The 60,948-nt window shown below is 44.6% G+C and overlaps 1 protein-coding gene across 1 annotated transcript; it reads left to right on the top strand.

Annotated features, from left to right (window-relative positions):
• Window positions 1–4,012: 4,012 nt before the first annotated feature.
• On the top strand, window positions 4,013–43,599 carry CLSPN (claspin). The gene is made up of 24 exons (XM_082233344.1): window positions 4,013–4,155; window positions 4,953–5,082; window positions 5,722–6,161; window positions 7,427–7,585; window positions 8,149–8,221; window positions 8,915–9,023; window positions 9,656–10,224; window positions 18,050–18,241; window positions 18,989–19,170; window positions 21,677–21,879; window positions 22,087–22,148; window positions 23,158–23,363; window positions 24,275–24,435; window positions 25,792–26,018; window positions 27,324–27,435; window positions 27,898–27,976; window positions 35,443–35,588; window positions 37,020–37,184; window positions 37,310–37,431; window positions 37,984–38,114; window positions 39,630–39,720; window positions 40,383–40,465; window positions 40,834–40,995; window positions 42,523–43,599. Exons 1-24 carry the CDS (start codon window positions 4,138–4,140, stop codon window positions 42,631–42,633), a joined length of 3,933 nt encoding a protein of 1,310 aa, XP_082089470.1. The 5' UTR covers window positions 4,013–4,137; the 3' UTR covers window positions 42,634–43,599.
• The last annotated feature ends 17,349 nt before the right edge of the window (window positions 43,600–60,948 follow it).

Here is a 60,948-nt window from a genome sequence, read left to right as displayed (position 1 = left end):
GACAGCTATGACTCCTGGTGGTGCAACTGAGTTCATGTGTGGCATCTGCTGGTGTGTACTGAATTTGTACCTAATATTGGAATTTCTCTTACAGAGTGACACACATTATTATCTGTAGTTTGCAGAAGTGCACCTTATGGTACTGAATCAAAGAACTGAAGAGTTGGAAGGGATCTCAGAAGTCATCTAGTCCAACCCCTTGCAATGCAAGAATCACAGCTAAAGAATCTCTGGCTATCCAAACTTTGCCTAAAAACCTCCAATGAAGGAAAGTCAGCTCCACCCCACATAATAGTCACATGACGTGGTGCACACACACAATTTGAATGGCAATGCTCATCAACTGGGCAGCTTCCTCAAACGTTTTATTGGGGGTGAAGACCCCTTGGTCACTGGGAGTTGGCTCCTATGTTTGCTGCTCTTCAGTATGCCACAAACTACTGCACAGGTAACAGGCATGGAAACAGAGACACACCCCTCCCTTACTCCTTGTATATTCTAGGTAAAGGTAAAGGGACCCCAGACCATTAGGTCCAGTCGTGACTGACTCTGGGGTTGCGGCACTCATCTTGCCTTATTGGCCGAGGGAGCCGGTGTACAGCTTCCGGGTCATGTGGCTAGCACGACTAAGCCGCTTCTAGCGAACCAGAGCAGCGCACGGAAATGCAGTTTACCTTCCCTCCGGAGTGGTACTTATTTATCTACTTGCACTTTGGTGTGCTTTTGAACTGCTAGGTTGGCAGGAGCAGGGACCGAACAACGGGAGCTCACCCCGTCGCGGGGATTCGAACCGCCAACCTTCTGATCAGCAATCTTTACTTTGCTGCATATTTTGTGATTTTATATCTCTGCTGGGGCTTTTGTAACCAAAGAGTACTTGCCCCAGACTTATTTGTATACCTATTTTTTCCTTGAATCAACACAGGCCTGATGACTCATCGGGATCATTGGCAACATGGAAATCTGCTAAAGGATCCAATTCCCATCACACGCCTTGGTTTTGAGGTCAGGGCAGTGCCAGTGGCTTTATATGTTCCAACTTGGCACATTAGGAGAATTCATAACCAATTTGGCACATGGCTATAAAAAGAAATTAGGGTGTGCCCAAATGCACCAAAATATGGTTGACATTTGTAGCAGCAAGCATGCTATTGCTTGTCAGTGGCTCAAGCAGCCAGTAGACAGAGAGATTATGTTGTGCAGGTGCAAGATTTTCATTGCCTAAGCTGTTGCAGAAGTGTTACTCAGGATGACATTTATTTATTTTATTTATTAGGAGAGTTAATAACCACTAACATAGTGGTGTACAATAATAAAAAATAAAAGCAGATAAAAATAAGATATGTAATTATCAAAAAGCATCAAAATTGCCCACAAATTACTTTTGGGGAAAGACTGACGGAACAAGGTTTTTAGAATTCACCAAAATCTAAACAGGGCTGGTGCATGTCTGACCTCAATGGGTGGAATCTTCCATAGGTCAAGTGCCACTGAGCTAAAGGACCTGATCCAGACTACCATATACTGAGCGTGCGGCACGTGCAGCACTACAATGAGGGTCCCCATGGATGACCAGAGTGAATGGACAGGTGTATTGTAAGGAGATCCCTCAGAAATATATACAAACAATTTTTCACCCCCTCACGTCTCTTAGGGAAATAACTGTGGATTAAATGTTGGTGGTAAGGATGTAGGGAAGCAGACTACCCCTATACCTATTTCAGCAAAAGCACCACACCTAAACAACAGGAAACTTTACCCATGAGTCCAATGAGCACCTGTTTCTTTCCCTCTCTAGCTTCTCATTCTCATTCCCTTCTCATTCTCTATGCCCCTTCCCAAACCACTCTTAGAACACATAATTTCCCTCAAAAGAGAGAGAAAGGATTCAGCACATTTTATCCCCTACTGCTAATATCTGTGTGGGAGACTCTATCCCTCTTTTTATTCTCTTGCCGAACTTCACTTTCTCTCTCCCCCACCCTTTTTGGCGGGTGGGGAAGGGACTACAAGTCATATAATCCCTGTTCATTGGCAATACTGCCTGAGTCTAATAGGAGTTGCAGTCCAAAACTTCTGGAGGGTATGCAGTTGGGGAAGGCTGCCCTTTGAGACATCTGTCATCTTCTGCTAATCATGGTCATATCAAAAAGATACCAGTAAGTGGAAATCATTGTGCTTCTCTGGTTTGGTGTAGCCAGTTCTTATTTCAGTTTTTGTATAAATAAATAATAGCAATAATGCAGATGGCTATTATTTACATGTATTTTTTCAGTGTACAAAATACTTCGTAAATCTTGGACTGCACTCACACTATTAAGGTGTCATCTTTTTCAGGGCCAGCTTAGTATGGGTGTTTAGAGGTGTTTTTTTAACAAAATTTCTTGATATTTTGTAGTGCATAAATTAACAAAGAATAATAATAATAGAATTTTCTTCCAAGAGATGTTTGTTAAATAAAGAACACAAGTGAGATTTTTAATCTTTCTGAGCAGATATGTCTAGGTTTGGAATGAATTAGTATATCATCTTATTTATTATTATCCCGCCCCCCCTTTAGCACTAAATAGCCCAGGCCAGGCCCATCAGATGGTAGTTTCCCCTGGGGAGGTTTCCTGAAGCTTTGATCCAATCCTGGGCCAGGCAAATGCATTACTTACTATGGCTACATACACATTAGCGCTTATAACACAGTGAGGTCCACACACTGCTCCCCCCCCCCGAGTTTTAAATCACATTTGTACTTGCTATGTCTTCACCTGATCTGATAAACATTACCCAATTTGTTTTCCAGCACCTGCAATCCTGCACCCCATTCCTGTTTGAGGAAGCCTTCACCTGTGCATGCTCTGCCATCTGCACATGCAGAACAGCTGTATGCGTCTCAGCTTAACAGTGGCTTGTGATTTTAAATTGGATGAGAGCTGGTTTGAGGGAAAATGCATCAAAAAGCAGTATTTTAGTCTTAGTTTTAAGGAGCGGGGTGAGTGAGGGCAAAGGAAAAGGTTGTGATTAGAGGAAGAAGAAGCTGAAAGGGTTCCACAAAAACCCTGGGCTGGCCCTGAGCCTACTTTCCCACAAAGGGTCCAGGTACAGCCAGCATTACATGGGAAAGCATAAACCACACTTGGAGGATTCATTGCTATAGAGAACATGGCATACGACCATCAGAGAGGCTGGACGCTACGTATCCAGGCATGACATAGGCTTGTATCTACTGTTGAGGAAGCGATTGCTTCCCATAGAAATCAGTGGAGAAATATTTTATTTTAGCATAGCTACGATTAGGCAACAGCATTAAACCCTAACAGCGAAGTTAACAACAATTCACGCCCTTTCACACTCAAGTCTTATTTTTATGTGGAAAAAGTTGTGTGTGGAGTGGAGTTTTAAACATCTGAAAATGCAACCTATGTTGATGCACGAAGGGAGCATCAATGTGTGCATCAGCACACAGAGCTTCTGAGTACAGTACTGTTGAGCTCTGAGTGGGTGGTTTTTTGCGTTGAAAGGGGTAGATTTAAGTAGCTTGCTCCGCGTTGCAACCGCGGCGGATTTTTTTTGCTATATTAAATTAAAAACAATAACAGCAACAATATTTTAACACTGGACTATACTGCAGGGTTGTTGTTTGCGCAGCTGTTGCATGCTACGCTCTCAGTCCTCCCCCGCACATGACAATGAACTAAACTGAAGGGTTGTGGTTAGCCATTTTCGCGACAAACACCACCCATCTGCAATATGGATATTACACCCCCACCACCCCACGCGCGCTCTTTTATTTATTGTGGGCTGGAGAGAAAACCCCCGCAGGAAAGAAAGAAAAAAACAAACCAAAAGGGACAGGGAAGTGCCTTGTTTTCAGAATTTGGCCATTCTGTAGTATTTTATCTCTATGTTCCTTCTGCGACGCGAAGGGAGAGGCGTTAACGCAGGCTACGTAGGGGCGGTGCCGCGGAGGAAATCCTGCCTCTCAATTGGTTCGTGCCAGGATGACAACCAGCGTGTGGGCGGAGCCAAGTTGCGATTGGCTAAGGTCTGAGGAGCGGGGGGCAAACTCTCAGCAAGAGCGGGAAGACTCGAATTCGGAGGCGCGAGGGAGGCTTTGGCGCTTTTCGTTCGTCGGCGTCGGGCGCCATGGCGGCGGCGACTGAGGTGAGTCCAGTTTAGATTTAGCTCACGCCTGGGAACTGCCTCCAGTCAGCGGCTGGCGGTGCGAGGGGAGAACGGAGGACATTTGCCTTGGCGGCTGTCGGCGGCCCCGCGGGAACCACCTAAGGGGGCAAGAACTACAACTCCCAGCATACATTGCGGCTAACCTCGGGTGTCCTGGGGCCCCCCAATGTCTTTGAAATAGTGCATGGTCCTCGGAGGGGGAATGCACTGCTACTGTTTCAGACTTGTGTATGTGTGCTTTTAATTTGTTTTGTTTCGTTATTCATTCATTGCCTTCATATCTCACATTTTCATCCATTTCATGGTCCTACCCCCTCCTCGTTTAATTCCCCTCAACAGCCCTGTGAGGTCGGTTAGGCTGAGAGGTAGTGACTGGCCCACGGTCACCCAGTGAGCTCTCTCCCATGCCTGCTTTGTATAACTTTGATCCTTACACTACTGTGAAACTTACATCCGTGGGAACTTCTACTATGCAGTCTGTTAAGCATGCTGAGTTTGATAAATGTACCATGCAGCAGTTTCTGGTTCTGATTTTTAAAAGAGAAGCATGTCACTGTTGTGTTAATCATGCCAGATTCACTCTCTGGGCTATCTTGCCATGCAGACATTAGATAATGGAACCCTGAAGAACTCTGCTCCTAAGCGTCCAATGTCATTTTCTTTGCAGTTGGGAGGTGAATGGTGCTGGAGTTGGCTTCTATTTTAAAATTCCATTATCAAAACATTTACATGTGTTTGTCTCTTTTGTCATACTTATAAATGTTTGTGCCTTACAGATTCTGTTGGGTGTCGAGGATCTGAAATCTCAGGAAGCGTCTGACAGCGATTCAGACAGCGGACAGGGAAGCTGTGAAATGACCTCTCCAGCACAGATAAACAAAGGAGTTGCATCTGTTGATGATGAAGGTCAGTAATTTACTGTCTTTAAAAACAAAAGGGCATTACAGAGGTCATTCCATTATTTCAAAGAAATGTCCTATGCAACAGTAAATATCTCTAACATATATATAAATGTGGCACATATATAATTTACCCAACATCATGCACACAGTAAGTTAATCCATTTTTCATAGGAGCTCCTCCATGCATATCTGACACCTCCCTTCCTACCCCTCTCTCCCACAAAGTTTTGAAAACCATTTTAATATCGGGTCTGCTTTCCTGAAACTGATTTTAAAAATAATAAATATTTCTTAGTATATTCCAAAGTGGAAAACAATAGAACTGAACAGCTGAAGCCGATTTAAGAAGGAAATAATTACATGCACACACCTGGTCCTTACACTCCTATGAGCTGTAGTAGTTTGTGGGTTGTTACCAGAGCAGGGGGGAAATAGAGCCTACAGGAGCTAAATTGCACAATAAAGTTCAATTAAATTACATTGAATTCAGTGTTGCTTATCTTTAACTGCAGTATGTAACTGAATCTGCAATATTTCAAGTGAGGAAAAGTGGGTAAGAAATAAGTTTAACTGCTTTTAAAATATGTGTGTGTTTAAAAAAGGGGTGCATGCCATAAATATGTGAAACTTATATTTTTGACAGATTCTGATGAAGAGATATATGTGAGTAAGAGAGTCAAATGTAAGAAGATCCTCCCAGACAGTGACAGTGAAAGAGAAGACCTGGCTCCTGAGAAATTGGAGGCTGCAACTGGGGATATGGAAAGCATGGAGGAAAATGGTGATACATTTGCTGCTAAGGAGAAGAAATCCAACCTAATCTGCCAGGCTCTGCAAGACAGTGATGATGATGAAGTGGACAACTTGTTCCATAATAAGAACCTTGGAATGTATCCAGAGCTTGGCTTGCCTGAACATAAGTTGGAGAACTCTGGGAAAAAGCACAAGAACCACAGAATTCATTGCATGAAGGAAATTATTGAAAAAGAAAAGGGTGCCCCAAGGAAAAGGAGGAAGGAGAAAGAGAAAAAAATGAAAGCTATTAGAGATCTCATAAAGAAAGGAGAGGGAGAAGAAGGGAAGGTATGATGGGAATGAGAAGAACATTTTAAGGGATTGGGCTTTGATGGAATCATTGTGTGCACCCAAGGTAAAGTCCAGTCTAATGCCAAGTGATGTATTTACATTTTGTGATTCATGCCTCATGTTGCATTGACTGGCATGTACACATGTGTCTCACCAGCTGCACTGTTAAACTTGAATGTCAGCTATAGCATTATGGTATGGTAATCCAACTTGCTGCTAAAACAGGAGAGAATAAGGCACAGTCTAGATAAGTAGCTCACCATGCAACTGTTCTTGTTTTCGTGTCACTTTAGAGGACAGATGGCCATTGCATAATTGAATGTTCCCCTCTATTCTAAAAAAAACCTTATCTCACACACACCACCACTTTTATATAGAAAATGTGATGGGTAGGAGTAATCTAATGTAGGCTTCTCTTGACGTGCTGATTTTCCATGTATAAACATTGATTGAATGCTTACCCACAACATATAATCCTTTGCTCAGTGTGAAGCAGTACAGGCCATGGACAGTTTTATTGCATGTTAAGTTGTTTGTCTAAACTGGGTCAGGGTTCGAATGCAAATAGGATGGGAAGCATGTGGTGCTATAGATGTTTTTGTACTTTCTACTTCTATCAGCCTCAGCCAGTGTGACTGGTTGTCAGGAATGATGAGAGTTGTATCTGGAGGGCCAGAGATGCCCCATTTCTGCTGTGGTGCATGGTATAGCATGGGGCCTTGCACTACAGGCGTCTCTCCACTTTTACGTGCAATCGACTCACGCGTGATCACGTATACATGTGGTACCGGGAAATAAATAAAATAATAAAATAAAATGGAATCATACCATGGCTTATAAGGAAACCATCTCCGGATCCTAAAGATGATGTCAGTGAGGGCGGAGGAAGCCCTGAAGAGAGGCTCAGCAGGGCTTTGTTTAGGTTGCTCAGTCTCCCTGCAGTAGTAGCAGTATCAGCCACTTTCCAAGGCGACCTCCAGCAGGCTCCAGAGCTTCAACTCTAGATATTTGGTTTGGATTGAAGAGAGAGCTGGAGAGCAGGAAAAAACAGGTGCTTCCCACGTACATGATTTTGTCCTATGTGTGTGGGGCCCCGAAATGTAACTTCCACATGAGTGGAGGGTGGTCGCCTGTGGTTGGCTTTACTGTGAACTTTTAGTATGCAGTTGAAAAAATGGATTTCCTTTCTATTTATATAGGAAAGGGGGGGGGGGAGGTAGCAACTGCTAATTGTTTCCTGTATTCTACCTTTCTTGGGCCAGGAGGATAGTGAGAGGTTTTCTTTCAATGACAGTGGGTGTCTGCTGGCTGATAAAGACCTCTTTGAGAATGGCTTAGAGGAAGAGGATCCCCTTCTTCAAGATGAAGAGTCTCTAGAGTTGATAAAAGCTGCAGGGAAAGAGAAAGTGAAAAAACGGAAGGTGAGTAATGCTAAACCATCCAAGGAAACCATACAAAGTATTTGTTTTTGTTTACCTGAACTTATTGCAGTTTTACTGGATCAGTTTTACTGGATGATCCCAAATTCTAGTTGGGTGGTAACTAGAGGCAGAGCCTTTAAAGTGCTGCCACATTTGTGGAATTCAAGTGGAGAGGGTTATAGGAAGATTCCAAAAGTACTGCATTGGAGCACCTTCAAAGCACAGTGTCCCAGTGAGCTAGACAGAAATTAACCCCAGAAATAAATATTTGGTATTTCTTTAAGCAATAGTCTGTACAAAAGTTTCTTTTGGCATGTTAAATCGAATTGCCTCTCCCACTAATACTGGTTCTTGGAGTGAACACGACAAACAAGATGGATGAATATGAGGAATGTCTATTGAGGGAACCTAAAAATGACACCCACAGCTATTCACTTTTAGTTTTGTTTCTATCTCACTTTTTTGTATGGTACAGCACCTTATCTTCCATCCTGAGTATGCCTAACTTTTAATTGTGTCTAAGCCACATGTTTGCTCAAAGCTGTCTTTTCATTTTTGTTAAGGAGCGGAAGGCAGCCAGGCTGGGTAAGGAAGCCATCAAACAGCTGCACAGCGAGACTCAGCGGCTTGTCAGAGGTAAGATTTCAAAACGTTTTGCAAGATTCTGTATGCATGTAGAAGGTTCCAGGTTCTCTTAAACGATGGTATCACCCAGTTTAAAAATACCTTAAAGGAACTGTCAACAGAATGTAGACCTATCTTTGCCACAGACCTTGGAGATTCATTTGCTAGGCAGAACTGTGCTTGCTGGGATGCGGGTGGCACTGTGGGTTAAACCACTGAGCCTAGGGCTTGCTGATCAGAAGGTCGGTGGTTCGAATCCCCGTGACGCGGTGAGCGCCCATTGCTCGGTCCCTGCTCCTGCCAACCTAGCAGTTCAAAAGCACTTCAAAGTGCAAGTAGATAAATAGGTGCTGCTCTGGCGGGAAGGTAAACGGCGTTTCTGTGTGCTGCTCTGGCTCACCAGAAGCGGCTTAGTCTTGCTGGCCACATGATCTGGAAGCTGTACACCGGTTCCCTCAGCCAATAAAGCGAGATGAGTGCTGCAACCTCAGAGTTGGTCACGACTGGACCTAACGGTCAGGGGTCCCTTTACCTTACTGTGCTTGCTAGAGCAATGGTCTGACTTGGTATAAAACAGCTTCATATGTTCCTTTTAAGATTTTTGTGTTTTTATCATTAAAAGTTAAACCAAGGCCATACTGTTCAAAACTTTCCTTCATTGTATCCACACAGACCAGTTTAATCCCTTTGTTTCTTTTCTGGTAGAAGCCAACATCCCTCTCCCATATCACCTACCAGAAGCCAAAAGTGTCCATGAATTCTTCAAGCGCAAACCTCGTCCTGCCTTCCAGGGAAGTGCTATGGCTTTGCTAAAGTAAGTCAAGCTTGCTGCTAACTTGTTTCTTTTCAGGCATCTGTAGGTGTTGCAGTAGTGCTGTTATAGAATAGGACTGGATGCAGAATTCATCTTTTTAAAATCATAATTTCATTAATCTAGTTTTTCAAGATAGCTTACAAAAGAATCATAAAACAAATATAAAACAGATCAAAAACATTAGAAACAAAAACAATTATCGTAGTAACAGTAAAAATTAAAAAACAGTAGATATAAAATGTCTTAGAGATTTCCCAGGATTTTAACAGAATTAATCTTCTTAGAAACTCTGGGTTTCATTAAAATAAAAAAGTTTCAAGACTGCATAGCTGTGAAAATATGCCTGTTCAGTTTTCAGAAGCCAGAAGGGTGATTAAGATTTTCCAGACGTCAAGTTCAGGGTTACAACATGCTGCCCAGTTCAAGCTTTTCCCATTGACTAGCAAAATCCAAATATATTGTGCAAAATAAACTGTAATCATTCTTCAGTAATTCTCTCCCCGCTCCCTTTATTCAAGGATAAATAGGCAAAATACTGCATTCTGCCCTTAGACTGATTTCTTCATTTTCTGTAATGAACAAGTTTAAGATTGGTAGTGATCTAACTTGTATTCCCCCCCCCCCCCCGACAGATCAACTAAATATCAGCCTAGTCTGGATGAAGAAAGTGCTGTTCCAAAGAACCCAGGAATCGATTGCAGTGAGAGTTGGAGAGGACAATTTAACCAACCAGCAGGGAGAGTATTGGCAGCAGGGCTTGATCTGCAAGCTTCGGCCTCCTTGAACCCTGCTTCTGTCAGCACAGATGAAACTTCTACTGGCAAAGTGGGAAATTTGGCAAAACATTGTCTTGAGGAAAATGAACAGGGCAGTGATTCCAAAATCGAGTGCCTTAAGGAGGAGCTGAGTTCTGGAAAGCAAGAAAAGCCTGATCAAATCCCTGCAGAATGCATCAAATCAGAAGAGAATGACGTGGAAGAAAACTTACTTGAGCAAGTGGAGGAGCAATCTTCAGAACTGGGTGGGAAGCCCAAAGACATTGTGCAGCCACAGGAAGCAGTGTTGTTAGCTCCTGCTGAAAAAACAAAGAAGTCCAAGCTAGATCGGCTTCGGGAGCTGGGAGTAGACCTGACAATCAAGCCTAGGCTGTGTTCCGGGGATGATTCGTTTATTAATCTTGATGAGCCGGAATCTAACAGAGGTGTGGTACCAGCATCTAGTATCTTGTTATGTTGTGATTCTTATTTGCTTGCTACTGCTTATATGACAAAAGATTGAAAAGGGAATTGCTAGGGAAGTTTGCATTGTTTCATTCTTCCATGGTATCTTCTCCTAAAACGTTTGCGTTCAACGGTCAGGTGCTATCTGCCACTTTGGATATTGAAATCATTTGTTTCTGTGTAATGTGTCTAGAATTGTGACATGCTTTGCTTAAATCAGGTTGTTTTTAGGCCTCCGTAGGATATTCACTTAGCATGGTTTAGTTAAGTCTCTCGCTCATATTTAAGCAAGGGCACTTTTTCACAAGTCTGCCCGCCCACCCAGTATTAATAATTGTGACACATAGCAGTAAAAAACATAAATCGGCACTCTTCCATTAGGAACACAAGAACTTGCCATCTAGTTCAGTATGTTAGAAGTTATTCGTGGAGACAAATAGACCAAGGACTTCAATATAAGGATAACCCTTTTATTGTTCGCGTTTGCAAAGGCGGACTCTCCGTACCCGTGGATACGAAGAGCCCCGATGAAGCATAGACACAGTGTTTTTATTATCCCTACAGCTGCCGCCCCTCTTTAGGAGGCTTGGCTTACATTCTACCTATCAGAGTTCAACACATCTCTAATACATTATTTCAATCTACACTAGCCGTTTAACTGTTACTAAATATAGGTATACGCATTCCACCCCTGCCGTTATCTTGCAGACATGGCGTTTAGACTCATAAAAGACAAAGACTCTTTCTCCTGAGTTTGAGGCACTCTCCGTACCAGTCTCTTCTTTGTTTCCTAATCTCTCACAATCCCCCCTCTTTTCGATACTTTGCCTCAAACTCACGTAGGGCAGTTTAAACATGTATGCTCTTTCTCCGGCTTTGTTTGCTGTTTCTCCCTTATACCCATACACATATATACTGGACGTAATGGGCCCCACTGCCAGGGGCTCATAGCACTTAGTTTTGTTGTCTTTAGTTCTGCATCTGAAATACTGGGTTTGGTTATGAACGCAAGGGTCTAATTTTTCTACGCACTCCGGAGCAACATTATAATACATTAAGGTTCGGGTAACCCTATTTCCAGTTTTGGTGATTTGAATGCACTGGCTACAATTTTGATCTTTCGCTACGCTTGTAATTATTCCTATGGCCAAAAAAACCTAACTCTTACTATAGTCCCTCTCATTCTGATTTTCGTCTCAATTGTTCAAGGGCTTGTACTACCGTAGGGGTTCTTGTTAGGCTACAACGGACCTCCCCTCCCAGGGTAATAACACAATATCGGAATACAATGTCCTCTATAAAAACTATGTTACACTGTTCCGTGCAGTGCACACATAACACACAACACTCACAATGAGCACAGCAACAACACTCATAAAAGCACTTGCAAGTACAAAACAGGCACATTAAGGAAATTGTGTCAACATCCGAGCCTGTCTTGGTTCCTGGTTCCCTGATTTATAAGCGTCACCTTCAACGGGTTGACTGGATCAGCGGATATTGTCCAGTCCTGCGGAGCTTTCTTGACTCTGTGATAGTAAGTCCACCCGTGCTCTCTGGTCCTTACTGCCGATTCCGTGGTAAGCAGCACTTGAAATGGACCTTCCCAAGCAGGGTGAAGCTTCTCCGCCTTCCACGCTTTTATCAGGACCCGGTCACCAGGCTGGAATGAGTGTTGGTGTTCCAACAGTGGGGGACGCTGAACCAGAACGCCGCGTCTATGAAGAGACAATAAGGACTGGGAAAGTGACTGCAAATATTTTCTTAGGAACAGATCCTTAAATTCCACCAAAGGTTGACCCAACTGGGCCAAATAAAGTCTCCCCATCATCAGTTCGAAGGGGGATACTCCTAGGTCTTTTCTAGGTGCTATTCGCATTCGTAGCAAAGCCAGGGGGAGATTCTTCGTCCAAGGTAGCCCATTCTCCAGATATAATTTAGTCAAATGCTTCTTAATTTCAGCATTCGCCCTTTCTACCTTTCCACTGCTCTCAGGGTGCCAAGGGGTGTGGAGGTCCCATTTAATTCCCAGGGTTGCCATTACTTCTTGCAACACCCTCTGGGTGAAGTGGGTACCCCTATCTGAATCTATTGCCTCAACTACACCGAATCGGGGGACTATGTGTTCTAGAATGGCCTTGGTGACTACCTGCGCAGTTGCTCTTCTACTTGGGAAGGCCTCCACCCACCCCGTGAGATGATCCTTAAATACCAATAGATATTTCCCCCCCCCCTCTCTGGCAGTTCCGTGAAATCTACCTGTACCCTCTGAAAGGGCCATACTGCTAATGGTCTCCCTCCTTTCTCGGTCTTTTTGGCTCTAGTCTTGTTTACCTTTTGACATATTAAACACTTCCAAGCTATGGAATGTGCCATAGGCCACATGTCCTTACTCCAATATAAGGATTTTACCATATTGACCATAGCCTCGGTCCCAAAATGCCCGCTTTCATGTACCTTTTCTAAAACTCCCATCATTAGGGTTTTTGGTAATACTACTTGCCCTTCCGGGGTTTTCCATTCATTATCTATCTTCTCCCATCCCTCCTTAGTCACATACTCAATTTCTTGGGGGGGTAAAAACCAGATTTTTTTGTATCAGCTTTCATCAAAACAGGTACCTTCAGGGTGTATTGTTGGACCATCGCATCATTAGGAATACCTCTAGCTGCCTCTTTTGCCCTGAGATCAGCCCACCTGTTCCCCACCTCTTCAGGACTTGTTCCCTTAGTATGGGCTGAAACATGTACCACCGCGACCTTTTCAGGTCCGGTAAGGGCATCCAATAATCTTTCTAACAGTGCCATATGTTCTATCTGTTTTCCATCTGCCTTAATATACCCTCGGTCTCGCCACTTTCTACCAAAGGTGTGGACCACGCCCCATGCGTATCAGGAGTCTGTCCATATCGTTACCTCCAACCCTTTTTCCAACTCGAGGGCCCGTGTTAGGGCCATGATTTCACATTTCTGAGCTGACCAGGTTGCCGGCAGGGCCCCACTTTCAAGAATCTCCCCATCTTCTTCCTGCTTGGCAGGGGGTTGGACTCGATGGCCCTTGTGGTCTCTTCCAACTCTATGATTCTATGATTCTATGACAACATACCCTGATTTCCTCCTCCCTTTTTCTACATAACTTGAACCATCAGTGTACCATCTTTCCCCTGTTGCCAACGGCGTTTCCATCAAATCCTCCCTGACTTTTGACATTAGTTCTATAGTCTCTACACAGTCGTGTTCATCCGGCTCCCATTCTTTCCTTTCTCCAATTAGAAACTCAGCCAGGTTCAGATTGCGATCAGTCCCCAAAGTAATGTTGGGACTCGTTCTCAAAATAGTTTCATATTTTACCAGACGCCCATTGGTCATCCAGGTAGAGGCCGCCCCTGTCATTACTGTGGATATCTGATGGGGGCTATCTATGAACTATCAAGGCCCCACCGAACGTCAATTTTCTACTCTCAACCACTAGCATAGCCGCGGCAGCCACCGCCTGAATACACGTGGGCCATGCCTTTACTACAGGTTCCAAAGTCTTACTGAGATAGGCAACAGGCTGATACCGCCCCCCTCTTTTCTGGGCCAATACCCCCACAGCAGTCTGAGAACTGATCGTCACATACAGATGGAATGGTTGTTGTAGGTTAGGCAATGCCAGAACTGGAGCTCCGGCCAATACCTTTTTTATTATTATTATTCCCTCCCATCTTGCCTCATCCTCTTTGTCCCAGGCCACCTTTCCGTCTCCTACAAGTTTTTAATTCAAAAATTGGACCATCTTTGCATATTGGTCAATCCACAGCCTTACCATATCCCAATAATCCCAACATCCTCCTCACGTCTGTCTTATTTCTTGGGGGTTGTAATTCTAAAATCCCTTTCACTCTTTCAGGGTCTAATTTCCCCCTCTAACAGGTGTCCCAGATACTTCACCCTTCTCTGAATGAATTGCAATTTTTCTTTAGACACTTTTACTCCCAGTTCTCCCAATCAGTTGACATGGTAGGTTCTAGCAACCCCTGCTCCAACAATCCATCCACTACTGGTTGCAATCCCACCCGCCCCTTACGTGTCATGGGGTATTGAGGGGTCCAGGACTGGGTGATCCCCGGTTTCACTGTGATTTTAATGGGGACTATATCTAATCTTCCTACTGTCTTGCCGTCTGCCCGAACTGTTGGGTCTATTTGTCCCTCGTCTTCCTCCTTTAAGAGGTACATGGGGATTCCCTGGTCTAAGTCTACTAACTGAAAACCCAGTCCTATCATCAAATCCCTTCCCAATAAATTTATTCCTGATTCTGGTATAAACAGCAGTGATCCCTCCACTACCCGGTCACCTCTCATTATTACAGTTTCTTCCAACTGTACAACTTCTTTTGCCACACCGCTCACTCCCACCACTTTCAGATTTGAGGTTGTTTTTCCTACCCCGGGGATAGGTATACAAACCGATGACCGCGTAGCTCCAGAGTCTACCAAAAAGATCAGTGATTTTTTTTTAAGGGGCCCTTCGCATAAATTCACCAGTGGCTCATTCCGGGCCCCTACGGTTGAGCCGGAGATTCCCTATTCATATAAACTAAACAATTCTTCAATCCCTGTCTCCTCATTTGTCCTGTTTTGTCCTTGGGGCTGACTTCCCCTCTCTGCATTGGCCCGTTCTTGCACTTGAGCTCTTGGACTTCGACACTCCCGTGCGAAGTGACCCGGTTTGTTGCATCTATAGCAAATGATTCCGGGGGTCTGGGGATAATTTCCTCGTCCCCTTCCGGGCTCATTTTCCCTCTTAGCTGCTCTGATAATTGAGCAAAATTATACAAACGTGGTGGGATTTTACTTACCAGCACACAACACATAAAATCTTCTACAAAGATGAAGTATACTACTTCATAAAACTTCATTTTTGTTGTAATTAAACAAATTGTATTTAAGTTTGGCTTGTGCTGCCAAAGCAATCAATAGCATTCATTTTATTTATTTTGCAGCAGGCTGCACTTTTATCTGCAGGTGTCAGACTCTGTGTTTACCTTTAGTCAAGACTACAATGTTCTTGACTTGTGTGCCTTTCTGAATAAAATTTAGGGCGGAAAATAACAGGCTTCTGTACAGTTGGAAGCATTTAACGCCTGACAAATATCACAAGGGAGGAAAAATAATAGCACATGCAAATTATATATTGCTTCTTTGACCCATAAAATGCTCTGTTTAAGATAATGAGCCACAACCTTGCCTGCACTATAATTCCAGAGTCTTCTACAGGGTATCGTCAACACACAAAACACACACCACCTCATGGAAGAAATCCCTCACACCTTGAGTCTAAGAGAAGGCGGCTTTTCAGGCTACCAGAACTGTATCCAAACACTTCTCCCACTTAAGATTCCCCCCCCAAGATGCTACAATAAATCACAACTTTAGCTTACACTTTTCAAAAGCATCTTCCAACACGCCACTTGTCCCCAGGTGGTCTTAAATACCTAACAAGTAGAAATGGAGCACAGGTTCTTCTTCTTCTTCTTTTTTTTCTTTCCCTCAAGAGCCACAACTGCAAAGGATTATAATTCATTACTATTTGCCAGTCTCGTGCAAGGTGTGTGTGTGTGTGGGGGGCTAGTCAGGCTGCTCCTCCATCCTTGTGCTTTAGTGAAAATAATAGTGCAACAAGTCATTATTTACTTAAAGGGCTGCAACTTTTCATTTTCTCTAAGGCTAAAAAAAAACTTTTAGCTAAGCATTTTCTATATAACAAAGGTAGCTGAATTAAAACAATGCCTTTCGCTCTCAGGCCAACTGACCTTGGCAATAGCACATTTAGTTTGTTGCAAACTCTCTTCCGGGAACAGAGCCAGGGAACAAGAGAAACATTTCTATGTAAACCTATGAAGGGGGAGAGGGGAAAAGGGGTTTTTGAAACAGGATAAAAACCTGCTTGTAAAATGTTTTCAGCGGCCTGTTTTGTGAATCCATCACACAGGTGCCTCTGCCTCCCCCCCAATCTGCCCCCTTCCGGCTTCCAATTATACGTCCCGTCTGGCCCTATGGGGTACTTTGGCCAAACCACCCTGCAGAAATTAATCATAGTGACCTTTGACAGGCCGACAGTATATTGCCTTAAATACTCCTCATTCCACTGCACAATACCTGTCCCAATAAACTATTGGGATCTATGGGATTATTTCCATTGGATTCCTTCTGCCTCTTACTTTGATTTTTGCCCATTATTCACAATGTCTCCAAATTCACGTTCTCTCACAATCGCACGGAATCGCCTGGCCGCTTCCCTCGCGGGAGAGACGGAACCGCAAGCTAATCCTCCCGTCAGGGCCGAACCCTGATCCACACTCACGCGTCCGTTTGGAGCCTCTCTTTCACTCAAGAGACGATTCTCTCGCCCCCTTTCCCTTTTAATACCTCTCCCTCGTCTACTCACCCAATACAGTCCAGCGCCGCTTCTCGCGACTAGTGAACAGGTCAGGAGACGAATCTCTCACCCCCTTCCCATCCATTTTTATTTCTCTTTCTCAACTACTCACCCAATGCAGTCCAGCGCCACTTCTCGTGACTAGTGAACAGGCGGGCGTCCCCGCTGGGTTCTCGCGGTCCCCGACCGCCAAAAAGAGCTCAATACTTTCCTCCCATATATTGAGTCCTGTCTCTAGCCCTTGTGCGCCGTCCCGGGCGGGACTCGGTCCGAGTCACTCCGCAATAACGGAGGGGCGCCTACCCGGGGTCCGAATTTCGCTCAGGCAGCGCGTCAAAGGCCCCACGTTGGGCGCCAAGAATTGTTAGAAGTTATTCGTGGAGACAAATAGACCAAGGACTTCAATATAAGGATAACCCTTTTATTGTTCGCGTTTGCAAAGGCGGACTCTCCGTACCCGTGGATACGAAGAGCCCCGATGAAGCATAGACACAGTGTTTTTATTATCCCTACAGCTGCCGCCCCTCTTTAGGAGGCTTGGCTTACATTCTACCTATCAGAGTTCAACACATCTCTAATACATTATTTCAATCTACACTAGCCGTTTAACTGTTACTAAATATAGGTATACGCATTCCACCCCTGCCGTTATCTTGCAGACATGGCGTTTAGACTCATAAAAGACAAAGACTCTTTCTCCTGAGTTTGAGGCACTCTCCGTACCAGTCTCTTCTTTGTTTCCTAATCTCTCACAAGTACAACATACACTGACAGGTAGCAGCCTTTCAGTGTTCATCTGAAACATTCTCAGCCCTACCTTGAGATGCTGGGGGTTGAACCTGTAACCTTCTGCATGCAAAGCAGATGCTCTACCACTGAGCTACGGCTCTTCTCCTTAAGGCTTCTTCAAATGCTTGCCATCACAGTTACCTAGATGCAGTTCCTAATTTCCAAAGGTGTCCTAAAAAGTGTCCCTTAATTCTTGACAGTTGAGGTGCTGTTTGAGGGATGGCACTATTTTATTGTCTCAAACCCAACAAGAGTTGAGAAGACTTTTGACATCTTAGTGCAAGAAAAACTAAAAAAAATTGTGAAAAGACAGAAGATTTGACTTTTGCCCATAGGTTTAACCCCAGAATTGTGCCATGTTCACGAGAGAACTATTTTCTCCCACTTTCAACAAAAATTTCAGAAACCCCAACAGATGCTGGCATGGTGTTAAATTCTTAACAGGAAGTCTCTTATTTTCCAACTTGATTGATTTTAGGTAACTTTAGATCCAGCTGAAGTAAGATTAATTGGCTTAAAAAAAATGAAAACTATGAAGTCTTTCACAAATAAGTAATTATAGTATGTTTTCTTTTCTACCCCCCCCCCAAAACAGAACTAGATGCTTTGAAGGAACGTTTTGTGAAGCATGCACTTTACACAACCAAGCCAAAAGCAGAACGAACGGTGGGCTTGAATATTATTCGGAAAGAGACCACTCATGAGGGCAAGGAGGAGCTGAAAGCAGATGTGGTGGCAGTGACGTTGGCTGCAGAGACTGTGGAGGGTGCAACCCATGCAAAGCCAGGTACGCTTTGAGAGAGCACAGGGGCAAGGTTTATTGGGTGGGGATGCTTCCATCAGTTCTCGGGTGCTTGTCACAAATAGAGCTGCAATGGTGGCTCAACCAATGTAGATTACTTTGTCAGTAACATTTTTGATACACTAAAAAGGTGCCCCTTGATTGGAAAGCAGGTTTTTAGTTTCTTACATTAAAAAAAAATGTAGATTCTCAAAGCTGCTGATGGCAAGTAGCATCTTCAAAAAAGGGAACTGACTAAGATGATGCCGACTGCAACACAAGCATGCGTCATTTAGAAAAAGACACAAAATGGCATTCATCTGAATTTAAAATAATCTTTGTTGCTCATACAGGTTTAATTGATTGACTCACATTTCCTTAATTGTCCAAGTTTTAGTCAATTGAATGACAGCCCTAGTCCCACATGATGAGTAGCTCTGTCCTCTTGATGATACAGTATCCCCAGTTAACCCCTTGTCGCCTACAAAAATCTATGCTTCAGGTAGGACCAGTCGTCCTTTTTAGCTTAAAGCAAATAAGATCTCAGAAGCCTGAAGCTTTCCTTCTCCTCTCCTAGCTGGAATTGCTGGTTCTCTTAGTCAGCACATGAGTTCCTGAACACCCCCAATTTCAAATAAACTTCCATTGCTTTTAAAATTAATTGTTGGTGGCATCATTAAAATGTTTGCCTGGGACAATGACATTTCTGTGTGTCTGTTAAGATGTGCATCTTAGCGTATTTATGCTTACCAGGTGAAAAGCTACAAATGCTTAAGGCTCAACTGCAGGAGGTCATGAAGCTCCGCAGGATGGAGGAACGCCAGAAGCGGCAAGCATTGTATAAATTGGATAATGAGGATATGGTGGAAGAGGAGGAGGAAGAGGAGGAGATGACAGATGAATCTGAGGAGGAGGAGGAGGAAGGCAATCAAGAGGTCTTTCCTTTATTTTGCTTTACATTTTATTTTATTTTGGCCTACTTCAGCAAGTTCTAATGTATTGCTGACTTCTCATAAAACTATCCAGGAACTATGAGACTCAGGAATTTGCGCCATGTATAATATTGGCCTCTTGCCAAATTGATCTGAAATAAAAATTGTAATTAAGTAAATGTGGCTTCAGCTCCCCACACAGCTAGGCATTGAAATACAGGCTTTTATCTTGTCCACCTTACTGCTGGCAATTTTGCAGCCAGAAATTTGTTATGATTTAATCATGAAGCAATTTCCCCCGAGGAAGTACAGAAATTCAGGCAGGTAGCCACAGAACCCTGCAGAGCCACCACTTACTTTGCCTTGTTCCATACCTCTCAAAAGCCACACAGTGGGGCTCTGAATATGAGAAAGTAGGAAACGAGGCCAAGAATGACATGGCTGTGCAGAGTATCAACTAGCAGAGTATCTTAGAAGCTCTGTTGCAAGGAAATGAAGCACTGCAAAGCCAGACAGAGTTGTGATGAACCGGTAATTTAGTTTGCTTTAAATATACATATCTGCCCCCCTAGCAAGACCAATTCTGCTATTTTACTATAGGCAGAATGAATTAAGCAAAAGGCAACAACTGTTGCATCTAAGTTTTGGAGTTCTGCAAAAAAATAGTATTTATTTAGAAGACTTGAAAAGCAAGTTTATGATCTGAATTATCAAAGTGGGGTACATTATTAATATAATTGGAATCTGTAAAATACAGCAATAAAAATGGGCCAAAACAAAAACTAAGGGAGCAGCCTCTGATCATAAAACATTGTGAATGTCAAGTAGCAGAAGATTCCTCTATTGCAGAGTTTATGCCACCCATGATGTCCAGCTGCAAAAGAGGGCATCTGTCTGGGCTCAACGTGTTCTTGGACTCTGTCCTGGCACCTGTTTTTAAATGCTAGGGATTAGACTTGGGAAAAGAAGAAGAAAGAATTTAAGGAAGTACATATTCTTCACTGCTGAGATAACTCTTGCAATATGTTAGGAGGAAGGGCTTCTGAACTGGAGAATAGTAGTTTGAGATAGACCTGCTCTAGAAATTAAGTGTTAGCTTTCTGGACCAGTATCTGGAGGCGGTTGGAGGATGGATGGCGGCTAACAGATTGAGGTTGAATCCTGACAAGACAGAAGTACTGTTTTTGGGGGACAGGAGGCAGGCAGGTGTGGAGGACTACCTGGTCCTGAATGGGGTAACTGTGCTCCTGAAGGACCAGATGCACAGCCTGGGAGTCATTCTAGACTCACAGCTGTCCAGGGAGGTGCAGGTCAATTCTGTGTCCAGGGCAGCTATTTATCAGCTCCATCTGATACACAGGCTGAGATCCTACTTGCCCGCAAACTGTCTCGCCTGTGGTGCATGCTCTAGTTATCTCTTGCTTGGACTACTGCAATGCGCTCTATGTGGGGCTACCTTTGAAGGTGACCCGCAAACTGCAACTAATCCAGAATGTGGCAGCTAGACTGGTGACTGGGAGTGGCCGCCGAGACCATATAGCACCGGTCTTGAAAGACCTACACTGGCTCCCAGTACGTTTCTGAGCACAATTCAAAGTGTTGGTGTTGACCTTTAATGCCCTTAACGGCCTCGGGCCAGTATACCTGAAGGAGCGTCTCCACCTCCATCGTTCAGCCCGGACACTGAGGTCCAGCGCCGAGGGCCTTCTGGCGGTTCCCTCGCTACGAGAAGCCAAGTTACAGGGAACTAGGCAGAGGGCCTTCTCCGTAGTGGCACCCGCCCTGTGGAACGCCCTCCCATCAGATGTCAAAGAGAAAAATAACTACTAAACTTTTAGAAGACATCTGAAGGCATCCCTGTTTATTATAAAGTTTATTAGGTTATTGTATTTTAGTGTTCTGTTGGAAACTGCCCAGAGTGGCTGGGGAAACTCAGCCAGATGGGCAGGGTATAAATAAATTATTATTATTATTATCATCCCAAAAGAAGGATGGGGCAGGCAGTAGGTAATGGGAACTGTGACCAGCAACCACTTCTTTATCCTTGCTGCTGGTGGCCCTCATTGTACCTCTTTTCTTAGTCTGAGCTTTTGGCAGATACTGGCTCCATCTTTATAAGGTGTTGTCTGTAACTATAAGGGCTAGAAACTGGTTTATTGCATATACAGAAAGAAGAGACTAAAGAAGTCTAGATAACATGAGGATTTTGCTGGATTAGATCAAGAGTCTATCTAGTTCAGCATCTTGTTTCCCATAGTGCCAAGCCAGATGCTTGTGGGCTTCGCAGAGGCAAATCAGGAAGACAACGTTCTTCTGTTGTCTCCTAGCAACTGGCCTAATCCTTTTTTTAAAGCCCTGTTTTGTAACCGTAGGTTTCATAAGAGTTTTCACTGTTCGCTGTAAAAGTGTATGCACTTGAAGCCAACAACCATCTGTGTTTAAGCATACCCATAAGCAAAAGTTCACTCACTGTGGAATTTGGTATATGTGTGTGTGTATATTCCACTAGACGGTGGAGTATCTCCTTGGTGAGGCAGAGGAAGATAATGAGGAGCTGGAAGAGCAAGGCCCTGCAGATAGCGACAAAGATACTGACAAAGAATCGGTTGATGAGGAACGAGCAGCCAACTTTGTGCACTGCACTGCTGTTCCAAAGCTTTCCTCAACAGAGTCAACCTTGCTGCTGTTCAAGGATAACTCTTCAAAAACAGGGTAAGCTTTAGTTTTATTACAGGGCTAGCCAACATGGTAAACTCCAAATGCTTTTGGAATCCAACACTGAGCCAGCATAGCCAATCACCCAGTGTGTCCAATAGCAACTGGAGGGCACCACATTGACTATCCCTGATTTATGGAGTGGTCCTTACTACCTTTTAAAATATGATTATCCTTCATTTGGGCTGTTACTGTTTCTTGCAGGTGTTCTCTTCCAAGTGAAAAAGCTGAGGTGGAAGAAGGTGTGGGAAGATCACACAAGCCAGGTAATATACCTGCGTATCTGCAGCTGGCATGCTCTTATCCTGTCTGTTTTTTCATACTGTGCGTTTGAACGACAAACTAAGCTTTTCTTGTAACTAAAATATATGTCTTGATAACTTTTATATGTAAGTCTTTCTGCTTGTTCTCTTCATGATTCAATGGGGGGCAAGCATTTTTCCAAAACATAGATATACTTCAAAAATTAGCAATATATTTCTTTTAGTTACAAGATAAGTTTAATACACAGATACATAGGTTGGTTAAATTTTGGGAAGGTCTGTCGAACAACCACCTCTGGGATAGATGTGATCTGCTGCATGCCTTGCTGCAAACCTATCTTGGCTTACGATCTGCTAAAGTGTGGATCAGAACCCCACTGGATTTGCTGCAAGGAAAATGTGAAGTTGTAAGTCCTTGACTGCTTAAAGGCTCAAATCTTCACATGCTGGAAATGAAGCAGTGTGTGGAGAGCTGTGTATATAAGAGGTGAAGCTAGGAGAGAGATGTATGGGATATAGTCGCTGGATGAGTTATACATAACTAGGTTGTAGGGCGTTGGGGTGAGCAGAAGATCTTAGTTTTTATGTGGGCTGTTTTATGTAGCTTGAGCTGTTCTCATTCCATGTTTGTACTTCTGAAAATGTTCTGCTGTTTCCCTACGTTATTGCAAATGTTTCATTTTGTTGGTGACTTCTGTTTCAATGAATTGGTGGTTTCCCCTTTCTGTGAGACATTGAAGATTTGCCATTACTGGAAACAGGATATTTCGTGGGATTGATTCACACTTGTGCTCTAGCAGAGCTTTATTTGGGGAAGACCCAGTGAATGAATTTCACTTGGCACTCAGTGATAAACCAGTTCCCATAGTTGGGGTCTGAGCGGAACCTCAGCCCTCCCCCAAATTCCATGGAGAGGGATGTGGCTTAGTTCACTCCTAATAACCAGCTCAGGTTGTTTTAATTCCTCTAAAAATTAGTAGGGTTTTTTCACTTTTCTTTTTCCTTCTCTTAGAAGATGAAGATTCGTTTTTACTGCCGAACCTGGCAAAGGAAAACAGTCACAACAGCAGCTTTGAGTTGATTGGTTCTATGATTCCCTCCTATCAACCTTGTAATAAGCAACTGGCACGTGGAGGCAACTTTCTGTCTGCCGTTGGAGTCGTCCGCTCTCCTTCTCCCGGCTTTTTCAAAACAAGCTTCATCAGTTCTGCTTCTAAGGTCAGATTTTGATTTTTTTTGAATCTTTAACTAATAGTAGCTGGTCACTCGAAGAGCAAATATGTAACTTTAAGAACTGGTGCCTGAATTTGCTTTCCCCCGTCATCCCTCTCCACTCGATTTTCCTTTTTGTATCATGTTTCTTAAATGGTGAGCTTGCAGACAGGCGCTGTTGTTTTTTAAATCTTCTGTAGTCATAGTACAGCAGATCCCAGGGCAAGATACAAAACAACCATATACTGTAGATTCCGGCGTATTAGGTGACTGAGCATATTAGATGACCCCCCAAATTGGCAGCTGCAATTTGGGGGCTCGTCTTATAAGCCCAGTTGCCCAATACGCTGGGCAGCAACGGGGGACGGGCTCAGCTCTGCGCTGGGAGAAAGCCGCCTGGCACAGAGCTGAGCCTGCCGCCCACTACTGCTGCTTCGGAGCGTCTGCAGCAGCAGTGGGGGGTGGGCTCTGCTCCGCGCCACCCATACCCGCTGTATAAGGTGACCCCCGACTTTGGAGAAGATTTTCCGAGGTTCAAAAGTCGCCTTATGCGCCGGAATCAACGGTACATAAAATCAGACATGAGAATCCAAGGACAAGCCTCCCAATGCTCTTGTTCCCCTGGCTAGTAGCAGAGACCAGAATGTATTTCCTTTAATTCTGCAGCCTTAGGGAAACCTTTCTTTCTTTGCTTCTTATGTCCAGAAATTCAAAGTTTTTGCAAATTGATTAATTTCTGTATGCAAACATTATAACTGTTTCCAATTTTGTATTGCTTCAGTTTGTTAGCTGCAGAGTTCTGGCCTGTACTTTTAATTTTTCTAGTTTTAATTTTTAATTTTTCTATTTTGAATTTTGGCTACAGTCTGCCTTTTAATTCATGAATATAACTGTGTTCTGCTTCTCCTCTGCTTTAGAGTTCAGGGAAGGCATCTGAGCCTTCCCTACCCATAGAGGATTCCCAAGATCTCTACAATGCTACTCCTGAAGAGAAAAGCCCAGTTCCAACAGCTGGGAGGTTCCAGTTCCAGTTCTCCCTAGAAGACGACACTCAGAGTCAGTTGCTTGATGCAGATGGGTATGTAATTTGGAGAGTTGGCTCTCTTTTGCAAGTAACGCTTTCAAAATAGGTAGAGTAAGGTTGCATTCCTAAACATACTTACTAGGAAGTAAAGCTGCATCAAACACAGTGGGACTTGCTTCAAGGTAAGCATGCATAGGATTGTGAATGGTTAGAACAAATAAACAGAGGGATGAAATGCACCCACTCTTCAGAGAATGGTTTCTCAGTCTCAGAAATGGAAGCTGCTGGTTTGCTGTTGCCTGTGTGCTCAGTATCTACTAGTAGTAGATAATAGGCTTGAATCCTGGAACCCATGAGAGGAAGTTAGTTTGATGGTAGAAAAGGATAAGCTTCCACTTTTCAGTCCAAGGCACAGTATCCTCAATGACTTAGCAATGAAGTCAAGTTGCTGGCTCTGTGACAAATCTTCAACCAGCAGGCCATATTTCAGAGTTATTTAGTTCACAGGCCTATTGGGAAGGTGTGTGTGTGTCTTGATCTTTTTGACTATTGGCAGCTCGTGGAATGAATCTAGCCTGAAAACAATTTTCATACAGGCCCCACAGCCCTACCAAATCTTAACCCAAGGTGTAAAAAACTTTGCTCACAGTCTGGAGTGGAGTGAAATCATTTTCAAGTTATTTTTACAGTGGTACCTCAGGTTACATACGCTTTAGGTTACATACACTTCAGGTTAGACTCTGCTAACCTAGAAATAGTATCTCGGGTTAAGAACTTTGCTTCAGGATGAGAACAGAAATTGTGCTCTGGCGGCGCAGCAGCAGCGGGAGGCCCCATTAGCTAAAGTGGTGCTTCAGGTTAAGAACAGACCTCCGGAATGAATTAAGTACTTAACCCGAGGTACCACTGTATTATAATTTATACCCCGCCCTTCAAGAGGTTCCCAAGGCAGCTTACACAAAGTTAAAGCTACTGTTAAACAAATTAACACAAATATATTGAAGTGCCACAATATAAAGGCAGCCAACAGGATTATACCAAGAAGCATAACAAGAATGCACAAGCGTTTAAAAACCCTGGGAAAATAAAAACCACATCCGCACTTCCCCACCCCTGTTCCTCTGCTTTCTTTGTGTCAAAGTTTAGATTGAACATTCCTTGAGAAACTGTAAAATTCTTTCACTTTGATGACACTGTATACACAAAGCAAGTAAATAAAAGTTGTCCAAGGTAGGTAAGTCCTAAAAGAAAATGCTGAAACAGTTACACAATGGTGTTTACCCTGTGTGAGTGCACCTACAGAAGAAGCATCCCAAAATGTCCATGTTGGAGACCTTTCCTGCCAAACCACCTGAGCTTCCTCTGATGACTGTGGACTTTTTCAAAGACTGTCGTAAATTTTGCTTTCAGGTTTTTGAATGTTGGCCATCACCGGAACAAATACCAGTCATCCAAGGACCGCCTACCGTTGGCTAGCATGGACGAGAACGCCATGGATGCAAACATGGATGAGCTGTTGGATCTGTGCTCTGGCCAGTTTGCCTCTCAGAACAAGTGTCCTCCCAACACTTACCATGGCAAGAAGCAGAACATGGAAGAGCTGCTCAACCTTTGCTCTGGAAAGTTTGCTTCTCAGAGTAAGTTGTGGATCTTGCTCCTTATAGCCAGAGCTGGGGTTGCACATACCACCTTCGGTAGGCTTTTGCTAAATTCTACACCCAGAATATGATGATCAAACCAAAGGGAAAGAGGCTAGTAGGTACTTTGTTTTGGCAAGTAAATTTAACGGTTTTGTCTGTGGATTTTTTTAAAAATGGCAATTTTATTCCGTTAAAAATAATTTTTACTCTTGATTTTCAATGTACACACTGCTGAAGGCTGCTTGCAGCATAGTAGACACATGTAGGATAACAATAAACAAGATAAGGAGGTAAGAACAGCATATATAACAATCTGATTAAGGAAACCTGTATAAAATGCAACAGCTTAGTAGTCTGACTGCTTGCCCGAAAAGCTCTTGTTGTGACTGAAGGCCCCTGTCAAGGGAGCTAGAAGTCCCATCCCAGGAAAGAAGTTCCTCAACCTGGCAGAAGTTTCAGTAAAGTGGGAGTGGAGGGACAAATGTGAAAATTGCAGTTTTAAGCAACAGTAGAGTTTGAGTAAAGGAAAGATGGAAAGACACTGAGGATTTTTTTTCCTTATTTGAAACCAAATAGTTTTAATGAGGAGAAATAGCAAAGATGGGCGCACACAGAAGCTAGCACAACAGAGCCTTTCCAAATTCTCTTCTTGCTGTACCCAAACCTTAGTTTTAAACATAGTGTCTCCCCTGCTTGGTCTATTATCATCATTATTTATTGACATTAGATTTATTACCTGCCCTTCACCAGCAGGTCCCAAAATTTAAAAATAGAAGTAGTTAAACAGATTACAATCACATCTTGGGTATCAATGGCTGAGTCCAACCTCTGCCATTGCTGACAATTGTCACTTTCTCAGTCTTAGTATCTCTCCATCTCTGTTTTACTTAAACCCCTGCTGTTGCTTAAAACTGCAATTTTCCTCTAAGTGATACCCACCTTTCACTTTACTCAGACTTTTGCTATTGTTTGAAACAGCCACATTTTCCCCTTTCATTGTTCCTCTCTTCTTAACTCCATGTCATAGTCGCTGCTGCTGTGCAACCAGCCTTCTCTTCTGCTCCTCTTCCCTGACTCTATGCAAACCCTCCAATGGGAGCTGTGTGATGACTTTCTTACATTATAATATATAGAGAAATAAAAGCTCCCAATATTAGGTAGAGGAATTGCTGTTTCTTTAGCAGCAGCAGCTTTTTAATAAGTTTAAGGGCTGGGGATACAAGAACACTTTATCTGGGACCAGCTGGGTTCTGCCTGTTGGACCCTGTTCCAGTGACATCTCAATTCTGGTTTCTTTCTCAGATTCTCCCATTCGATCCTCCTCAGCAAACCCTAAACTGGAAAAAGAGAACAGCACTGATGATCCAATGGCTGAGGCAGTAGCTCTTTGTTCTGGCTCTTTTTCAACTGAGAGGTAAGCCTTGGAGGTGTGCAACTCAGTTCTCCAAATGTTTTCCTCTCCTTCAGTAGAGGGAGCATGAAAACATCCATTGTATTGAGATAATCGGTAGGACTGGGAGGAGAAAACTTCTCAGTTAAGCAGAATTTTTCACTGGCCTAGTCGCCAAGAAGTAGTGCTACCTCTCCTTATTGTTTACCTTTCTACACCAAACTAAACTCCAGAAAATTAGCCGCAGCTAGTCCATGTGACATCTTGGAGACCGTGAGGATAGATAAGTCCTAATGCTTTTTGTTTTGTTCACCATGTTCTGTCATGGCTTAACTAGGTGTGACAGGTTGTACAGCAGGGGCAAGATGCCTGTGGCCCTCCAAATGTATATTGGACTCCTGTGTTCCCACTTGCACATTCCCACTTTGCTAGATTCCAGTTGCTAAGCAAGTCTTTTTCTTCCCTTTTAAAAATCCTTTCTTGTAGAGAAGTGGAAGAAGACGAGGAAGAAGAATTTGGAGACTTCTGTCTCTTAACAGATGACCATGCCTTTGATAGTGAAGAAGTGAGTACTGCAAACTATTGTGGTTATTCCAGAATTAAACAGCAGGCATGCATTCCACACAAAACCTTAACTATTTCCACTCCCACCCCAAAGCCAATGTTCTACTCAACTAGTCCACCAGAAGCTAATGGGCAGGGCTGGGTATTCCCCAGAGTAAATGGATTTGAAGAGAAACTCCATTCTGCAGCCTGAATGTGCATACTAAGCAAATTTGCATATTTTTCCTTACTTCATGTAACTGATTCTGCCTTTAGTGGTCATGGGGAGTACCTTTGCAGGGCACTGAAGCCTCAAGCCTAAACCCTCAGTATCTTGTTCAGTCACCCCTCAGGCTCCTGAGATTTCAACAGACATTGCCCTGTGCTCTTCCATTCCCATTTCTATGGCTTTTTAAATGAAGCTGGAGGCTGTACCCAGTAGCTCATTCTGTGGGTTTTCTATGCTCCTAAACAATCATCATGTAGACACCACCTTCTTTTTTTTTAAAAAAAAATTTTAAAAACCTTTATTATATTCCAACAGTTAAAAAAAACATATATACATCTTCCATAAAAAACAAAAACAAAAAACAAAAATAAGAATATACAGACCAAGTTTAAGTTCCTTGCTGCTTAAATACGCAAACCTTATACAAATCCATTACATTATTTGACTTCCCACCACCACGTTGAGAGCCATAACTCAACAATATATTCAGCAGTGTCTTCATCCAATCGCTATTGTTACCTCGCGGTTTTTATATCATACCGACTGAGACTTTAACATTTCCTAAAATCGATTCCATGTATGAGAGAAATTTATTCCAATCATTAATAAATTTATTGTTTCTTTGTTGCCTGATCTTCTGAGTCATCATTGCTATGTCCATGTATTCAATTAATTTATTCTGCCAATCACTAATCATTGGAATGTTAGGTGTTTTCCAGCTCTGAGCTAACAGTATCCTTGCGGATACTGTTGCGTATTGGAAGAGGGTTTGGTCGTCTTTTTTAATTTCTTCTCCCACCATTCCTAAAAGGAATGCCTCGGCCTTTTTAGGGAATGTGTATTTTAGGACCTTTTTTAACTCATCGTAAACCAGCCCCCAAAACCTTTTTACTTCTTCACAGGACCACCACATATGAAAGAAGTCTCCCTCTTTCTTCTTACACTTCCAGCACGTCTTTTCCCCAGTTTTATACATTTTGGCTAATTTTACTGGGGTGATGTACCACCTGTACATCATCTTCCCCATATTTTCTCGGATTCTGACGCAAGCTGAAAATTTCATGTCTTTAGTCCAGAGTTTTGTCCATCTTTCATATTCTATGGGGTGTCCTAAATCTATGGCCCATTTAATCATAACGTCTTTGATTTCCTCATCCATTGTATCCCACTCTAATAGCTGGTCATACATTTTAGATAGGAGTTTAGACTTTCCTTCTATTATTTCTAGTTGGAATTTAGATTTGTTCTTGCTCATTCCGGCTTTTTTATGTTCCCTCCAAACAGCATTGATTTGGTGGTATTGTATCCATCCCGTTAATTTGTCTTTTAATTCTTCGTAGGGTCTAATTTCCCATCCTTTATCCGATCTTCTTAGGAGGTCAGCATATGTCCACCTTTTACCTTCCATATTTAGTTTCTTAGTTACTAAAATATCAACGGGTGACAGCCACCATGGGGTATCTTTTTCTACTAATCTTTTACACCTATTCCACGCCTCCAACAGCGCTCCTCTTATAATATGGTTAGAAAATCCTTTGTGTGTTTTCCCCTTATCCTGCCACAGGTACGCATGCCACCCATGTCTAATATCAAAACCCTCTAAATCCAATAGGTCGGTATTGTCCAAAACTATCCATTCCTTGGTCCAGCAAAGGCACGAAGCCTCATAATATAGTTGCAGGTTAGGGACCGCAAACCCTCCTCTGTCCCTCCTATCGGTGAGCAACTTATACTTAATTCTGGCCCTTTTACCCTGCCAGATAAATCTGGAAAGGGTCCTCTGCCAGTCTTTGAACATTGTTGTGCCCCTGACTACTGGGATATTTTGGAATAGGAATATCATTTTTGGAAGAATACTCATTTTAATGGCAGCCATTCTCCCCTCCCAGGAGAGTTTTAATCTGCTCCAGCTTTCCAAGTCTCTTTTACACTCTTTCCAGGTTCTATTATAATTATCTTCCACCAGATTTATATTTTTTGGGGTAATCCAGATACCCAGGTATTTAACCTTTTTTGATGCCATTATCCCGGATTCCAACTCGATTTTATTTTTTACTTGTTCATCAACGTTTTTTACCAGCATCTTCGTTTTAGTTCTGTTCAATCTAAAGCCAGATAGTCTACCAAACGCTTCCATTAACTCAATCACTGTGTTAATCCCTTTTGCTGGATCTTCTAATGAAACTACTAAGTCGTCGGCATAAGCCTTAACTTTATACTCTTTTGTGCCTATTCTAATCCCTCTTATTTCCGATGTTTCTCTTATCTTGTTTAGTATAACTTCCAAAACCAAGATAAATAGCAGGGGTGATAAAGGGCACCCCTGTCTTGTACCTTTGGTAATCTTAAATGAGTTAGTCAGGTTACTATTAATAATTAGTTTCGCTCTCTGATCTGAATAAATCGATTTTATACCTCTTAGGAATGGCCCTCTTATTCCTGCCTTCTCCATACACTTTATGAGAAAGTGCCAGGATACATTATCGAAGGCCTTCTCGGCATCTATAAAGACTAAGGCTGCGGGGATATCGATTCTGATATCCAAGTATTCAATTATGTTAATTATATGCCTTACATTATCTTTAATCTGCCTGCCGGGCAGAAATCCGGCTTGGTCTCTATGGATCGCTCTATTCAAGTATTTTTTTTAGTCTGCTCGCCATTATTCCTGCAAAGATCTTATAGTCAACATTAAGCAGTGATATTGGTCTATAGTTCTTTATATCGAGCGTATCCAAGTCTGTTTTCGGAATTACCGTAATATGTGCCTCTCTCCATGAATCAGGTATTTCCCCCCCCTGTAGAATATTGTTCATTACATTACACAGGACCGGGGCCAGATATTCCTCTAGAATTTTATAATATTTTTGAGACAGGCCATCCGGGCCTGGAGCCTTCCCCGGTTTCATTTTCTTAATTGTAATCCTGACCTCTTCCACCGTTATTGGTTCGTTTAAAAGTGCCTTTTCTTCTTCTAATAGTTGTTCGCCTCTACTACTTTCCAAATACTTTCCTATCTCATTTAAATCTTCATCTTCCTTCTTTTTATACAGGGTTTCGTAATACTGGAGAAACTTTTCTTTTATCTCATTAGGGTCATCTATTGTTTGAGTTTCCAATTTAATTTTATTGATCACTCTCTGTTTTTTCCTTTTCCTCAATTGCCACGCTAATAATTTACCTGTTTTATTTGCCGATTCGAAATATTTCTGTTTCATCATTTTTATTCCCCATTCTATTTCTTGATTTATCAGTGTTGAGTATTGGGTTTGTAATAATTTGCCGAGTTGTTTAGCCTTCTCATCTCCGGGGTTTTTTGTTAATTTTCTCTCTACTTCTTTTAGTTGTTTAACTATTTCGTCCTTTTTGGCCTCTCTCAAGTTCTTCCTGTATTTATTCTGTTGGATCAAGAAGCCTCTGAGGACTGCTTTACTTGCGTCCCAGACCACATCAATTTTTGTTCCTTTGTTCAAGTTTTGATCAAAATATTCTTTCACGGTGTTCTTAGCCTTCTCGATAACGTCATCCTGTTCCAATAAATAATCGTTCATTCTCCATCTATAAGGTCCTAATAACTTACATTTTATTTCCAGAAATATAGGATTGTGGTCCGAGAGTGTTCTGGGGTCTATTTCACATTTCACCGATCTTGTAGAGAGCTCTCTAGAGACCCAGATCTGGTCTATTCTACCCCAGCTTTGATGGACTCCTGAGAAATGTGTAAACTGTTTTTCTGTAGGGTTTTTAAGTCTCCAGATGTCAATTAGATCTAGGTTTTCTTGGAGATCATCAAAGGTTTTGGGGAGTTTCCCCTGATTCCTTTTCCTCTTTTTTTCACTTCTATCTATCTCAGGTTCCGGGACTCCATTCATATCACCAAGTAAAATTAGCTTATAATTTTCCAATTCTAGTAGTACTTGTTCCAATTTTCTAAAGAATTCAATTTGATTTGTGTTAGGAGCATAGACTGATACTACGTTGATTCTTTCCCCTTGGTAAGTAATTTGGACTCCCAGAATCCTCCCTTCTTCGTCTTTACAGATTAATTTGGGTTCCAGTTTCTCTTTCACGTAAATTACCAAGCCTCTCTTTTTATTCACCTCAGAGTTTATAAATTCCACTCCTAATTTTTTATTAACCAATATATGCTTGTGTTTTTTAGCTATGTGTGTCTCCTGGCAGCAAACCACATCACATTTTTTATTTCTCAAGACTTTCTCTATTTTATTTCTTTTTAATTTTTCGTTTAAACCGTTTACATTCCATGTTAGAAAGGTTAAAGACATTGCTAAAATTAAGTATCAAGTCTATTACGAACTTTCAATTCCTAACTTCCTCCTCTTCTTCTGTATTCTCCTCTTCCACCTCACCTTCCTCCTCTTCCCTCCCCTCGTCTACCTCTCCCTCCCCCCTTCTCAACCTTGTCCTTTCCTCCTCTTCTGCTTTCCCGTCTCCTACTTCCTTTCTATCTATTGCTCTGTCCTCCTTTTTGCCCAGCTCCCTTTCGTATCTCCTCAGAAACTTTTCTATCTCTAAAGGATTAGTCAATTTAAATCTTTTGTCCTTAAAAAAAAAAGCAATTCCTTCGGGGAATTCCCATCTGAATGAAATGTTATTCCTTCTGAGGACACCTGTTATGTATCTATATCCCTCCCTTTTACGTAACAATCTAACTGGGATCTCTTTAAGTACAATTATTGGTCTGCCACCTATTATTAATTTTTTGTGATAACTCGTTTTAAGTATCATATTCCTCATTCCTATTGAGTTGAACACTACTAAGCAGTCCCCAAGGGGTTTCTTAGTCCTGTTCTGGTACGTTCTTATTTTAATTCTGAATGCGTTATCTATCGTGTATGCAACCTCCTCCTCCTTCACCTCTAGCCACTTCGCTAGTTCCTTTGTTATTTTCTCTCTAACGTTCTCATTCATCTCCTCTTCTATACCTCTGAATTTTAGGTGCATTTGTCTTTGTCGCATTTCTGTCATTGCAATGCTATCCCATATCTGTTCCTGTGTTTTGTTCAGTTCTCGCATCTCCTCTTTCACTTTTTCTGTCTCCCTTTTTTGTTCTCTCACCTCTTTTTGAATTTTTTTGTTAGTTTCCTCGAATGTCTTGGTTTTGACCGTTAGCTCTTGAACTTTGTTTGAGAGCTCCCCTATTGCTCCTTCTATTCTCCTATCTATCCTCTCCTGTAGTTCCTCTAGTTTATTTTCTATGTGGTTTTCATTTTGCTTAAGTTCCTCCTTAATTTTTAGCCACAAAAAGTCTAAATCTTTGATTTCTTCCTGTCTGGATATTTTCCTTTCACCTGGGGTGCCCCCTCCCCTTTTTCCATTCTTCCCCTGCATTTTAATTTTAGCTGTCTGCTGTAATCTTTTAGGGCTAGTTCTCTCCCCTCGGGGGCGCACAATCTGCTTATTTCCGCTCTGTGGGCCCGTTCAGCCTTTCTGGGCAGTCTCACTGGCTACGCCAAAAAAACGTAGTCTTGGGGTGCCACTCTCCCTCAGTCCTCCTCCCCTTCTTGCCTGTCTAAGATATCAAATATATCCACCTTTGTAATTAAACCACAGGTATTCTTGATTGAAGTAACCCTAAGGGGAGGTCGCAGTAGGCGTACTGTTCCAAAATCTCATCTAAATAAAAGAAGCAGTTCAGGTCCACAGATTGAGGTGATTGTCCTAATTGGTGATTCCGACTACGTTGAAAATCTCTCTCCGACTACGCTTGAGCTTTCCAGTCTCTCCAATGTCTCTCAGTCCAACAGGGGAGTCTCTATCGTGATTCACAATCCTATCCTTTTCTCTCTCTGTAATTGGTAGCTTAATGAAAGTAACTTAATAAAGTGTCCAATAACAAGATAGCACAGCATATAACAAAATAACAAATAACAGCGACCAAATATCCAAATATCGTGTGATAGTTAGTATGATTATTGGGCTATTCCAACGGTCAGTGAGTTCTTACTATTAAAAGGGGTGGAGGGGAGGCGGGGTACTTGGCAATATAAAAATTACAGGCTGGGTAAGAGAGGCGGGGCGGAGGGTGAAACACTATCTATATATATATATATAAAAACAGTAAAGAAAAAACATAAATCAGGAAATATGGGGGAAGCAGGGAGAGAGGGGAGTATTCAATACAAAATAAACATTGCACAGTCCTCAGTATAAAACCGCCTAGTTCACACAGAAAAAATACTTCACCACATGAAGAACTAAGAACTGCTAAGTCCTTAAAATAACTGGCCTCAGAGATAGGTATCCACAAAGACAGCTGTAATAGTTTCTTATCTGGACCTCCTCTATATTCCCCTCTTCTTCTTGTCTCTCCAAACTATTTCTTCAGTAGCGTTATTGCTGCGTATATTTAATAAAGTACTGCAGGAGGCCCATGCAAAAAAAAAAAAAAATGGATAGTTGTCTCAAGTAAAAAGCCAAATAGTTATCTCAAAAATAAACCAGACGGGCAGCCAAATTGTTGTCCTCCCCAAAGTCAAAATGGGGGGAGTATCCAACTCAGGCAACTCAAATAAGCAGTTCTCAAACGTTCTAACTCGTTCTGTGTATAATAATAGTTTTTAATCCCATCTATATATAAAAGGTTCACTTCGTTTGTCCAGAAATATCTCTCCTCGTTTTGTGTGCATACAGTTCGGCTGTTATGAGTTAGCTTCCTTCCCAACCGCCGACGATTTCAAAGTCTGCGCCATTTTAACCCTCATTCGGGTGGAGACCGTACAAAAAAGAACTGTTGCAACCCGGACTCACCCACCTGAACTTCTATGTCTTTTTGTCGTTGTTTTAAGAGCCTCCACGGTGGGGATTCCGTTTTAAGCTTTTAGAGGTTCGTCGCTTTCTCGGTGAGAGCTGGGGGCATCGTAGCTCGGAGACGGAGTTCTCCCTGGTTGCGCTCGCGGCCCCTCCCCCTGTGCTCGCCGTGCAGGAGAACGCACAGAGGTGGCGCGCCGCTCCCACGCTGCCGGGATCCTTCCCCCAGGGGTACCCCCCCTGGGCTTCCGCTTTTTCTGGGGGGCGCAGTGCCCTTGCGACACCCCCTAATCGCCGAGCTACACGAAGAGCTTTCCGCTTGGCTCTCCGCGCTCCCTCTCCGTCCGCGACCGGAACCGGAAGTCCCATGTAGACACCACCTTCTAACTGTGTGGTTTAAATAAAAGAGCAAGCTTGAAATATAGGAGGTAGTAAAGGAGTTGATAAGATACTAAAGGAAATTCTGAATTCATTTCCTGAATTGATAGGATGAAAAGAACAAAGAGGAGGAGGACGATGAGCAGGAGGAGGAAAAGGAAGGAGAGACAGAGGAAGAAGAAGAGAGTGAAGATGAAGTAGATGATGATGATGAAGAGGAAGTGTTGAGACGAAGGGAAGGAATGAAGAAGAAATTGTAAGTAAATCCTTCTAGCCTTTATAGTTTTGCAATAAACAGGATCAATGCAGTATATGAAGCTAACTAAAAATAAAAAGGGACAGGCTTGAAAGATGCTGGCAGAAAAATCTTTCCAGGGGCTTTCTTGGCAAGTTTGCTGAACTTTATGCACTTGGAGGGGGATAATCACCTCCTCAGTTGATCTGCAGGCAGGGGAGCTCTCTCTCTCTCTCTCTCTCTCTCTCTCTCTGTGTGTGTGTGTGTGTGTGTGTGTGTGTGTGATCCCACCAATGGCTGGCATGGAATCTTCAAGTGTCAGCCAACAGTGGTGGTGAAGAAGAAGAAGAAGAAGAAGAAGAAGAAGAAGAAGAAGAAGAGATTACTTAGATCTTACCTATCTGACTGGGTTGCCCTCAGGCCACAAAACCTTAGCCACCCCTGACATGGCTCGATGCAAATTGGACACAGACTGAGATATGTGGGATGCTTAAGGCAAATCTGCTTTTGCACTGAATGGTTGGTGAAGGCAGCGTGCAGCAAGGAGGCAACAGTGGGAATCAGCCGCTGCTTGAACAACTGCAGGGTTTGACAGCCCAGTTCCATTTAAGGAAAGGGTGGGCTGACTATGAAGCAGGCAAGGGGAAGGGTACTCAGAGGGCTAACCTGTTTATTTTTCTGGATGCTGCTGAAATGAGCTCAGTGACACACTCTTGTGAAGACACCACAAAAAGGCCACAGCAGGAAGGAACTTGATTCAGTTTACCCTTGGCATCTGTTCTTATTTCAATATATTAATAAACTAAATTCTGTATTAAATAAATGGCAACAAATGTTTCTGAAATTTATTGGGAAGAATAAAAACCATGGCTGAAGGCAAAGGTTTTATATGATGAAAGGAAAAGAGGAGAGCCTCAGGTTCCTTGTCTTGCTTCATTTTGATTGGGGCTTAATTGTTTCTATTTTGTTGCATCTTTTAGAAGCATGGATTTGGCCTATATTAATAAAATAATAATAGTAATACTGCTACTACTAATAGGAATAATGCATAACTAGTTTTTAAAAATGTAGGCTTACAACTTCTGTAGCCTTAAAGACTGGCATGATGTTGAAAATTTCTATTGCATGTTAGGGTATCTCCTAACTTGGGATTTGCAATATTTCACAGTATCTTTAAGTGTTGTACTCACACAATGTGCTGTACTTTGGTGAGTTAAGCACATCCTGTGTATGTATGGAAGTTTCACTTCAACTCCTGGCTTGCAAGGTATAAATGTTTTTTCCTTGAAGGGCTGAGAACAGAGTCTTGGAGGGCTGGATTTGAGACTCTGCCAGCTAATGTTGGCAGTTCTGGGTAAGATGAAGTTTGTCATGATGTGCAGCAGCTCCTTAAATCTTTTTAGACTCAACATGGATTCCTGGCTTTCTTTCCCTCCTCTCAAAACATTTCAGCAAATTGCAGGACTTCATGGAAGAGGAGGCTGAGCTGTCGGGAAGTGAGATGGGGAGTGAGGATGAATATGACGGTGAGGAACTTGATGTTTATGAAGATGAAGTCCTTGATGAGGTCCTCCCTACAGATGCAGAACTCCAGGATCAAGTCAACAAAATACACATGTCAGTAGCCGCAGATACATCAGCTTAAATTACAGTTTGTGGTTGTGCTTTTCTGAAAGCACAGCCTTGTTTTTGAATGAAGACTAATTTCAGTTTCCCCACCCTTACACATGGATACTTTTTAGGAAGGTGATGCTGGATGATGACAAACGACAGCTGCGCTTGTTTCAAGAGAGATACCTTGCTGATGGAGATTTGCACAGCGATGGCCCTGGGCGAATGAGGAAGTTCAGGTGGAAGAACATAGGTATAATGCTGTCTTATTCTAGAGCAAGCCTGCACAACTGGTGACCCATGAAGATGAATGAGCCATGCCTGATACAAGTTGATAAGCCGCTGTTTGTGGTCGCAGGCAGGGGGGGGGAACAAGAAGGCTTATTGAGACCCTACATGGCTTGTTCTCTGTGTTCAGCTTAGTTGGTCACAAATTGTCCTAGAGAAGGAGTGAAACAGACCTTTACTCCCTATCATCTTTCAGTCTCTAAAATATGCAATAGCTGCTGATCTGTTTTACATTTTTGTGTGGTTTTTATTGTATTAAAATTGTAAGCTGCTTTGATACTGTTTATGCAAATATGCTGTCTGTTCTGCAGGCTACATTAGCAAACCCAAACTCCAGCAGGAGGGTCTCTCGCTTTCCCCTTCTATCCCTACCACAACTGTCCAAATCCCAGTCCAAATCCTCATCTCTTTCTCCCTCACCAGGCCCACAATGCTTTTTCTGCATTTAACACTTTTAAGTAGAGCATTTCAGGCAGCAGTGGCCAGAACCATTTCCCTTTTGTGTCTCCGCTTTCAGACAATGCTTTTCAGGAGGATATGTTCCACAATGATGCAGAGAACGATGATGAAAACGAAGACCATCTGGATGAGACAGAGGCGAAGTGGAGGAAGGAGCGCTTTGAGCGGGAGCAGTGGCTTCGGGAGCAGGTAGCTTACCTTCGTGGATAGGCTTCTTCCTGGACCATTTCATTTAGCCTGCTTTTATGACAGACTGAGCTGAGAGCTGAAATGTCCCCCCCCCCCCGATCTGTTCTTGGTTACAAGCCATAGATATTTAGTATTCTATTATACTAATATTTAGTAATATTAACATTTAACGATGTATTGTTTTTAATACTTGATTGGCAGCTGCCCAGAGTGGCTGGGGAAACTCAGCCAGATGGGTGGGGTATAAATAATAAATTATTATTATTATATTATGATTTCTTGGTTGTGCAAACATTCTAATGTAAGAAAATAATAATACTGAAGATAGCATCTTCCACTGGGCCAGTGGTAGTCTTCTTTATAAAATAGCAGGCAATATGGATGAAGATGTCTGGGGAGTTTATAAAATTGATGGTGAAAAGGTTTTAAAACACAACCGTCAATGTCCGTTAATGGATTGTGAAGTAAGAACTGTGCCAGTATCTTGCAAGTACAGCAAAATTTCAGTAATAAATTCTTTTATGGATTATTTCACATATGTATGTTTTTTTTAAAAACATACATAACTTGTTTTAAGTATACCTCTAAAAGGCACAAAAATTGGCATCCCTTGTCAGAGAGGTAAGATTGGCTGCAATTCCCTGAAGAGGGTACACTCAATGACAGATGCAAGTTTGCTGCCACATAACGGTATAGTAAAAACCACGGTTTTCCCAGTAGTGATGTATGGAAGTGAGAGCTGGACCATAAACAAGGCTGATCGCCGAAGAATTGATGCTTTTGAACTGTGGTGTTGGAGGAGACTCTTGAGAGTCCCATGGACTGCAAGAAGATCAAACGTATCCATTCTTAAGGAAATCAGCCCTGAGTGCTCACTGGAAGGACAGATCATGAAGCTGAGGCTCCAATACTTTGGCCACCTCATGAGAAGAGAAGACTCCCTGGAAAAGACCCTGATGTTGGGAAAGATTGAGGGCACAAGAAGAAGGGGACGACAGAGGACAAGATGGTTAGACAGCGTTCTCGAAGCTACAAACATGAGTCTGACCAAACTGCGGGAGGCAGTGGAGGATAGGAGTGCCTGGCGTGCTCTGGTCCATGGGGTCACAAAGAGTCGGACACGACTAAATGACTAAACAACAAACAACGGTTGGAACTGGCCTCTTAAGTTCAAAGAGTGGTATACAGCTAAATAATTCTGCCAGCGCAAGCAGAACTTCCCCTCCCTCTCCTCTCCCCATATGCCCCCTAACTCTACTTGGGAAGGTTGAGGGAAACCCACAACAGATTTAGGAGGTGCAAGCAGGGAGGGGAAGTTCCATTGTGCTGTTCCAGAAATGTTTGCACTAGTGGAACTGTTTTGTTGGGCTCCTCCCAAAGTGTTGTGTTTTTTTAAAAGCGAAAGCACATGACTAGTAAAAGTGTCATTCATTAAAGAAACTGCACCTTTTTTCAGTTACTTTTTGCTCCATGCTTATAGTGATGTGGTCTAATGAAAATTCTGCTTATTTACAGTCGGAGAAAGGGGAAGAGGAGGATATCGATGAAAACAGCCAGTTCATGAAACTGGCCAAAAAAGTCACTGTGAAGTCCCTACAAAAGAAAGGTACACCTGTTTCTTACTGAAGAGCTATGAATGCTAGCAGAACCTTAGTAGAATGCTAGCAGAATGGGGATGGGTGGGCACCAAAATTCAGCACCAAAATTCCACACCAAGGCTGCAGGTTGATTGAAAAAATACTTTTGCACCCTAGTGAGACTTTGATATCATTTTAAATATTTGTAAGCTATAAAACAGCTCACAAAAATAAAACTTCTGAAATGCCAGATCAGTCTTAAAAACAATGAAAGAGAGGCAGCAGCTAATATGATGCAAAACCCCCCCAAAACTGCAGTCACGGCAGATCAGCGTTAGCCATCAAAAGTCTTGCTTCAAAGAGTAGGTTTAACCTGGGCCTTGGATTTATGGTAATGCCAGGTGCCTCCTTTCCTTAATTTTCTGGAAATGGCTTTCCACAAGTCAGAACACCATGACTGAGAAGGCCAACTTCACATTGGTGTTTGCCCCCACAGGGTTGATTTTCAGGTTCTTTGAATGGACCCAGCTGTGGCCATACTTTCAAGTGGCTTGTTCCTAAAACCTTGCTGCCTTTGTACAGAGCAAGTGGCATTGGGAGGGGAATTGGCAGATATGTATTATTGTACGCTACAGTTCTTAGTCTTTCTCTTGCAAAGTTTCAAAACTTTATCTGTCTTTTGCTTTCCTAGCAACTCCCTCAATAGCTGTACAGGAAACTAAATCACTACCCAGAAATCCATTTGAAACTTTCCGGTCTGCCAGTGATCCACAGGTCAGTACTTTAGTAGTTTTGAGAACAGATTATTTCTTTTGAGAATAGATTATTTCTTCCCTTCATCATTTCTCATATTGCGTCTAGACAGCTTTCTTTAAAATTGGGCTTCATTTCTGAGATAGTACCAAATTGCATAATGAGTCACATCGTTTCTCTTTGAACAGTGTAGGTCTGCTTGTATTATTTTATTTTAGTAAACTAAGCAATGGAGATCAAGTGGATTGCTAGTCCTGAATTATTTTTCCTGTGAGAAAGAACAACTTGACTAGCAGTTCTTCTGAAGGTTTAAATTGTGTTCAGTGTACTACTCAGGTCATGTTACTTGAATGTTTCGCCTCTGGATCCACCCCTCCTCCTTTTTGCAGCTGAAGAATGGATCACTGCTGAACAGGCCCAAAGCAGTCCTGCAGAAACTGGCAGCCATGTCAGACCTCAGCCCAAACGCCCCCAGGAACTCAAGAAATTTCGTCTTCCAGACTCTCTCCCCAGTCAAGAGCGAGGAGACGAAGGAGAAGTCCAAGCCCCAGGTAGAAATCTCTTGATTTAAATTGAACGGAATCATTTACTTAGTCTGCTTTTAATTTTTTGTTCCTTGAACTGGGTATGCCTTAGTAGGAATGGTCTGAGGGAAAATTTGCACTCTTGGCTGGCAAGGAATTTGAGACATGATCATGATATGGATCTAAAGCACAGCTTTCTCATTCATATTGTAGGCAGAACAGCATTACGTGGCATTCATTCATTTTGCCCCACCTTCCAGAATACGATCCTTCCAAAGTAGCTTACATAAAACATTAAACATCAGGCAAAACAACAGCATCATTCCTACGGGGCAGCTGGTGTTAAACTGATGCTGGGGGTGGGGCAGGAGAAAGTCCAATTGCAGCAGGCATTGGGGTGGTCTTGGCCTGCCTCCCAGTCTCCTAGAATCCTGTTTACAGGGCATCCAATGGAATGTCCTGGGGATGGATTCTTGGGCTATAGATGAGCACATGCCTTCGTAAGTATTACTTTGCACAATCAGTAATACAGTACTTGCATTAAAGGATCTTGTATTAGGGCTAGAGTTGCTGCCAGTCAGGTTTGATGAACCTGGGCCAGAGTGGCTAAAAAGCTGCCCTTCTTTATGTATCTTTGTGCTCTTTAGCATGCCAATGACAACCCTGTTTGAGATTCACAACCTCTGCTTTAGGGCAGGATAGTTAATCCATCCTTAGAGGCTCCCTAGGAGTTCAGAACCCCTCCTTCCCACAACAATATTTCATTCCTTCCTAAGTTTGTCAGCCTCCTTGAAGAGTGCTTTAGTAGGGACTCATTAGCACTGCTTGAAGGTAAGCAAGAGTAGTTTATGTTCAGGAGTGCCAATGATAGGAGGAAGCTGGAGAAGGAACAGAAACGGACAGCATTATCCATATGAAGAAAGATTTAAGAAGTCGGGTGTTTGCAACCAAGAGTGAAAAATGTGTCTTTGTTTTGGGGTATGTGTGACAGAAGTTTAATGATAACTGCCTGATGTGGGGGGCAAAGGGGCAGGAACCTTGATTGTAATCTTCCCATTACATCTGGCAGATCATTGCTCTGCTAGATTACCTTTTGATCTGATCCAGCAAGGCAATTCTTACATTTTGCTATCTTGAGTGGTTTCCTGGCTGTCAGCAGCTACCTTGCCCTTCTTAAATGTGACAAAGATACTGTGTGTGTGTGTGTGTGTGTGTGTGTGTGTGTGTGTGTGTTGTCTGCTTGGGCCCTGACCCAGCCAAGTTGCCCAGGACAAGAATGGTAGATGGCCCTGTTAGCAGGAAAGGCCAGCTGCCATCCTATGGTCCATAATCAAAATACTGCTGAGTTATTATATAATTCAGACTTGAAAACAGCCACTCGCTCAGTTGTCTGTGGCAAATAAGAATGTCCAGGGGACAAAAGCAGGGACCCTCCTTCTCACAGAGTGCAGTGTTCTTTTTGCATGGTCAACGTATATCTGAGCCAATTAAGTTAATTAAAAAATTCTCGTGCTCAAGAGATTTTGTGGTCTCATGGTTCCTGTCACCTTCTAGGTCAAGAAGAGAGCTCCTGTCGCCATTGCAAACCCTTCTCCCAAACGGCTACGGCTTGATGGCACTTCAGCTCAGGAAACCCGGAGTATATTTCAGTACTTGGAGCGATAAAAGACGTGGGTGGAGAGCACCGATGGTGCTTGGTCTTGGTCCAGCGGCTGCACAGACTTCTCAAGGCAAGGAACTGATGCAACTCTCTCTAGAGTGGAACCCTTTTGATAATGAGATGCCTGGAATGTCACTTGGCCTGCATCCCTGGGTGCACAAATATGAGAGCAGGTGAAAGGGTATGTTCTACCTGTTGGATGCAGCTGCAGCTTGAGTACCGTCAAACCTGCACTTCTCTACGTTGGTCTTATCTTCAACTTGCACAATCTGCATTGCACTCCCAAGAAGAGTTCTGGGCGAGGCATTTGAGGCCTGTGTTTTCATGCATTAAAAAATGATTATGGAGGCTGAATATTTTCCCCACCTGTGTTTCGCTCCCTAACATTATATATATCTTAAAGTTCTAGGGCATTTTTAAATCAAGGTTTTAACTTTTTTAAAGGCAGTTTTGGTTCCCTTTTCTGTTCCCCACACCTCATTCTCATGTTCAATTGCTGCCCCTCCTTTTTAAAGAGAACATGTGAAATTGTGTTGAGGAAGAAAACTGAGGCGTGGGAAGTCGTCTTCTGTCCCTTGTGCATCCTTCTCAGTTCTCCATACCTTTATTTGGACACCTTAAAGCTTTCAACATGAAAAATAGAAGGGGGAGGGGAGGTTTTTTTTTTTAACAGTTACATTCAATTTTTGAGGATGGATTTGAAATTTGAAAGGTGAATGGAAATAAACAACATATTTATGGCTATATTTAGAAAGTGCTGCAGTGAAGACTTCTTACAACAGCATCTTGCCTGCATCTAAACATCTTCAAATTTTGTACCTCCATGATCTCAGAGGAGTCATTCTGAATTGTAAATCTATTCTGCGGGGGCGGAGAGAAAGTGTAGTGTTAAAAATGGATGTGTACAGATGATGAAAGATGTGAGGCTGTGCAAGCAGATTTTCAAAATAAACCAGTGCTTTTTAAATCTACTGTAGAACCTGGAATGTGTTAGGGCCTAATCTATAGATTCCATAGGAAACTATTTAGCTTGTTTCTCAGGGAATCAAAATACTTTCGCCTTTTGTTAAAATTATGCATTTATATTGATAATTTAATTTTATTACATATATCTCCCACCTTCCCTCCAGAGGTGGGTGTACATGGCCTGCTTAGCTTTAGCAAGATGGTTACATGTTACAGCTTCAGGCACAATTTTAGAGCATGCATGTAATTCTCCACACTCAATGGAGTTCATCTCTATTTTTCTCAGCCTTCTTTTTCTGGTTATGTTTTCAGCCACCTGAGGGCACTGTTCAGAAACAAGAGCTATTTGGTCAGGTCCAAGGAATGAGAAAGTAGGTATTTCTCATTCTCTATTAAATGACTTCTCCTAGCAGAAAGCTGCAGCTATTGAGCCCTGCCAAGCTGCTCTTCTCCAAAGCTCTGTGATACTCAAAAACTTTTCTTTCTTTTGCAGCAAGAAAACCACATTTTGTATCCTGTTTTGGGGGCGTGTTGAAAGCAGAGACTGTCACTTGCTGGTCTCTCTCTTTGGCTCACTCCTTTGGCTACAAAAAGACATGTTGCTAGGCCCCCTTTTAAAAGAAAGCCTAAGATGTTTCATAAAACAGAGCAAAGTAATGCTGAGCATCTACAGAATGCCTTTGCTTCACTGCTGAGCAACTGGAGCATGTCCCTGCACTTTGAGATTTATACCTCAAGGCTACCTTTAAAGGCAGATGGCAGGGCCCCACATTGGCCTGAGCTGTGGCATGTCTTTCTTTAAAAAGGAAGTATATTTCGCACAGGACAATTAAGATATTAGTCCTCGTCTCTTGAGGTGTGAGATGATCCCTTGAGAGCATCACCTGCTACTCCTAGGAGCCAGGAGTTCACAGGTAAAACACCCCCCCATACTGCTTGCAGACAAACCCAAGGCTGCCTCCAGATAGGAACATAGGAAGCTCCCTTATACCACTCGCTCAGCTATCTCAGTGCTGCCTACACTGCACCGCAGTGGCTCTGCAGGATTTCAGGCAGGAAACTCTCCCAAACCTACTTAGAGATTGAACTTGAGGTCTTCTGCTTGCAAACAGACACTCTACCCCTGAGCTGTGGCCCTTGCCCAGAGGGCACCAGGTTGGGGATGGCGCTGGACTGGTAGGCACTGAGCCTTATGTTGTTTGATACTGACTATACCTTGCTAAAAGCACTGAAGTCCAGAATCAAAAAAATGACTAAACTGCGCCCAAGTGGGGCATCTATTCTGGCACCCTATTTCCAGCAGCCTCAGATATGCAGATGACACAACTTTGATGGCAGAAAGTGAGGAGGAATTAAAGAACCTTTTAATGAGGGTGAAAGAGGAGAGCGCAAAATATGGTCTGAAGCTCAACATCAAAAAAACGAAGATCATGGCCACTGGGCCCATCACCTCCTGGCAAATAGAAGGGGAAGAAATGGAGGCAGTGAGAGATTTTACTTTCTTGGGCTCTATGATCACTGCAGATGGTGACAGCAGCCACGAAATTAAAAGACGTCTGCTTCTTGGGAGAAAAGCAATGACAAACCTAGACAGCATCTTAAAAAGCAGAGACATCACCTTGCCAACAAATGTCCGCATAGTTAAAGCTATGGTTTTCCCAGTAGTGATGTATGGAAATGAGAGCTGGATCATAAAGAAGGCTGATCGCCGAAGAATTGATGCTTTTGAATTATGGTGCTGGAGGAGACTCTTGAGAGTCCCATGGACTGCAAGAAGATCAAACCTCTCCATTCTTAAGGAAATCAGCCCTGAGTGCTCACTGGAAAGACAGATCGTGAAGCTGAGGCTCCAGTACTTTGGCCACCTCATGAGAAGAGAAGACTCCCAGGAAAAGGCCCTGAATCATAGAATCATAGAGTTGGAATAGACCACAAGGGCCATTGAGTCCAACCCCCTGCCAAGCAGGAAACCACCAGAGCACTCCTGACATATGGTTGTCAAGCCTCTGCTTAAAGACCTCCAAAGAAGGAGACTCCACCACATTCCTTGGCAGCAAATTCCACTGTCGAACAGCTCTTACTGTCAGGAAGTTCTTCCTAATGTTTAGGTGGAATCTTCTTTCTTGTAGTTTGGATCCATTGCTCCGTGTCCGCTTCTCTGGAGCAGCAGAAAACAACCTTTCTCCCTCCTCTATGTGACATCCTTTTATATATTTGAACATGGCTATCATATCACCTCTTAACCTGCTCTTCTCCAGGCTAAACATGCCCAGCTCCCTTAGCCGTTCCTCATAAGGCATCGTTTCCAGGCCTTTGACCATTTTGGTTGCCCTCCTCTGGACACGTTCCAGTTTGTCAGTGTCCTTCTTGAACTGTGGTGCCCAGAACTGGACACAGTACTCCAGGTGAGGTCTGACCAGAGCAGAATACAGTGGCACTATTACTTCCCTTGATCTAGATGCTATACTCCTATTGATGCAGCCCAGAATTGCATTGGCTTTTTTAGCTGCCGCGTCACACTATTGGCTCATGTCAAGTTTGTGGTCAACCAAGACTCCTAGATCTAGGAGAAAAGGATCTATGAGAAGAGAAGACTCCCTGGAAAAGGCCCTGATGTTGGGAACGATTGAGGGCACAAGGAGAAGGGGACGACAGAGGACGAGATGGCTGGATAGTGTTCTCGAAGCTACCAGCATGAGTTTGACCAAACTGCGGGAGGCAGTGGAAGACAGGAGTGCCTGGCGTGCTCTGGTCCATGGGGTCACGAAGAGTCGGACATGACTAAACGACTAAACAACAACATTTCCAGCAGTAATAGCAGCTAGCTAAGTGCCCTTGGGGAGTTGGCAAGCAAGGCAGTGAAGTCCTGCAGTCCCCATTGCTTGTCCTAAGCATTTAATAGTGAAGGGTTCATTGCCTCTGCATAAACAGCTCCATTTTCATATGGCTAGGAAGCATGGGTAGGTTTATAATCCACAAATTTTGTCTCTGCCATTTAAAAATAAAAGTTATCTTTATGCTGAGATGATGGGACCCACTTGGAGTAGGCGGATGCTAGCCCAGAGCTGCTGCACCACCAGAGATTCCTGTAGTGGCTCTTTCTTCTTCTAGTAATGCTTCAGCTTAGCTGCTTGCATAAAGGGTAGTTCTGCACTGAAGGATCTCGCAATCTTTGGGTAATAGGGGCTATAGAAAACCAGAGAGCTCTTAACCTGCTGGCCTTGTTAGCAGCACTGGTTCATGGGAGAGGAAATTAAAAGGAGTTTAAAAGGCATGGGGCCAGCCGCGGCCCACTGTTGGTGTTAAAGGTTAACATTGCAGACACGTTCCTAATCATCACTCTCACTCCCTGCTGCAACGGGTCCTGGGGGGACTGGAGGCACTTGCTGAATTATATTTGCTTTTGTTTCTTTCCTGAAAGGGGGGGGGGGAGGCAGAGGTGGAGAAGCAGGGTGGGTGGGAGGGAAGCAAAAAACCTATTTGTTTGTCTTGTCTAATTTAATTTATGTTATTTATCAAAGAGACAGGCTATTTGAGAAACCAGATGGACCCAGGCTAAAAATGATCTCTATTTTCAAAATGTGAAAAATGGCTTTTGAGTGGACAAGCCAAGAAGAAGCCTTTTTGTGTGTGTGTGAACTCTCTTGCTGTCCTCCATCCCAGATCTTTCAGTAACCCCTCTCCTCCCCCAGCTCCTGGCCATGGGGTTAAAGGACAAGGATTGTGCCTCTGGGCAAGGAGGGCTCTGTGTGTCTTACGAAGAGGGAGAGAGATTGATCCTGTTACAATTTTGGTTTCAGATGTTAGGAACTATCTCATTACTTTAAACCTCTCCAGTGAATGATGAATGGGACTTATCCTTGGAGCAAGGAAATATGTATCAAGGTAGGTCCTTTTGTAGCAGGTGCAGAAGCAGAAAGCAACAGTCTTCTCTCTCTTTTTAATTTCCTTTGGGCTTATTTTACTTATCACAACAATGGTTGTATAAAACACACACATACAGTTAGTTTCAGTTTTTAGCTTATAGCCATCTAATGTCTTAATTGACAAGGTGGCCCTAGTTTGGCTATATATATATATATATATATATATATATATATATATATGCTTTCGTAGATTTTCACGGGTACAGGAATGCAGGTTTTGGTGTCTTCGGGTGTCTTCCCGTGTAAGAGTCGGGGTGTCTGGGCGACGTTTCGACGAGGTCTCACTCGTCATCTTCAGGCTGGTGCTTTCGGCTTCTTGTTACTGGAACAGAGCAGAATCTGGTGTTTGAGTTCCTATAAATACTGTTGAGGGGTGTGGTGTATAGCCTCCAACGTTCTGGGCAGAGAGGAAGTTCCTAGATTAGTGTGCCTTTTCTTCTTTTGTTCCTTAATTACTTGAGGAACAAGGGATATCTTGAGTGATTTCATGAGTGATATTCTGAATACCACTGGGTGGGTCATTAAGTGTAGATTAGTTGCTAAAGCTTTCGTGTCTTGACCTCTTGAGCTTGTGAAGAGTTTTTCTGAGAAGATGGCTGTGCTGCATTTAGTTGTGCTCTGGCTTGGCTTCGTGTATAGGGGCGAGCTGTGATTTTGTGCCTTGTGCCAGCCAGATCTGTGTAGGGATTGCAGGGGGGTGCAGCATCCGGAGGTGCCACTATAGTTTGGCTACTGGATGGAGTTTGTAATATGTCTGTGGAGAGGGTCTGGGTTTGGGTCTGGTGTGGTTGATTGGTGACGGCGTTCTGTGTGCCTCTGGTTCTGGTGTCGGTTTTTGTGGGGAGGGCTAATTTCCAGATGTCTGGCAGGCGGGACGTGTCGTCACGTTTGTTCATGTTGTGAGGGTGTTTCTCTATCTCGATGGCTTCCATGATTATTCTCTTGTGGTGATGTTCCATGTTAAAGAGCAATTTGGAATCTGCAAAATTAATTTAGTGTCCTGTTTCTTTCATGTGTTGGAAAAGAGAGGAAGTTTTTTCTTCTTTTTTGACGGCATTCTTGTGTTCTGCGATACGTGCATTTATTCGTCTGTTTGTTTGTCCAATGTACGTGGCTGGGCAGACTTTGCAGGGTATTTCATAGACCCCTTGGTTTTCCAGCTGGATTTTGTCTTTTGGGTTTCTGAGGATATTGGCTATTTTTTGGTTGGTGCAGAAGGCTGTTTTGATATTGTGTTTATGGAGGATTTTGCTAATTTTGTCTGTAGTGCCCTTGATATAAGGAAGGAGGGCCATGCCATTGTTTTCTTCTGTGTCTTGGTTTTTGGGAAAAAGAAACACCCCCCAAAAACCAAGACACAGAAGAAAACAATCGAGATAGAGAAACACCCTCACAACATGAACAAACTCTTCACAAGCTCAAGAGGTCAAGACACGAAAGCTTTAGCAACTAATCTACACTTAATGACCCACCCAGTGGTATTCAGAATATCACTCATGAAATCACTCAAGATATCCCTTGTTCCTCAAGTAATTAAGGAACAAAAGAAGAAAAGGCACACTAATCTAGGAACTTCCTCTCTGCCCAGAACGTTGGAGGCTATACACCACACCCCTCAACAGTATTTATAGGAACTCAAACACCAGATTCTGCTCTGTTCCAGTAACAAGAAGCCGAAAGCACCAGCCTGAAGATGACGAGTGAGACCTCGTCGAAACGTCGCCCAGACACCCCGACTCTTACACGGGAAGACACCCGAAGACACCAAAACCCGCATATATATATATATATATATATATATATATATATATATGATATTTATTACTTTTTCAACATTTTCAACACAACACTACAAACAAACAAAAAAAGAGAAAAAACAATACAAATACAATACAATACAAAAATGCTACATGAACTAACAAAACAAAACAAAAACCAACAAAAACAATTTAAAAACACCTCAAACATTTTCAATCTCTTATATTTCATTCACTTATTTCCACTTCTATTAATTGTTTCAGCAATTCCTTTCCATCTTACTGTTTTCTATCCTATAATTATCTTAACACATTCTTGCCTTATTTTTCCTTTAATTTCCTATTAATCTATTTATACTTAATTCCTTATAACATTTCTACTAAAGCCATATAACTTCATTCCAACATTTTTCTAACATTCATTAATTTTACAATATTTCTATAAATAGTCTTTAAACTTTTTCCAATCTTCTTCCACCGACTCTTCTCCCTGGTCTCGGATCTTGCCAGTCATTTCCGCCAATTCCATATAGTCCATCAACTTCGTCTGCCATTGTCCAACACTTCAGTGTTTTCAAGAAGCAGCCATTCTCTCAACCAGCAAAAAGCAGATGGTTCACAACGAAATTTAAAGGTCTGGCAGGGCAGGTCCACCTCCTTCTTTGGCATCCATCAATATCTTAAGTTTTACTCGAGGCTTCCTGCCCTGCCAAACAACTCTAAAAACATCCCTCTGCCACCTCCTGAAACAATCCATCCCATCCACAGCTTGCAATGTTTGAAACAAAAGCAACATCCCCAGCAACACAGCAGCCCTCATCCCCACCACAGTAACTCGGCCCAACAGCAACAACTTCTGATTTGTCCATATTTCCAAATCCTCCTCCTCTTCAATCCAACATCCTTCACAGTTATCCTTAAACTGATTCAAATTTTTGGCGGTCATACTAACCCCCAAATACCTCTCTTTCTCAACTGATGTTAGTCCTGTCGCCTCCTGAAACTCTGTCAAGCTTTCCTTTTCCAGTTCAGATAGGGCTCTGGTCCTCAAATTCATCTGTTCTTTAAGTTCAGTCATAACGAATGTCAGCTTATGTTCATCAGTTTGTATGGATGGGACTCTCCTTTCCAGTTGAAATGCTTTAAATTCAGCAGCAAGGTTTTTTTCCCTGACTTCATCTGCAGTTTGCCGTATCAGAGTAGATTCCTGTGTCAGTTTCTGGGTGGTTTCTGAATTGGTATTCCCCTTTTGTCCCAAGTTATTTAAACTTTCTACGATTAAGTCAATTTCAATATTTGCAGCATCCATTTTCACATTTATCACATCTGTTTTCTTGTGAAGTTGTTCCAGCGAATCGTTTATTTTCAATAATGCAGCCACTAAGGCCTCTTCTGTCGACATCCCGCCTGTTTTTTCCTTTCCGTTTGCCATAACACTTAGGAGATTCAAGGTCAATTCCAAAGTCTCACACTTTATTATCTTGCAGCTGGAAATTCCCCTAGCCCAGCTCCTGTAAAGTAACCAATTTCAAAAGCTTCCACTAGGGGAAAACAGTTTCTATTTGTATCGGTCAGTATGTCCTCTTTTAAACACAGTTTCAATAATCCAAAGTTAGTTTCAATTTTCAGTTACTTTCCTCCTTTTTTTTGAAAACAACCGGAGACAGTAGAAACAATGTATTCTCTTGTTCAGCTACCTGTCAATGAACGTTCTAAACGCTGTCAATGGACGTTCCAAAAAACATCAATCCTGCTAGCAGCCTGTTTCCAGGGTCAGAGCGGCAGTATTTTAACTCTCTTAACTCTCTCCTACAGGCATATTCAGTCCACCACTTCCCCCCCTTCTCCTGTCTCCAAAAAGGGGGGGGATTAGTTCTTTACCGATGGAAATTTAGTTTTTTACAAAAGGCTTTCCAAGACTTTAGCTTGCAGCCTCCTTGCTTCAGTTTATCTACAAAAGGGGGAGGCAGACTTCCTGTATTGAACCTCCCCGTTTCGATGCCAGATTAGACGTTTAAAAATTCAATTCTTCCCAACTCAGCTCTACTCACGGGTAATTACTTTAGAGTCAAATTGTCCACAGGAAAAAGTCAGTGCTCTCCGACAACAGCTATGCGGCTTCGTTCTGTGGAAGAAGCAGACGATTCGAAGCACCGCGCCACTCACCCCACATCGCTCCGGATCCCCAAAACTGGGTTTCCCCGCAAGTAGGGGAGGCGCAAAAGGTGCCCGCCGAATCCCACGTTCACAGGCTTCTCCCGCCTGTGATTTTTATGGGTCTCTGCCTTCGCCGTGGCGGTACAGACCCAAATTCCCACGGGGCAAATTCCTCCCGATCAGAGGAATTCAGCCATTGCCAGAGGCACCAACCCGGAAGTCCCTAGTTTGGCTATATATGAAACCCCCAACATGTGAAGTTTGTCATTTGTTTTCTACCATTCTTGGCTTCCTTGCTCATCGCTCCTTCCTGATCTCAGAGGCATTCTCTCACTCTTGCCCAGCCTAGCACAAACCATTGCTTTTTCTTGCTGCCAGCTACCTTTCCCTTCTGCCTCATGGTTGCTGCTCTCCATTCACACATTGTCCTCAGCAGACCAGTAAGAGGGGCAGGAGGTTGCCAAAGCACCAGCAGCAGCTGACCTTCTCAGCTGCTTGCCCAGCCAGTAGAGGCCTCTATCTCTTCCCACACTCCACAGGTTGGTTTAACAAGAACAGCAACAAGCAACAATGGATAAAAAGAGTTACAGTGGTGCCTCGCAAGACGAAAATAATCCGTTCTGTGATTCTCTTCGTCTAGCGGTTTTTTCGTCTTGTGAAGCAAGCCCATTGACGGATTAGCAGATTAGCGCTATTAGCGGCTTTTAGCGGCTTATCGGCTTATCGGATCAGCTGATAAGCGGCTTAGCGGCTTAGAAAAAGGGGGGGAGGGAAAAAACCCGCAGGAACTCGCAAGACATTTTCGTCTTGCGAAGCAAGCCCATAGGAGATTCGTTTTGCGAAGCACCTCCAAAACGGAAAACTCTTTCGTTTAGCGAGTTTTCCGTCTTGCGAGGCATTCGTCTTGTGGGGCACCACTGTATTGGAGATCTTGGTTAGCAACAGATTTCTCCACTTTATGGAACTGCTGTCCTCGACCTTTCCTCTCCCTACTCAAGTTCTCACTTTTCTATCCAGAGGAGCTACAAGAGAAGCCACTCCTGGTGCACCTCAGTGCTTGAGGAGGGGTGGCTGCAAGTGGTGAGGTTCAGTATGTAGTTTAGGGCAAGAGTAGACAAGCCATATTCGGTCTACGTTAAGCCTAGTGGGAGGGGTGTATTTGAGAAACAGAGCAACTGAAAAGCATTCAGTGGGGAGGGCAGAAAAGCCTACAAGCAATGGGTGCCAACCACTGGCAGGAACAATCAGTTCCTCCCAACAGCATGCTATACAGTGGAAGAGAAATGAGTGAAAGAGAGAAGTAGCCTTGCCCACTTTGGGCTTTGGCACCACCCCCTGTGACTACACGCACGAGTCCAGGGGAATGTGATCCTGGACAAAAAAATTCCCCACCCCTGCTCTGAAATCTGCATACTGTTTGACCTGCTGGGTGTTTCCACCTTAAGCAGCTTGTGCAAAGGGAATAGTTCCCACTGGGTTTGTTCTTGCATGGCTTGCAGGTATCCGATGTTCTGACTGAGGGCTTCTGAGCCTCTTGAAGAAAAATCCCAGGACAAAATCCCAGGGTCCACACTAGGAAGAATATTCAGAGACATAATGAGCCTGTGAGGGGCAACTGTTCCAAATGGAATCCAGGAATAAACAGGCCACAGACCTGAGGTTGCATCTTGTATTCCACAGACTGATACCAATGAGCCAGGGCCCTATGATGTCAGGGTGCTACCAAATCAAAAAAATACAAAAAGCTGATGCTCAGAAGGGGCCTTAAGTATAGTTCAAAATGTGAAAAATCCAGAACAAAATGTGTTTTAAAATTGTAAAATATTACGTTTATGCAATTTTTTTTTCTTTTAGAACGTGATTAGAAAAATTTGTATCTTTATATGATTCTGCTCCCAAGCTCCTCAATCGTAAGTGCAAAGATGGGAATTTGCAACAAAAGGAACATAAGAAACTGCTTTTATACTGAGTCAGAACGTTCTAACGTCTAACTCATTATTGCCTGCACAGACGGGTAACAGCTTTCCAGGCTTTCCGACTGAACTTCCTTGCAGCCCTACCAGGAGATGAACCTGGGACCTGCTGTGCTCTACCACTGAGCTGAGGCTGGCCCAGAGATTTTAGTGTGCTGCCCTGAGGCTGTGTGAATGGGCTCCAACCCCGACTCTTGGGTCTGAAGCCTGTGTCTTCACACAGACTGACAGTTCATTTATTCAGGATCCCATGCAACATTGGAACTGGCAAACCAAACACAGCCTTGCAGGGAAAGAGCCTGCTTGCCTAAGGTGAAGGAGAAGAAAGATGCCCCACCCATTCCACACACAGAGGTTAATCAGACTTGCAGTTGACCCTCACTTTGACACTGCTGAAGAGGCAGCCCCGCTCCACTGCACCTGAGGGAACGTGGCACTTACAACTCAGTCCTGCAACATTTCATCACTGTCAGTTCCCCACCTGAGGCAACTGCCTCGTTGTACCTAATGGTAGGGCCAGCACTGGGCCTTGCTTGTGTCCTTTGCATCCCATTGTGGGCAGTCCCAATAGGGAAACCAAAAGGAGAGAGAGTCCAAGCTGGCACATGTTTGCTTTGGTGGGCCTCAGGTTGTGCAAGCTTAGACTAGCTGCTGCTGACGTACAGCTTTGTCCCGACTCTTAAAAAAGAAGGAAATAGCTCTGAGGGTGCGACTTCATTAAAAATAAACTGTGGGAGGGGGACCCAGCCCTAGCCTCTCCTAGGTGCAGTGATGAGAATTGATGTTGCGTTTTTTGCTAAAGGAGAGCATCGCGATGCAAGTTCCGCAGGCATGTTCCTGCCTCTGCCTCTCTCTTTCCAATGACTACGAAATGTATGGCCTCCTAGCCATGTAAGGGCCATTTAGCCCACCGTATTAATCTGCCTCTGACAGACCGCAGGGATGCTCAATTTATCACTGCCCTGTACCGGGAGCCTTGATAAAGTTAACGCTGTGTCAAAAGGGGGCCCCGAGTGCATCCTTTGAGTGTGTGTGTGTGTGTGTGTGTGTGTGTGTGTGTGTCTGTGTGTTTTAATAAATGGCCTGGAGTTGAAAGGGAAAATTGAAATTTAACGGACCGGTGTCTCTGCCTGCCCTCGCCTGGGGCTTGCCATGGAGCCAGAGTGAGGCTATCATTTTGAGTCCGTGCTGGGAAAGGTGCTTTGTTAAAAGGCAACTGGAAACCAGGAGGAAAAGAAGTAGTTTCTTCTTTAGCTGAAGAGACAGCAAGTGTCAACAGTGGGAGTTGCATAGGCAATGCAGCACTTACTAGACAGCTTGACTGCCATGGCTGGACTTGCCCTGTTATGCCCTGTATGCTGGGGGCATGCTGAGTTTTTGCAGGACATTGTTGAGGCCTGGTAGGTCTGCCCTCTTTTCCACAAGTGGCCTAAGAGATATGCCATATTTTTAGACGGTACGTGGTCATTTCTTTATTAATTAGATTTATATCCCACCTTTCCTCCCAAATGAGCTCAAGGTGGCATCCATGGTCATCAGAACAACTCTGTAAGGTAGATTAGGCTAAGAGACTACAACTGGCCCAAGGTCACCCAGTGGGGATTTGAACCCTGTTTTCCTAGGTCCTAGTCCAACTTCATTTGGGAAGCATGTGGGAGTCCTTTGCACAGGAGGCCAAAGCGCAAAAGTCTCCCTGAAAATGGAGATCACCACTGGTGTGCTTTGCCATGTTTATCCTATAATAGGAATCTAGGTCACTGAAAAGTTCAAATGGAGGCAGGACACAGCTGCACACCACTGTTGAGGATGCAGGGCCAGGGGTTTTTTGTTTTTAAAGGGGTCCAGCAGTGGGCTCTGCTGGGACTCTGGGCCTCAGCTGCTGTCCAAGGAGACCAGGTGCTGATGCTGGCTCTGCTCCCCTGTAAAGACTTCCCTGCATGCTCCTCTTCTTGAGACTAAGGGCACGGGTCAGTCGTAAAACCTGGCTTGTGGTGTCACACTGACGCTCTGCCCTTTCGCCACTAGAGAGCAGCATCGTATCACCACCAACCTCTGCATTCTATGCCAGGCACAAAGTGCAGGCTGCGCAGAGAAGACAGGCATATGTTACAAAGAGGCTCGCAGGGCTGGGGGGGGGGTGCCCTTTGAGCTCTCCTTTTAACAGAAGTGGGCCTGCAACAGATCACTGGTATATCTGGGAAGGGCCACAGCTTGGTGGCAGAGCATCTGCTTTGCACGCAAAAGGTCCCAGGTTCAGTCCCTGGCATGTCCAGGGAGCGCTGGGAAAAGACTCCTGTCTGAAGCCCTGGAGAGTGGCTGCCAGTCAGTGTAGGCAATATTGACCTAGAAGGGCCATTGGTCTGACTCTGTATAAGGCAGCTTCCTACATTCCAGCAGCCCCTCTCTACCTTGCAGAAGGGAAATAGCCGACCCCTGCACAGCTCTTACCTATCATGACGATCATGAGCACAAAATAGCTGATTTCCTGCAGCAGCTGAGGCCCAAAGGCCATGAGCAAACCAGCCGCCAGTTCTATCCAGCCCACCGTTTCCAGGTACTGGATCGGCTCTGGCTTGTAGCCGAACTCCTTCAGAGGAAAGGCGTCGGCAAACTGCAAGGGGTGGGAAGGACTCCCTGTCTGAAACCATGGAGAGCTAGTGTGTGTGTCAGCGTAGACCAGGGATGGGAAAGCTGTTCCCTGCAGGTGTTGTTACTGATTTTACAAAGACTGAAGTGGTATGTGTCAGGGTTGCTTCCAGATCCTAGCTCACAGAGGATCACGCCAGCCAGCGATCATTAAATAAAAGTCTTTATTGAGTTACAGTCTCCATTCTCAAGCTGCTGCGCGCAACTCTACGTCTTATGCTTAGATCGGTGAAGCTCCGTCTGAGTCTCCGCCCCTTGTGCACCAACTTAATATCCTAGCCCTGCTCCACCTTTTCCGCCTGACAGTTCTCCTCTGGGTCCCTCTGCCCCCCGGGGTCTCTTCCTTCCGGGATTCTTCTGACGCTGACCCCCCGGACCCTTCTGTCTCCTTGCGCCGGGCTTTAGGACCTGGCTCCCTTTCCGGGCTGCCTACTGCGCCACCTTCCTGTGCATTTGAACTTGGCGCGCGCGCCCAACCTTCCACTTTCCGTCTAACCGTCTCTTCGCTCCCCGATGGAGGTGTGGCCACTCCTGACTCGTGCCCTCCCTCCTGTTGTGAGCTGCCAGCGCTTGATCCCTGGCGCCCTTCCTCATCCCTGCTCTCTGGCGGTGACGCTGGTCCCGATTTCCAACTGCTCCCCTCTGAGTCCCCTCTGGCTCTATCTTCCTGGGGTGTCCCCCTAGTCTCCCCCCTTGCCCTGGCCACTGGTGCTCCTTTTTGTGAATCTTCTGATTCACTGGACAGACTTGGAGATCTCGGGTCGTCGTCATCACTCATCTTCTCTTCTGCCTCCTCCCCCTCGCTCTCTGTTTCCTCCCTTTCCCTCGCCTCTGCTCCTGAACCCCTGACATCCATCCCCCCCTCGAAGCCCCCTCTTCCCCCCTCCCCGCCTTCCGGTGCTGGAGCTGGGTGCTGCCGTGGCAAGGGAACGAATGTCGGGTACAGTTCGCTTCCCGTGGCGGGCCTCCATCTGAAGTCTTCCGGTTCTTCCTCCCTGCTCTCGTCGACGACGGTCACCTCTGCTTCCATCTCTGTGCCGCCGTGCTCGAAACCCTGGTCCTCCCCGAAAACGTCCATGTCCGTCTCTCCCTCGCTTCCTTCTGGAGGCGTTGCTCGTCCTGGACCCTCCAGCCACTTCCTGCGCCACTGCTCCTCTGGTCGATCATCCCACCAATACGAGGGTTCTGAAGCAGATCCCGAGGGCGACCCCTCCGGGGAACTGGCGTCTCGTGTCGGTTCCTCATCCGAGTCGAACCCCCGGAACGTGCTGGCTGAAAGCGTGGGCGTGAAAAGCCAGTCGTCGAAAAAGTCCGCTGGCATTGGCCTATGCGGGAAGAGGGCATGAAACTCTTCCTTGAGCAGAGGTTCGTCTAAAGCGTAGCCCGGCACCCAGCTGTTGGCACTGGCCGGGGTGCCCTCCTTAGCGAGAAGGTATTCTACCCCCTCTTCCCCCCATCTGGAGTCCAAAATCTCCGTGACTTCGTTGATGCGCACCTCCTGTGCCACTCCCCGTTGCCCGGTTCCCTCTCGGAGCGGACTCGGCGCCGTTCCTGGTTCCTGAAATCTGTGAGGTGCCTTGTAGGGAGTGAGCACCGATCTGTGGAACACCGGATGCATCCTGGAACCCTCCGGAAGCGCCAGCCTGAAAGCCACCGGGTTGACCTGCTCTTCGACTTGGTAGGGCCCCAGTTGCTTATGCCCTAGTTTCTTCTTGGCCAACGACCTGGCCGGCACTGCGTGGGCTGCTAACCAGACCCAGTCTCCCACATGGATCTCTTCGCCAACCCTTCTGTGTTTGTCTGCCTGCACCTTGTATGCGTGTTTGGCCAGCTCCAGGTGCCGCCGCAGCTGATCGTGGACCTCCTGCAACTCCGACGCGAACGCATCTGCTGTCTGCGGCTCCCCCTCCACCATTCTTTCCAGTCCCGGGAAGGTTCTGGGGTGCCTCCCATTGTTGGCGAAGAACGGCGTGACCCCCGTGGACACGTGCTTCGTGTTGTTGTAGGCGAACTCGGCGAGCGGCAGGTAATCCACCCACGCCGCAGGCTGTTGATTCGCATAGCATCTCAGGTACTGCTGCATGATGGCATTGACCCGCTCTGCTTGCCCGTTGGTCTGCGGGTGTCTCGCCGACGCCAGGTTGATCTTGACGTTTAGGAAGCCCATCAGCTTCTGCCAGAAATTCGAGATGAACTGCCGCCCGCGGTCGGACAGAATAGACCGTGGCAGACCGTGAACTTTGAACACGTGGTCTATGAACAGTTTGGCGGTTTGTTCCGCCGTGGCCACCTTTGCACACGGGACGAAATGTGCCATCTTGGAGAACAAGTCCACCACCACCAGCACAGCCGTCTTGCCCCTCGAGCTGGGCAGATCCGTGACGAAATCCAGGGCGACTCTCTCCCATGGTTCGACCGGAGTTTGCAGCGGTTCCAACAGTCCGGCCGGCGGTCTGTGCACTGGTTTGGCCCTCTGGCAGGTGTCGCACCTCGCCACGTAGTCCGCGACCTCCCCTCTCATTCCGGGCCACCAGAAATCCCTGGTGACTAATTCCACCGTCTTCTCCTTGCCAAAGTGCCCGGCAGTGGGCGCGTCGTGCAGCTGATGCAGTACCTTGGCGCGAAGTTCGTCTCCCGGCACGTAGATGGCCCCTTTACGGATGAGCAATCCATCTCTCAGCTGGAACCCCTCGGTCGCCGCCGTGCCCCTTTGCATCTCTGCCATCTTAGCTTGCGCGAAGGAGTCATTCTGCAACGCTCGTCGCACCGCCTCCAGGTCCACTGTCGCCGCAGCGCACGCCCACACTGTTGGTGCGAAGATGTGCATGGCGGCCGCTGGCGTGGCGTCCTCCAGATACTGTGGCTTACGGGAGAGCGCGTCCGCCATGATGTTGGTGTCCCCCGGGACATACTCTATTCGGAAGTCGAAGTTCGCAAAGAACTCAGCCCAACGTATCTGCCTCTGGTTCAGGAACTGTGCCGTGCGCCAGTGCTCCAGATTCTTGTGGTCCATGCATACCTGCACCGTGTGCTTGGCGCCGATCAGGAAGTGCCTCCACGCTTTGAATGCTGCATGAATGGCCAGCAACTCCCTGTCCCAGATGGTGTAGTTCTGTTCGGACTTGCTGAGCTTCCTGGAGTAAAACGCTCCCGGCCTCCAAACCCCCTGCGGGTCCTTCTGCAGCAGGACGGCTCCGACGGCCCTGTCTGAGGCGTCTGTTTCAATCCTCATCGGCCTGCTGGGGTTGACATGAAGCAGCTGTTCTTCCGACGCGAAGAGACGCTTGAGTGCCTGAAAGGACTGCTCCGCCTGCGCTGTCCAGATGAACTTCTTTTTCTTGGAGCTGAGCGTGTCCGTGATGGCCGCTGTCTGCATAGCAAAGCCTTTGATAAACTTGCGATAGAAGTTCGCGAAGCCGACAAACCGTTGGACCTCCTTCCGGTTGCGTGGGCTTTTCCAATCCAACACCGCTCGAACCTTGGTGCTGTCCATGGCGAGCCCCTTGTCAGACAACTTGTAGCCCAGGAAATCCACCTCCGTTATGTCGAATTGGCACTTCTCAAGCTTGGCGTACAGCCTATGTTGCTGCAGCCTGCTCAGCACTTCCCTGACGTGTCTGTCATGCTCCTGCTGCGATTCCGAAAAGATCAGGATGTCATCCAAGAAACAGACGCACGTCTTGTAGAGGAGCCCCGCCAACACGTGATGCATGAAAGCTTGGAAAACGTGGGAGCCATTTTGTAATCCAAAAGGCATAACTCTATATTCGTAGGTGCCCAGGGGCGTGAACATGGCTGTCTTCCACTCATCTCCTTCCCGCATGCGAATGAGGTTGTACGCCCCTCGCAGGTCCAACTTGGTGAACACGCTGCCCTTGCGTACTTTTGCGAGGAGGTCGTCGATTCGGGGCATGGGGAAGTCCGATGGCTTGGTCACACTGTTCAAAATGCGGTAGTCCACCACGAGTCTTTTTTGGGGCGTGTCTCGCTTCTTAACAAAGAATACCGGACTGCCCCCCGCTGCCCTGGACTCTCGGATGAAACCGTGCTCCAAATTATGATCTATGAACTCTTTGAGTTCCTGCAGTTCGTCCTCAGACATGGAACACAGCTTCCCTTTGGGCAGCGCCGCCCCCGGCAGCAGGTCAATTTTGCAGTCATATGGTCTGTGGGGGGGTAGCCTGTCTGCCTCCTTCTCGCAGAAAACCTCCAAAAATTCTGCGTACTTGTGGGGAATCGCTTGCAGCGTGCCTAGCAGCAGCTGTGACTCCTCTTGCTCCCCTTCCTGCCGGGGCATGATGCAGTGTTCAGCACAAAAGGAAGAGCCGAAGGTCAGCTGCCTCTGGTACCAAGCCAGCGTCGGGCTGTGCTTGTCCAGCCAACTCATGCCCAATACAATAGGCGTGTCCGACAGTTGAGTGACGTTGAAGCTGATGATTTCCTTGTGATTTCCAAGCCGCAGCACCATAGGTGGCGTCTGCTTCACCACTTGCCCCCCTAGCAGCTCCCTGCCATCCACCGTGACAACCTGCAGGGGCAGCGTGGCAGGCAGCAACTGTATAGCGTGCCGGTCGACAAAGTCCTGCCCTATGAAGTCTGCATTGCTTCCCGAGTCGACGGTGATTGGCACGTCCATGGTGATTCCATTGGGTAGCTGGAGCGATGCGGTGAGCCTCACTACTGGCTTGGGCGGGAGGGGGTCCATGGGCGGTAAAATCCCTGGGGACTGCTTCACTGACACGTCTGGCTGGGCCCCAGTGCCTCTTCCTCCAGCCAGACATCGTCGTTTCCCTGCTGTGGTTCTCCTTGCTGCGTTGCTGCAGTCACCATTGCCGAAGCTGCAGTGTGCTTGTGGAGCCTCCGGGGACACTCTTTCGCCATATGCCCTGGATCCT

Source organism: Podarcis vaucheri (assembly GCF_965113315.1).
Source record: "Podarcis vaucheri genome assembly, chromosome: 7".
In the NCBI taxonomy this organism is placed as follows: Eukaryota; Metazoa; Chordata; class Lepidosauria; order Squamata; family Lacertidae; genus Podarcis; species Podarcis vaucheri.
Note: the sequence above shows the minus strand (reverse complement) of the source record. Positions and strands in the feature narration are given on the sequence as shown.

What these genes read in the sequence shown, in the direction of transcription:
- CLSPN (XM_082233344.1), top strand. An exon ending in CAGTTGCTTGATGCAGATGG is followed by an intron (nt 24,436 to 25,791) that starts GTATGTAATTTG and finishes TTTTGCTTTCAG; the next exon opens with GTTTTTGAATGTTGGCCATC. An exon ending in GTTCAGGTGGAAGAACATAG is followed by an intron (nt 37,432 to 37,983) that starts GTATAATGCTGT and finishes CTCCGCTTTCAG; the next exon opens with ACAATGCTTTTCAGGAGGAT.